Raw genomic sequence first — 72,089 nt, forward strand, 5'->3', positions numbered from 1 at the left:
CTCAGCAAAAGTCAGAATCAAATATCACACCACATAATATCTCATTTTTAACAAAGAGTCAGTATGACTCAAAGAGTTGAAGTTCCAGTGCATCATATCTCTCCACAAACAAAAATGTTTTAGCAATGGATGATTTAATAAACACCCTGATTCCCCACTCAATAGAATAAATATAGACAGGGTGACAGTGAGTTGTTTTTCAGGTGTCAGGATCTCAGATGTCTCAAGGGCCCTTAGGACCCCTGCATCAGACAACTATAACTATGACATGGTAGTTGTGCATGTGGGAGTGAATGATTTGGGGCAAAAACATCTGAGGGAGATGACATGTTTGTACTCTCTGTGCCCATCATAAAGGCAGCCAAGACCTGATACAGAGAAGAAGCTTTCTTTCCCCTTAAATAATGCTTAGGTACATAAAAGATGATTGGTTTCAACATGTGGACAAAACTGGTATGATTCTAGTGGGATCCAGTATGTATCTGCATGTAACAAGATTCTCAATAGTCCAACTTGGTTAGAAAAAATGGTCTGTATCTCTTGTTTAAAGGTTATCTATACTGACTAAAGCCTTTGCTATCCTCAGAGTGTCTTTTAGACAAAGTTCAATTAATGAACATTCCAATATAGAAAATGCATCAATATCAAAACAGGATCAAATTAAGGTGACTCTGGTCAGTGCCAGAAGTCTAATCATCAAGCTGCCTGACCTTCAACATTCCTACATTTGGAAGGTATCCATATATGTGTAATCAATGAAACTCAGTTTAAATGTTCAGAAAGCACTCTCTACATATCTGTATTTAGTGCCGACTATGCCTTCAGACACAGTATTAACTCTGATACTTTATCCATATTTGTCAGAGACCATATAACCTCTAGACTGATTCCCAGTGATCCACAAATTGAACTTCTCAAATATAAAATCACTCTAAACAAAATCACTTTATCACCTGCTACAGAACCCCTTCTATGACCACAGAAGTTCATGTCAGGTTCCAAACATTACAGACAAATAGACAAATGCACCGTAAAGAAGAGTGACAGCATTCTGGAAGACTTTAACTACCCATCAATTGAATGTAGTACCTACACCTCCAACATAGGATATGCTCAGACATTTTTAGATCTAATAAATAAAATTTCAGTAGACCAGATTCTTACAAGTTCTACTGGAAGACAAATTTTCTCACCTGGTACTTAAAATTGTTGCATCATTGTGCACAACTCCACTAGTAACTCTCTCTCTCTAGTTAAATCAAACCTTAATTTAGTAACCTTTTTCCTCAAACTATCTAAACACCCTAAAAACAACAGATCAGACTCCACAGATATCAAGCGCACAGGTCTCTTCAAAACTCTATGATGAAGTCAAAAAATTCAGTTACAACAACATCACTGTAGACATCAACTTATCAAAGGGATTCACCAAGAAGTTTTATACTCACAAAAATAAGTGTATAGAGTAAACCACACTTTATTGATAAATAAATGATGTAAGATACAGTAATACAAACAGAATTCAAGAAAATGTAAGTACAGATAATACCATTCAAGAAAATATAAATTTACAGAAGTCATTTACAGAATAAAGTCTTCATATCCCCATCATATTAACCATGTTCTGACAGAAATACACATAACAGTAGGTAATCATCTATAAGAAGAGTGCAATTCCTTGCACCTCATCATCCACAAACAATATCGAGTAGAAAACAACACAAAATCAGCCCTCCTAATTTCTGGTGACCAAAAGCAGCCACAGTCCCCATAGAGACATTTGACTAATGTTAAGGGAAACAGAGCTGGCACATGAAACATCCTTTTGAATGGTGAACGGTGTCCAAAATCCCTTTAATCTGGAGCAAGTGAAAAAAATGTGGTCTGATGTTTCTACCTCCTCGCAACCCCTAAAACATAGCTTATCTTCAAAAGACCGAAATCTCAGGGACCCCTTCAAGGGAAGGTCATTAAGAGAACATCGCCATATGAAGTCGTGCCAATGGGGAACAAATTTAAGGAATAACCTACGTTGAGTCAAGCCATGAAGGCGATGTCCTAGGTAGGATGCAAAGGCATTAATAGCATAATGCTTTGACAACAATTCGGAGTACCAGAGCTTGAGACACACATCTGCAGGTAAGTCAAAGAAGCGGTAACGAAATATAATCAGCTGTATGTAATAATATTCTGTGTCTTTTGAAATGTGGGTGTGCTTCCCAAAGAGCCGGGTAAGAGGCAGTCAAAAGTTGTGCAATTAAAATGTCTGGCCCGGAAAGCAGGTGTGCAAAAATACTATACAAAATGTGTAAAAACAAAAGGGGATGTTTTAAAGAACAACCTCCAAAAAAAGGAGAAGAATACACCACCCCACTCTTGATAGGATTTAGCCAACATTTCCAGAAAAAATGGAAATAGACAGTCAAAAGTCAAGTGGCCCACTGCAGCGGAAAAAATAAACAGAAAAGTCATAGTCCAGATGAGCAAGGAATATACCAATCAATAAATTTATTTATTTAATATTTGTTAAGCAGGAAAGTCCGACTTGAAACAAAGCCAATTTTCAGCGGAGGCCCAGGGAGAAAAGCTCCAGATGCATGTCTTGTAACGTGGGAGGAAACCGGAGCACCCAGAAGAAACCCATACAAACGCAGGGAGGACATGCAGACTCCACACAGAAGGCCCCCCAGCCAAGAATCGAACTGGAGAACCTCTTGCTGTGAGGCGACGACGCTACTGCTGCACCACTGCACCATCCTACATTTTCTTTTTATAAGAAAGATGGAAAGAATCCCAAAAGGGCAGCAACGAGCATGCATTATCCAGAATTTTATGGCATCCCTGTGAAGCATAATCGTCACTGCCAAATGGAACACCCAAAATTTGCAATCCGTCAGTCTTAAAAGTAATACCACCAGTCATAGAGGCATGGGAAAACAAGAAGAAAAGGCTACTATTTTCTACCAGTTTAATGTCCAGCCTACTTCCTGCAGGATGGGAAGCAAAATGCCAAAAAACTGCTGTTGTAAAACAACCACGTCCTCAGAGAAATAGGTAAGGTTATCTGCTTAAGAAAGTAAGCGGGGCACAAGTACACCACAACAGTCAAAGGAACGGGGAAGGAGACCTACCTGTGCATGAAACCTAAATAACACCGCTAATTATAAGGGATAAAATAAAACTACTCATGGGACACCCTTGACAAATCCCGTTTTTCATACATACTGTCCGCCCTTTCCATCTATTCACCACAGGGATCACTACAGAGTACCTCAAAACTGTTGACATCCATCCGCGAAAAACCTGTCCAAATCCATAAGCCTCCAAGACGCTCAACAACACTGGGTGTGAAATATCAAATGCTTTTGCTATGTCACATGACACTATCAAGCCAGTCTTGGGGAAGGCGACATGCTGTGAAACCACCTTAAGTAACTGGAGGAGTTCCCACATTGGCCGACCTGGTACACCATATACTCCTGGCTCTAACATAAATTGCAGTTTGGTCCTCAAGCATAGCTAGAAAATTTTCATAAAGATCTTATAGTCAGTATTGCATAACACAGTAAGTAGCCAGTTATGGATAGAGAACCAATCGCCTTTCTTCCAAAGGAAGTGTAAGGCGATGCCTAAAAAGGATGCATCCTGAAAGCCATATGATTGCCAGTAATTAAAGTGTAATAAAACCTCTAGCTGGGCATTCGGTAAGGAGGAGAAAAAAATTTAAGGTATACCATCTTCCCCTGGAATGGAATGCTTCCGGGCCAAAACTTGTATAGCCTCCTGTAATTCGGACATTGTGATAGGGGAATCAAAAAGGGCAGTAAGATCCTGGGGTATAGATGGAATGGGCCAGGACCCTGCCGTGGCAGGTTTTCCTCCATATAAATCTACCAAAAAGGCATGGATCACTCTCAAAATACCAGACTTAGTGTTTAGGAGTTTTCCCTCTGTGTCTCGAAGACACCGAATAGTGGAATCTTTATTTACCTTTCATCTTCCCAAGTAGGGCAGAAACTCTTCCCCCCTCCCTTTTAAAGTGTGGGCTAAATTGCAGAGTTTCATAACCACCCTTTTATGTTTCAAATCAAAAAACTGTCTTAATGCATTGAGATCTCGGGCCAAGTCCTTCCTTGCGTAATAGGTATAGGTATTATACGCCTTATGTGTGGCCTCCTTCAATCGAGAATGGAAAATCCTCAAGTATTCTTTGTATCTGGAGACTAATTTAGACTTAAAGTCCAGCCACCACAGCAAAATGTTGGGATGCAAGAATAAGAGGGTTAAATGATCTGACCACAACTCGGCGGCTACTTTTCCCCATTCAGGGCTGTTTAAATGCAGTGGAGACAACTGAAAAAAAACTTTCCCTTTATAGCACTGGCACTCACCCCAAACATGTATGTTAGGGCAGTATGGTCTGAGAATGGCACTATTACTGAGGAGAAATCTCCACAGGCTAAAGATGGTGAATGCCAGCAGAAGTCAATAACTGAAATTACAGTCCCTTTATGATATGTAAAGTGCTGGGACGGAGCTAAAATTAAATCAGCCACTAGCATGATGTGAAAACATTCCTTAATGTCCATGTAATGGCTTTGTTTTGCTTCTAGCAGATGTGCATTAAAATCACCACAAATCAAAATTGAAAAATCCACTAATGTGTAAGGAACCAAAAAACCAAAAAGTTTAACCCTGTCAGATAAAATTGTAAATGCATAGACAAAAATCAAATAAAAGAATTGTCCATAGATTGAAACATCTACCATCAATGCTCTGCCTGGAATTAAGTGTAAAATATCATGCACATGTATAAAAGATTTGCAAAAAATCACAACCAGTCCTGAATGGCGATCTATGCCTTGTGACCATATACATTCCTCACCTAACAAAGTGTCCCACTGCTGAATGGCATCAGCAGACAATAGCCCAATGTCTATAAGACAAACAGTATCAGCAGCTAAGGTTAAAATCCAGTCCAAAACTACGAAACACTTCTGACAGGAATGGATGGAGCTGACATTGCAAAAGGTCACTGAGAGTTCAGCCATTACCCTGGGATTGTTTTTCGAGAACCTTTAACCTTCTGGCCAATTTCTTCTTCTTCTTGCTTCGACCTGAAATCCAGGAGTCCACATTGTCCCCAACAGAAGGCAAAAGCGATTCAACCATAGAGGAGCCAAAAGAGACAGTCCCATCCTGGTCCATATCCTCATGGCCTGACAGGAGAATAGGTTCATCTTGTTCTGGGAAAGGTGAGGCCACAGAATGCAATGGAGACTACTGGTCAGGATCCAATTCCACAGGAGTGGCCAAAAGCTCAGGACCCACTGAATGGAGATTGGGAGTATCTGAAACATTGTGCAAATCCTCCTCCACATCCACTGAAGAAATGCCCAAAGTAGTTACCACTGGAACAGTCAGAGGATGAGCTGGAATGGAAGGCACTGCAAGAAGTGTGGACATCTGGAACAGTTAGTGTTGGAGCCATTGAGTAATCAGGACCTTTGTCTTCTTTGGTGTTAGTAGAAGGTGCAGTTGTTGGATGGGGAGGTGTGTTGAATGTATCTGGCATAGTAGTGGCTGCAGTGGCCGCTCTGGCAGACAAGAAGGCTTTGGAGCAATCAGACCAGTGATGCTTGGAATCACAGAAAGAACGATGCAATGTGCAAGCCCTAGTAAAATGTTCTAGAGAACTACAATTGGTACATTTCTTTGCCGGACAGACAGTCACAAGATGAGAAAAATCCCCACAGAAGTAGCAGAAATGTGGTTGTCCAGTGTATCTTAAAACCCCACACTGGCCTGCAACAAAACAAACCCCAGGAATGTGCTTTATTCCTGTAGATGACATGTCCATCAACACCCAAGCCTCCCATCCTCCATCCCAAATGCCTTAAATCTCTTTGGTGAAGGTCTTCCTCACTGAGTGCACCACAGCACAATGGTTGGATAAGTATGCCCTGATGTCCACCTCAGTGACATAGATGGTACAAAAATTAAGTCAAACCTTCCTCCTCAGTTGTTATCCATGTGGGAAATGTCGAAATCCACCCGGGGCAGGTTATGATGGGAGCTGAAAAAGGTGGTAAAAGCAGATGCAGCCTCTTGTGTCTTGAAGAAAACATCCACAGACATCACCTTACCCCAGTGAATGACAGCACTCAATGATCTTAATGGTACAACTGATGGTTGTAGAAGTCTTTCCCAGATTGTTGAGAGGCAGACCCTTCACAGAATTAATCTGGATGTATAGCTTGGAAATAACCCTTCTTGAGCCTGCAGCAGCTGCAGAAGCATAACTAAGCACCTCTGGGGATCCTGAAGTCACTCCCATGCCTGGATCTGAAGGTTCGGGAATTCACAGAAATATAGCCGCATTTGAAGCACTCTCGGAGGGCATAGATGATGCAGCAGTCCCAGGAGTCGGAAATATGGAAGTCTGGCCTTCTCACTCATTTCTATCCATTTTTGTGGCCACAGGAGATAAAGAGGATGGAGCAGAAGCATCAGGGATAGTAGAAGAACCTACCACAGAAGTTCCAGATAAATTTAAGGCAAAGGAAGCCAATGATCCTTCAGGAGGAGGATGTTCTGGCATAATGGTGCCCCAGTTAAGTATTTCAGCTGTCTGTGTGTCCCTGAGTATCTGAGAGTCAGTAATGGAGTCCAATTTGGGTTTCTGGTCCATTAAGTCTTCAGATTCCATTGATTTGGAAAGGTTTGGAGTCTTCAAAATGTCTGTAAAATCCAAATTAGCTGCCAATGCAGCAGGAGTTTTAACAGCAGCAGCCATCTGCATAGAGAAAGCTAAAAACAATGAACAGCCCCATCCTGTTCCAAGTATAATGGGAAATTTTAAATCAAAACACCCTAGTGGTCTGCCAGCATAAATAAAAGATACAATAAAAGAAAAAATCTCATTAGGGTCTACAGAAGATCTAAAGAACTTCATGCCAAGGAAATGGTAAGAATCTGACTAAAAATTTTAAAAAAATTAGATCTGTTTAAGAAGGCCCATTCATTAGGATAGGCATCTGAGGACAAGAACAATTACAAATCCTTCTTTAGCTATTTAGAAAATTAAATGTATGGAACTCATACTATGACAAAACTTACTTGGGCCCAGTGGAAAACAATGCTCAACAATGTACAGAACTCATACTAAATGACAAAACCTAATTGGATGTAGTGGACACTTCCAATATAATAGCAAATAAATTTTCTGCAAATATCACTCCTGACCATCCAAAATCCTACTATCTTCATATCTCTCAAGCCCCCATCATCACTAAAGAACATGTATTAAAAGTGCTGCTCAAGACAAAGAACACCCTCTTCACTCATCTTTTTGATAAAAAGTACTAAACATGCTCTGATGAATTTCTCCATAAGCTATTTAACATGAACCTGGCTACAAGCTCAGACCCAGAAGCCTGCCATAAAGCACTAATTATACCACTCCTTAAAGGTAGCTGTGACAAAATGAGGTACTGCCAGCACAGCTAGCTGGAATTTTGTAAATAATTATATATTTGTGAATATCAAACTAATTTATATAAGATACTTTTGTTACAAATGTATTAGAACTGTATATCATGTGTACTATATAAAACTGCTCTGTACAGATGTTTGTGTTGTAAAGGTATTTGTAAAGTCCTTGTGCTTAAAATGTATCCACAGTGTGCCCTACTGGAAGAGAACAGAAATGTACATGCACTATTATATCTGTTTAAATGTATACGTTAACAGAGGAAACCAGAGTGTTAACCTCAGTCCAGCAAACTTTAGAAAAATATTTGAAATTAATCACTTTATATGTTAGGCCATAAAGAGGTTATTTGACAGGTTTCAATGGAGCTAGAAACACGAGGTCTGTACTAGGAAGCTTCCTGTATTGTCTTTGGGGTGAACTAATCGCTACTTTGGAAGCATGAATGAATGCAATTGTTTTATGACTTCCAGCACCTGCCAAAGAGCTGAGCAAAAGCCCTTGTCTATGTACGTTTACAGGTAGATGCTACATACTGCCAGTTTCCAGCAGTGGGGAGTTTGCCTGGGAACTAGAAGTCAGATGACAAGAAGTGATGTCATTCTGCAAACTATCCCAGCAGTAATATTTTGCATATTATTTTGAGAAGTCTCTTAGTGAGACAGAGCATTCTGCATTCTGTCTTGGACTCCACAACAACAAGAAGAACCATGCACCACATCAGCCTCGCTCTAAGTAAGTTTTTAGGGTATAGTAATTATTTTAGATACAGTCAGGAATATAGTGAAGTTTAGTTTAGATTTTGTTTTTCTTTATTTTTGTGAGCCTGTACCATAATGTTATTTTAAATATTTCCTGTGATTTTGAACTCTGATGTCACCATGAATATATATATATACTGAGTATTTTCTTGTTCTTTTATTATTTATTATTAAATATAATTAAACCTTTCATATTTAAGTTTTGAGAGTACTTGCATATTTATTTGGTGACACTGTGTGGGCCACTCCTAATATCCTTGCTCTGGATCAAGCTACCATTTGTATTAGTATTAATATTACACAGTAAGATTGGACACCCTTTGTTAAGGTCCCTAAAGTAGCCAATAAGGAGTGACTGGTGGCAGTGGTAACTATCTTATAGTCTGGAGAGAAGGAGGCATATCTAGTAAACATGCTAACCTTTCTCAGGTGTGTGCGTGTGTATGTATAAATCAAACCTCAAAGAGTGTGTGTGCCAGTTACTTGGGCAGCGCCACAAGGCACTGGTTGGACTGAGAGGTTGCTGGATGTCTTGGCTTGGTCATTCAGCTGAGATCTCAATTCTATAGCTGTGTTAGTGGAGAGTCTTATTAGGGATCTGGAGAAAGAGGGAGAAACCAGCCCTGAACTGACTGTGGTCTCTGTGTGCTCTTAAGAGAAATTGCACTTGATGCAGAGAGCTGCATCTGGAAATACTGTGTGTGTACCTGTTATCCTCACAGTGAATGTCTCCCCACAGGTGCCAGTGGTGATGATTGAGGCCCCTTGATTACTGGTCCAGTGGTGAGTCATCACAGTAGCCTTAGTACTGACCCCAGAAATTATAGGCCTATCAGCCTGATGAGTCTAATTTGTAAGGCCATAGAATACATTAAATCAACATTAAAAATATTATCAGACTAGATCTCCAGAATTTTGATTTTGTAATGGTGGCTCCTATCTGATGTTCCTGGTATACTTCTTTAGGAAGGTAACAAAAGTTCTTGACAGTGGTCACAATGTACACTCAGCTTACTTTGATTTGACCAAGGTATTTGACACCATCTCCCATGCTAGCATAATTATTAAACTAAATGCATTGCATAAAGATCCCTATGTGGTAAGATGGATAGCAAATTGGCTAAAATACAGAACTCACATAGTCTGGGTGATGGGTAGCATTAGAAAACATGAAGGTGACCAGAGGTACCCTGCAGGGTACAGTGCTGGGACCAGTTTTCTTCGGTATTTGCTTCTTTGACCTACAGAGTAGAAAGCAAGGTTTATGGCTGACCAAGCTGTGCATGACTGCAAAGAAAAAATCACTACCAAATCCCCCTCTGCAACAGAGTCCCTCCAGAAGGAACCTCCACTTATAAATATCTGGTGTATTGCAAATGGATTTAAATAAAAATGCTAAAAAAAATGCAACATTACCATATTTGTCAGACAAGCCATCCCTGCAGCATATAGCATTAACAACACCCCCACTTCAAAATTATAATTAGTTAGAAATCTGAGAACCTGGGTTGATAGTTCCCTCTCCTTTAATCACCATGTAACAACAGCTGTCAATAAGTCCTTCTACTTTGCACAGCTGATCACCAATGAAATATCATCCAGGTCGAAAGAGGTTATCGTTCCCTTGCATTCAGCACTGATCAGGTTAGTTAAAGAATACAATGTACGTTTGGTTTGTACCTCGTCAAACATATCAAACAGTTGGAAATACCCCAGAGGTTCCTAACAGAGTATCACTGAGTTAAAACCCAAAAGCTACCATAAAAAACTAAAAACATTGTCCCTCTTTTCTATGTTGTAAAGTTGTCGCAGATGAGACCTATGCCTTGCCATCCGAGCAATCTGAGACTCAGCAGTCCAGGATCTCTTGTATCTTCATAAACTGAGCAGTCCAACAAATAAAAAGGGATATAAATCTATCTGCTTCTGCAGATCAGTAAAACACAATGGAAAGACATATTTGCTACTCTGTGCCTTCCTCATCTCCAGAATAGAAGCCCCCTGAAGATAAAGCAGTGTGATATACTATCTTCCTTCAAATGGGAAGTGGATAATTGGATGAATATTCATAAATTCAACCAGGGCTTGACTGGCCTTCTAGCAAGTAATAATGGTCATGAGACTCAGCCACCTTAAACTTTCTGTGATTTCTATGATTTCTAACACTGATCCTACAGCTAAACACCTGGGGCACTACAGCATGATGCACATACATAGTCCTATAGTTCTACCCCCTTCCTGTCTCCTGTGGGCACACAGCCTGCCACCCTGCTTGTAAGTGATTACCACTTCAGGGCCATGATGCTCATTAGGATAAATACATGGCCTTCCCATAAGGATGAATGCTCACAGACTCATAGTTGTATCCCTTTGCTGCCACTGACCACCTCAAGACCCAGTGCTGCAAACCAAAATAATGGACAATGCTAAAAGTCACATCATGACTGCTGGACTCCACCACTAGAGAATGTGATCACTGACTACCCACAACCTCTCAGAGTAAGAGGCTACCATATTCCCTTCCCCTGATACAGAAGTATCACAGTGTTGTAGTCACTTTTCATTGTACCCCCCACCTGTGCAAGAGATAATGTCTGTGTCCTGTCCGCCTAACAATATATGTGAGTGTAGTGATATGTGATGTACAGCATGGGCAGTTCATGTACTAAGCTACATTTTCTAATTGTGATAATGCATGCATCATTTTATTCTGTATTTCTTATGACTATGCTCATAGTGGCAGGCCATACACCACTTCTGTGCCAGTATTGCACTCTATTATTTCTGTTTCTGCAATAGATGGGGCACTGTTACTGAATGTGCCACACTTGACTCTCCACCCCTCCCTTTCACTGCTAGTAAAATGGTATGGAAAGTCCTGCTTAGGTGTTCACTTGCCACTCCAACTATTAGTGCAATGTCATACTGAACAGCATGACACACAACAAAAATCTTGTTTCAGATTGACATATAGCATTGTAATGCCCTTCCTGACAATATCTAGGCAACAAAAGCATCCCTTGACAAGGTTAAAAACTATTGCCATTGCATTATAGGCCATTTCCTGCATGATATGGAGTTACAGTTGGGACAACCAACCAGTGATATAGGGCATATCCAGCATTAGCTGCAATACTCAAGAAGCAACATATAACATGTGACTAGTTCCCTGCTCGCATGCTGCCTGAGGGCATTGTATTGTCTATCTATTATCTGTGTATATTTACCAACTAGACTGCTATGATGGAAATCCCCTTACAGAACTTTGGTGTAAGTCAGAGAAATGCCAGAATTGTGAATTACAAGAACCACACAGAAGTCACACAGACACATTGTTAATAATGGCCTGGTCATTACAGACCACCTGAAAGTCAAAGGAGTGGAAGCCCTACCCACTGATGAAGTAGATGGGGCTTCAATGGCCATGTGTGTGCAATCTGTGGTTGACAGAACCACAGGGAAATATGCAATATTTTAAAATGTCTGCATGAAGATGGTTCTCTCCTCTGAAGTCATGAAATACCAGATAATCTCCTCCCCATGCTGAAGCACAATATTAGAGAAATGGCACAGGATCTGAGAGGCTGACACCTGCAATAGTTCACAGCAGTTCACTCTGGGGCCCCTTATTCTCACAGGAATAAACATACCATGTACACCCCTTACGTCAGCTTGTGGGTAACACAGTTCAGTAAGTTCCCTTACTTTCTCTTTCTCCCAGTGGAAGCAGTACAATACAATGCATATTCTGTTGGTGAGAGAGCTGGTGATATGTCAGGTGCTGGCTGTACCTGCTCCAGTGGTACAAATGTCTGCAAAACACATCACAGGACTGCCTCCAATGGTGGGTGATAACACATAGCTTCGAAGGCAGTTACTAGATATGCTGTTCTGGAAGACATTAAAGAGCCTAGCCCAGATTCCAAATTGCCCCATAGCAATGTCTGGTTAAGTGACTTGCTCAAGGTCATACAGTATGTAAATGAAGTCTGAGGGAATCAAACCCGCTACCACAGGAAATAGCTTATTAACAGTTTCTAACTTTAATACTCTGCTAACTGCCAGCAGTGCTGCTGAACTGTCACTGCTGTTAATACAAACTTCACTTCCTCTACATATAGTACATTTCTTGATTTAAAAAATGGATATGTATTGTGGGTCAGGATACCCATTTTATGCATTTCTGAATTTGGACAATATTTTATTTGTCATTTTTTGCATGGAATTTCTCATTTCATGTAGTTCTGCATTCATTAGCATGGGCAGTATACCCTGCTATTTTTCCCCTTGCATAACCACACCTTGAACTTTGCCAGTATCCAAACTGATTTGCACTGCATAATGTGCTGTGAATACTGACCTACATAGTCATAATGTATTACTGTCTCTGATTATTTTTAAAATATGATTGATGTTTTGCACTTTTTAACTCTTTTACTGTTTTCAACATTGCTTATACTTTTTGTATTGCTATCTAGTCTATTGTACTACAGTCCTTATTTTAATTTTTTGTAACCTACTTTATGTATGCTGTCTAACTATTGTAACTTCTCTTGGGAGCTTTTCTCCCCGGGTCTCTGCTGAAAACGGGCTTCTCGCCCAGCCAGACACTACCCAGCTATCAAATGTAAATAAATAAATAAATAAATAAATAATTTCTTAAAGTAATTCAAATCAGAGTTAATAGCTATACATTAAACACAATAACATTGATGCAATAGATGTTAACTAATAATGTAATCTGACTGGTACATAAGTGCAGAGGATGTGCCTAAGTGCATAGCAAATAAAAAACAAACCATGATATATCAGCTGCTGTTTAATCATGCAATTCAGTCAGAAATTAGGCAATGTCACTCTGCAAGACTCTAGTTGCTACATGAGAAAGAGTAGGGTTATTTAGAATTCTATAGGAATGAAGGTTAATTCACTTGCCTAACTTTCTGCTGAATAGTGTTTTTGATAGTTTTTATAGCTTCTTTTTCTACTCTGATTATGAAGTACTTCCTAATCTTTTTTTGGTGTCAGATCGTTTTTGTGTTGATTTGCACAAATACAAGTATGAAGCCACGGTGGTGCAGCAGTTAGCATTGTCGCCTCACAGCAAGAGGTTCTTCCAATCAATTCTCGGCTGGAGTGCCTTCTGTGTGGAGTCTGCATGTTCTTCCTGTGGTCGTGTGACATTTAAAGACATGCAGGTAGGTGCGTGTGCGAATGGGTGTGCCTTCTTTGAAGGCTGGGTGTCGGGCTGGCAATTCGGCACTGTAAAAATCCACTGACAATCATTAGCGGACCAGAGCTCCGCTGTGGTGACCCCCTAACCAGGAAAAACCAAAAGACTTTGTACATATGTACAAGCACAGCAAGTTCCTTCATACAGTGCAGCTGCAACAAGCAGTATGCAAATGCACCAAAACTTCTAACAGATCTCCCACCAAAGATGTGAGCAATTCATGTGTCATTGCACAAAGTAGTATCTGAAACTGAAGTGGTATTTATATCATGCTGATAGGTTTGGCAATGTCATGTAATGGAGTTGAACAATCAACATGCAACATATTGCTTTATGTGGTGCACTTATTATGAGCAGTGTGAAAATTATGAAACCATTTTAATAAACTTTCCAGCAGAGATAGTTACAATAACCCAATGTCATTGCGCAAAAGAGTGGATGAAAGCAATGTGCATTGCTTTACATGGACCTGCAGTAAGCACTATGGAAGTAAAACAAAACTTATAATATATCTAGTAGAGACTAGCACAGTGTGGTTAAGTGTCTTTGTACAAAACAGTGGATGTAATCAAAATATTTGTATTGTGCTTGTGGTGTCATGCTACAGAGATGGATGATCACCATGTAACATGTTACTTTGCATGGTACAGCTATGGCAAACAATGAGCAGATGACATATTTCATAGATTTTTTGACAAAGAAAAATGCCGTGTCAGTTTTGACATATAAAATAGGATGAAAATGATATGGAATGTGTACTTCATTAACTGGTTTGATTGATACATATAGTAATGGAATGTTACTGCCACGTAAATCTGAAAACATATCTGTTTATGTCACTGCAGACAAAGTGGGATTTGTTCATGAGTATGCGAAATGGAAGTAATGTTAAGGAGAGTGTGTAAAAATGGAGACAGCCACATTGCAGTAATGTCAGGATTTTTGTGTAATGTGCCACAGGACAATTGTCCTAGATTTTTGCGCAAAGAAATGAAATATCAGTGCTCCATTAAATTTGCCACATAAAATTATTGTCACAATTTGTATCAGTTTCTATAACAATGCAAGCGTGCAAAGAAGCAACGTCTTGGAAGTGCTGCAGGCAGCATATGTAACATGTTTCGACACTGAAGTGCAATATGACATCACCACAGTAGTTTGTCGGATGGACAGAGCAGTGGGTGTTAGAGGTGTATTAGTCTGAATTTGTTTCTATAGAGATGTATTGAGCAGCATGAAGTTTGTTACACTACCTGCTTTCAGCCACTACTGTGAATGAATGAATCACTGAACTATAAAGAAAATTTAGTAAAGGGTTACAAAATAAAGCTAAGCATTTAGACTAAAGCACACTGCTTTTATTAAAAGTGCAAGAACAATGTGAGATAAAGGGAAACATAATAATTTTGTAAAGTCTAAAATGTAGAAAGTGATCCAGCTTAATGGTGCATGTAAGAATAGTATGAATGTAGGAAAGTGTGAAAGTTTTTGAAAAAAATATCATTTTATATAGTTTAAAGTGTTTAAAAGAATATTTAAGTTATATGTTGTAATTGCATGCAGTTGTGATATTGAGCAAAATAAATCAGTTAAATTAAGGAGTTTGCTTTCATGTTGAAATGTCAAAGTGCTTGTTCATTATTGCCTTTACAGTTTTCAAAAGTATGGATAAGGACATTGGAATGTATTTTAATGAGTTGACACGTTAAGATGCTTTTGCAGGTGAAATGTTGTAGCCCAATAACATTGTATTACAGTCTGAGCTTTTCTCATCATCATCATCTTCCCCCCCCTTTTCCCATTTTCTACATGCGGTTGGGGTGTTGTGTCAACTGTCGCCATCTCTCTATTCAGTGCCAACCAGATCACTACAGCCTTATCACAAATCTCTCCTTACTATTCACAAACCACAACACTCAGCAGGTAATTCTTTTCAAGCTGTGTATCCTCAGAACTCTGTCCCTCTATCAATTAGATGAACTGCTAATCTCCCTTCATTCAAATGTGGAGTAAAACTATGCTTAACTGACTCCTGCAATTAGCCCTCTTTAACCCCACAATAACTTCATTAGATTTCCATCAGTCTGTACAATCTATATGTTACCTACATGTGGATTCCATCCTACTACTACAGGTTGTCATGAAAATATAAAAATGCATGCTGTTCCACAGACTCCTGTATTACAGGTCAGCATATACAATAACCTCTTTATAAACACAAACCATTATCATATTCTCCTATTTCTGTCTTTACTACCAAACCTCTCCCTCTCCTCACACTACCTCTCTTCTAACCTACCACTTCTCTCGTTTAGATCTTACATCTTCTTCTTTCTTTCATAATAGGCCAGCCCCCCCACCATCACTTACTAATACTACTATCTCTTCCTACTTTAACCCTTTGTTTGCCCTATCTTACACCTCTAATATAATGTCTTAATGCACCACCCAGCAATGGTTAGGTTATGTACCGTTCTTAGAAAAAAGCTATAACTGGCTCTACAAGCCAAGCACACTATTCCTGTGAATAATAATGACTTTCATATCCTATAGTACCCACCTGTACCTTACAGTCTATCTTCACTCTGCTGTGAAATGCCTGGTATATAACTGTATATGTTGTATTGCCTTGTCTATAATGGTCTATTACAATCTCTTCCAGTAATAATTGTTCATGGTATTTAACAGCCTTTCCTGAACGTCTAGTCTTTAGCACAATATTAATTGTGATAGTCATTATCTTTATCTTTTGTCCCTGGTCCTCTGCTAAAAATGGGTTTTGGTGAGTCAGGCTTTTCCCGGTTATCAAAAGATGCAGAGATAAATAAATAAATAAATAAAATGGAATAAAATAAATTATGAAGAGGTAAGGTCAATATTTGGAAATCAACAGACTGGCTTAACTAGACAACTGGAAAACAGACTGATCCTGGAACTCAAGACAGATTGGCTAATGAGGATCAGTCAGCAAGAGCAACAGAGAAAAATCTCTGGTTCAGAGCAAGGAAAAGTCACACAGAGGAATACCTCATTCTTGGATTATTACCACGGCTCTCAGTTATTACCATGTCTCTCAGATATTACCATGTCTGTCAATTAGACTCTGTGCTGTCAAAGCTGCTGCACTAGTGCTCGCCCTGCCAGCCCATACAGAGTTGCAGCGTAGACACGCACAGACACGAGCAGATACACGCGTGCACACACACACACACACACACACACACACACACACACACACACACACACACACACATACACTCACGCACTCATAGTTCTACACTGTACTTACCTGTACTTACATTGTGAGCCATGACCACTCCCATGGGAATGAATGAGTGTTTTTTTCTCCCTGTGACAAAAATACCACCAGCAGAGCAATTCTCTGAATCACTCTGACAGGCTAATCTGGATCCTCTACCATTTCTGAGGAAACGCACATAGCTACTTCAAAAATCTCCTAGTTACTGTCTGTAAATGTAACTGCAATCACTCCACTTAATTTTTCCCTTCACTTTTTGCTCCCTCACTTCTCACCCCCCTCACTTTCCACCTCTTCCTCTCCCTATTACCTACTATCTACTCCTCATCATACCCCTGCCAACCCTTACCGCCATACTGCTGCCTATGCATGCCCCCACAGTTAATTGGAAGTGTGCGTGTGTGTTTATTTACTTCTCTCTTTTCTTGTTTACCTCACATCTTAGTACCCAACACTTGATTCCTAGACATGCCTCTTTTCCCTTATCTCTCCTTGTTCTTACTAACCAACTCAGTACTCACTTCCAATTTCTTCTGCCCCACTTACTAAGTTCTTCTCTTTAAATGACTTTTTATACTTCTTACGATACTTATTTTTTCTCAGAACAGTACTATACGTCTTATCATTTGTAAAATTTAAAACAGAATTTATTATTATTATTCATATAATTTTTGTTCTTTGGAGCTTTTCTCCCCGGGCCTCCACTGAAAAAGGCACAAGCTCAGATGGACTAACCCAATCAACAAATGTCAAATAAATAAATAAAATAAATGCATAACATCAGTCACTCCTGTGGACTGCTGTATTTGTATGCATCTTTTCAAGTAAGACTGTGCTCCTCACTAAGGCCACACTGCCAGTGGTCTGTGAAGCAGTAAGGCTTACTGCGATGTGGAAACCTTCTGAGTTAAGTGTTCCATATTTCAATAAGCCTTTCTAAATTCTGCCCTGAGTCTTTTTGTTTGTTATGTGGCATTAAAGTGGATTGATTTATTCCTGCGATATCCACACATAATAGTATTTGGTCTATTATTTTATTCCTTTGATGTCTCATGGCAGGTGGAATGCATCAGTGTGAAACATGTCACCTAGTTCTTTTCTGTTTTCTTTTACTCCTCTGGTTTGTCTATATTTTTGTGAATATTAAATGTTATAAGGTCACAGTTAGGCAAAGTGTGAAATGTTTGTTGATTTTGTGTGTAATAGTATCATTAAAGAAATAAGTTTTCAGTACTGGCTGAAGTGCTGTATTACAATAAAGGGAAGGTTGACTGGAAATGTTATGCAGCATTAGTTTTACATTTAGTTTTAAGGCATTACTTTTAGGTGTCACTAATATATTTTATTTACTTATTTTATTTTACATTTGTTTACCAGGAAAGTCCTACTGGACATAAGTCCTTTTTCAGTGGAGCCCTGGAGAGAAAAGCTACACTAGTAACAATTTACATGTATGAAAATATAAGTACAATGTCAGGCACAACGAGTACATAAGCAAGTGAGAAAGAAGCAGAAAAAAACTGTTACATTTTCATTAACATATATAAGATAACAGTGAATAAGGTTAGATACTTATGCAGAGATTCCCATAAGTCTGTTCAATGGATTACCTTGCTAGTAAAAACTGACATGTAAAAAGATAAATCTCTGTAGTTGGAAGTGTTTACATGAGCAGATATATGCTTCTTATGAGCATAATATATGTGCACAAAAATCCGATTACTTTTGGCACTGCAGAAGCACTTAATTTTTATACTCTGTCTTGAATGTTAACATCACACACAAAAAATATCCCATTGCGTAGTGCGTAGGTAGCTGAAACAAAACTAAAACACACTACATTGAAACCAATCATACATTAAGCTATCACTTTCATCCTTGTTTAATAAAAGACTTCATCAGAAAATCGTCACAACTCAAAAACTTATCATGTAAGGGCTAAAGCATGAATCGCATGACAAACTAATACCAATCACAAAAATAGCTGTAACTTTTGAAATCTATGAAAGATAGAACAGGCTCTAAAATGTTAACTTCAGGGTTAAATGATTGGTATTAAATGTTTATAGAAACTCAAAGCAATAAACAGAAGGCAATATTTTAGAGTGCAGGGTTAAATCCTAGAGTAATATATTCATTTGATACTATAAGCAGTTCATAGAGGAGTTTCCTGTTCACTATGATGCAAGCCATGTTTATGATTTATGTACAGACACTCCACACGGCTCCTGTACAGTGGTGTGTATTGTTTTATGAGTGACAATGCTTATTTCTTGGTAGCAACACAATGTTTAAATGAATCAATGCATAACTGTGAATACGTTCTAGGTCTTTAGGCAGGATTGGTAGAGATTTTTAATGTAATAATATATACTTGCCTTTGTGAGGTATCAGTTTTCAATTTTGCAATCAGTTTGAAACACAAGGATAACAGAATACCTCACATACATAGTAGATAAATTAAAGAAAAAAATATTGTAGCTCCTGCTAATTGCTTTCCTGTTGAGAGTGATTTCCACAGCATTGTGGTGTGAAATTTAATGACAATTGAGTGCACAGTTTTGTTTTTCAGGTAGCTTTGCTATTTATTTATCTGTTAACATTTGATTACCAGGAAAGTCCAACTGGGTATGTGCCCATTTTCAGCCGAGGCTCAGGGAGAAAAGGAGCAAAGTATTACAAAAACATTTTAAGAACAATAATTTTAGTCTTCAAATATAATATAAAAACTTCTACAGTTTAAATAATTACACCAAATTAGACAAAGCGTGACTTATACGAAAAAGAATTAGAGAAAATAATAGGGTTATAACATATTTAGAAAGGAAGGCAGGGAAGAGAATTTGACTGAATAATGAAGTGAGTGAAGAAGGGAAGTAAGGAGCTGAAAGGTCTGAATAGGTTATGCAAACAGTGCAGTAAAATAAATGCATCTCTGCTACAAGTGCTACATTAGACAATCACAATGAAAACTTTGAGACACTAGATAAGATGGTGGCGTAACTCAGATGCATGACTTACAAAAAACAGATCATAGTATTCAGAAAGGCTTACCACACTGCAGAGCCCTTTACTTAGAAACTTTTCTCAGTTCAGTAAACTCTCCAACTCCAGCAAAGCATTGGCCCTTAGCATGGACAGTGGTCTCACTGACAAAGTCACATGCAAATGCATAAGCCCAGGGGCATGCCAGCACAGTAATAATGCAATGGAGTGGGTCAGAATTGTTCTACGATGCTATTTTGCATTCTGTCTTTTAATGATGTACGCCCACTCACTCCAGTGAATGATCGGGCTTGTACAGTGACTGTGAGTGGGTGTGTGTGTGTGTGTGTGTGTGTGTGTGTGTGTGTGTGTGTGTGTGTGTGTGCGCGTGTGTGTGCGTGTGTGTGTGTGTGTGTGTGTGCGTGTGTGTGTGTGTGTGTGTGTGCGTGTGTGTGTGTGTGTGTGTGTGTGCGCTTGAGCATGTGTGTATGTGGCTATTTGCAGGGATATGAAGGCAGTTGCCAGGAAGTCTCTGTGTACGAGTGTGTGTGTGTGTGTGTGTGTGTGTGTGTGTGTGTGTGTGTGTGTGTGTGTGTGTGTGTGTGTGTGTGCCTGCCTGTAGGGGCTTGAATGCGGTTGCACATGTGTGTGTGTGTGTGTGTGTGTGTGTGTGTGTGTGTGTGTGTGTGTGTGTGTGTGTGTGTGTGTGTGTGTGTGTGGGAGCATGTAGTTCTGTGAATATATGTGTGTCTGTTTGTCTGTCTGTAGGTATATATTTTTACTGCCTGGGTATATCAGTGTTGCTATCTGCATGTGACAGCACATGAGTATCTGTAATGTGTGTGTGTGTGTGTGTGTGTGTGTGTGTGTGTGTGTGTGTGTGTGTGTGTGTGTGTGTATGTGCGTGTGTTTGTCAGAGCACGAAAACAGTTGGAAGTGTGGGAGTGTGTGTTTGTCTGGGAGTATGTATGAATGTTCACAGGGGCCTGTATGTGAGTGCACATGTGTTAGAAAGTGCCTGTACAACTGCAATGCATGGCCTGGTAGCGGGAATGGAAAATACTAGTGTGGTTAGGTCTGACAAAGTAGTACTCAGTTCAGAGATATGGTAATTCGCCAGTAATGAAGTGTTTCTCAGTGCTGTTTTAACATGTCTCTAAATCAGAGATTATTCCCGTCGTACTGTCAGTCATGCATTGCCTAATTCTCTTTCTGAATCCTAGGGACAATGTTTACTGTTAATTATGTAGTATCATACTGCATTATTCATTGTCGTACTAGGCATGTCTAGTGCTCTCTGCTAAAAAAAATGTTTTCTTCCCTTTAATGTGATACTGTGGATCTGGCATTCAAACATTGCATGTTTTATGGTTTTCATTTTTTTTTTGTTTTATAGATTTATCTTGAAAGGTTAATCTTGTTTGATACAATCTTACAATTATTTGATTTTGATTTTATATACAAAAGATTGATAATATCTGCATGCCGTTTTGCTTGCATTTCACTTTTTCCTTTTTTCCATTCAGGGTTGGCCTTAGGTCAAGTCGTGCCCTAGGCAAAAGGGCTCCATGGTGCCCCCCAACCCCACCTTATGCCCCCATCCTAGTCTATTTATACCATCCAGTTTACTGGAAAAGCTCCTCTGCTAGAGCGGTGCCCTAGGCGCAGAAGCAGCCTTAGGTCAGCTGGTGCCCTAGGCAAAAGGGCTCCATGGCACCCCCCCAACCACCCAGGTGCCCCCATCCTGGTCTACCTACAGCAAATAAATACTGGAAAAGTGCCCCTGCTACAGCGGTGCCCTAGGCGGCCACCTAGTTGGCCTATGCCTAAGGCCGGCCATGCCTAGGCGGCTGCCTAGTTGGCCTATGCCTAAGGCTGGCTAAATTTCCATTTACTACTTCATGCAATTTGTATTCTTTTCTGTAATTGCTTTACATTTTTAGGTACACCCCAGACTGAATATGAAAATGGACACTTGGATCAGCATTCTAACCTTATTAACAAATGAAAATAAATAAACAAATAAATTGGTAAAAGGAATTTTCCCATAATTATAAGAGCTTTATCATCTTTGTGTTACAGAAATTTGTATTCCTTAATTATGTGAGCATTGTATGTATAGGACACAGTGCAGTCTTATAGTATTACACTAAAGGTGTGTTATGATGTTACTGGCCAGTTAGTTGTGCACAGCAGTGGGCAGCTGTGAGGCATTCTCTAGTTTCCAGATGAATTAGCAGCAGGCAATGTGAACTTTTCTTTTTTATTCTATTGCACAGTTTGTTGCACTGTACTAATTGTAGTGAGGTGTAGTCATTTTTAAAACACTTATAATTTGTGAAGTGGTGACTTTTTAGCATGCACGTGTGTTCTAATTCAGTATGTAATGATCTGCAATATGCAGGGTGTGGGTGATTGACGAAATATCATGGTATGCAATGTTTGCTAATGAGTGCATAATGACATGGAAATGAGGAACTCCATACAAATGAGACATACAGTATATGGAAATGACAGTAGTCAAAATGGTGGACTAATTCTGAATGTGTAAAATAGGCATGCTGAGTCATGGTGCATTTTCATTTTTAAACAGAGAATCATGGCAAATGTGAGGGCAGCTCTTCTTGCTTTGGCACAATAACAGCACAGCAGCATGTGCTATCTGCCACCATTGGTACCAGTGCCCACAATATCAGTGGGCACATTGTGACCATCAGTGCCAAAGGTGATGATATAGACAGCAACAGACATACCATCAAATCACACAACAGCAGACTGTGAACAGGGAGACCATAAAGAATCTAGTCAAAATGTGTCACCCACAGGCCAAATCAAGGGAAAGTGCATGGAATGCCCATTTTTGGGAAGACAAGAGTATGTGTAGATTTAACCATCTTGGCTACAGGAACATCTCATTGGCCTACTTGTCACATATTATGGATATCTCTCATGAATCCTGTACCACTTTCTAAATATTATGCTAGAGTTTGTGACAGAGTGTATTTGGTTCTCAAAGACTATGGAGGAGATTTCCAGTACCATGCAGATATTTTGCAATATTGCCCATTTCTCTGAGGTACTGGAAGCCACAGAATACACACACATTGCCATCAGGGCCCCATCTGGTCCAGTGGGACTATGATACATCAGCAGGAAAGGCTTTCACTACATTAATTGCCAGGTGGTCTGTAATGTCCATGGCATTATATAACATGTCTATGCACCACTTGGACAGGTCCCATTATTCACACACTGGATCATGTGCAACTTATACCACAGTTTTCTGCACATGGGATTCCCTCAGGGCAGTTTTGCAGGAGGGTACACGTACACATGCTAGATAGATTTGTCAGTAAATAAAGGGTGCTGGCCACAAATAACATGGATGGTATTGCAGGTGATGTGGATATACCCAGGACCCCTGGCTGAGGATCCCCTTCATAAATATAAGAGCAACGAAAAACTTGTTTGATGAACAGACACCCCCTAAATACCAGGCCATGCAAGAAATAGTTTATAAAACATCACATGTGGAAGCATGTGACATAGTGACTCAACTGTTCAACTTCTCAAGGGATGCTTGCATTGGCCAGAAACATCAGAAGATGTGCTGCAATACAGTCTAGACACGTGCAGCAAGGTATTTGTTTTATGTTCCTTCAGCACCAGCAACACAGCCAAGTTAGAGGTGGGTGCATTGCACTGTAGCATTAGCAAAGAGTCTGCTTCTGGTACGCAGCTATGGGCCATGACACAGACAACACAGAACAAATTATGTATGTGTTCTTACACTGAAGATAAGCAAGTTATTGCATGGTCTGACCATGTGGTGCATCAGACATCAACATGTCCACAAATGTTAGGGGACAGTCATCATGGCTTACATAGCTGGGGAGACAGATTGACAGATGACTGCAACCCTGTGAAATAAGGTAGGATCATGGGAGGTAAACATAGTAGGCATGCATTCTAGGAGATTTGGGGGAATCAGAGATCACATCCTTCAGTGGAGGAAAGAAGCTGCCACAATGTGGCCATTGCTGGTACCTACTGTGTTGACTTGAGGTGTCAGGGCTTGATGCTGTCTGTGGCAGGCATAGCTCTCAACTGTCCAATTTTTGCAGAATGTCAGGATTTTTTCTCATATTTTTGACCCAATCCTCATAAAATTGTAGTTTTATAACACATCACTGGCAAATTATTCTGGCCTAAAGTCATAAAATAATGGTAAACATTTGATTTTCAGACTTCATATCCTTTATAAAATTTGTGCTAATGCAAAACCTGCTATTCTATCAACTTTCTAAGTTTATATGAGCAGTATTTAAAAAGTATCCCTATTTTTAGATCTTTGTTCCCCCCATTATTTGTGGCTTTGTCCAGATTTCTTGCTCTAAGAGGTTGAGAGGTATGGTGGCAGGTAAGGGGTAGACCTACAGGATCATGAACATTTGCCCTGAGAGGGCATACCATATGTCAATCCTGATGAGTGTCATTGTCCATAAAGTGTCCATAACTGAAACTACATGAACAGTGCATGCAGCCTGATGCTCCCTTGACTGGCGCATGGATGACTGGTGCAAGCCCAGCTCGCACATCTAATGCTCCCCTTGGCCTATGAATGAGACAAAAATTCCTCAGCCTAAGTGAGAAGATTCAGTGTTGGTGGTCTAGCCCCTGTGGGAAGCTTGTCTGTTCAATGGTCTGTGCCTTATCACTTAAACAGAGTATCCTATCAATAACTCTTTACTAAACCTGCTATCAAGACCTATTATGGCTGCTCACAGCATTCACAACTTGCAGCTGCCCACTCTAGCCATTATAATGCTTGCGATGACAGGTTTGCCTGAGGTGCATTCCATGTGTGTTGAGGGCCTGCAGTAACTCTTCATTCTGTTTAGTAGTCACCTTTTCCATGCATTCTCTCTGTCTCTCTCTTTGGTGTCCATACTAGGACATGTACAGCTATGGCAAAGCATGTCTGTCCATGGATATGTATGCTATGCTATAGGATACCCATACTTATAGCCACAACCCCACCTTTATGTGCGTATTTATCAGCCACAGTTAATGCCATGCAAAGGCTCATTTCCCCTTTACTGTAAGCAGGCATGGACATAGCTTTCCTCAGTTATACATCTATCAGCTGCAATTAGTGCTATGAACAGGGTCCTCCCATTTAGGCACAGTAGTCATGGCCATAGCTTCCCTTTATACATCTGTTTATTGGGTGCGTTTAGTGCAATGCACAGCCTCCCACAGTTACATGCTACAGTCATGCCATCAGCATATGAGCCTAGAACCACAAACCTATGCAGCAGGCCCTTTGTAAAGTTTCAGTTGTGCACAGTTGCCTCCCATACCCATAGGAAGATTGTGCTGTGTCACGTCAGTGTCATGGTTTGACATTTACACATAGGTTCATAGGTGTTTACTAGGCTAATGACCACAAGGGCCTTTTTAAGCCTAGCCATGCATCCCAAATCTCTGACGAGTTCTGATACCCTTGACAAATTAAGCATGGGCCTGGGAGATGAACCATTTACAGGTTACCTGTTTGCATCAGAGACATAGGTGCCAAACCAGGGATGTATTTCCAATTTTCCATCCAATTGTCCAAGTTGAACTTGAATTGGATTAGGGAGGAACTCTGTTTTACATGGATGGGGAGCCTGTTCCATACACTGGGTAGTCTTTGTGATACATACCTATCTCTCCATCAGGTCCTATTTATATCACAGGCAAGGTTTAAGTCTTTAGAATGGGTAATTCTGGTACTGTATGCTTTGTGGATATGCAGGAGGTCCATCAGAGTGGGGTTTGACAATACCCTGTATGCCAGGCATAGATCTCCCCTCAAAATCCTGTAGGAGACAGAATACAGGGATAGGGTCTTGAGGTGGTCTGCATAGGACATTTTACTTATGCCCTGTGTTCCTTTAGTGAGGAACTACTGTGGAAATTCCAGTTGTTGAATGTGGCTGGTTAGGTACATACCAAAGGGGGGGGGCATTGTATTCAATGATAGGTCTGATGAATGCTGAATACAGTACAACAATGACTTCCTTGGACTTAGATGCCATATCTTTGTTTATAAGTTGCACAACATAGAATGATTTCCTCACCACTGTAGACGTGATGATCAAAGGCTAGATTACTATCTATGTCTTTCCCTAAGCCCCTGACTACTGGGTCAACTCTAAGGGGTGTGTTTTCAATATGTTAGTTACCAGGGATGGATGACATCCCAAAGGATACTATTATGCATTTCTTGACATTTAGTTTTAGACCATGACTCTGACACCAGTTGTTTGTCTGTGTCAGTGCCTCCTGGAGAACATTTTTGTCAGTGTGAGATTCTATGACAGCGCCTAATTTGCAATCATCTACAAATTTAGTCAGCCAGAGACCACTGACATTGGCTTGACTTCTGAGAAGTAAATACCAAAAAGAAGTTGTCCAAGGACTGATCCCTGAGGACTCCATTTGTGACTGGCCCCTTTGTAGAGGTGGACTCCCCAATTCTAACTTCCTGGGTCCTGTCTGTGAGCCAGTTGGCTTTCCACTGAGTAATATATGGGTTTGTACCTAAACTCTTGAGTTTGTCAACAATGCCTGAATGGGGTATTTTGTAAAATGCCTTGGCCAGGTCAAGGAAGGCAGTGTGAATGATTTTGTCCTCATCCATTGCTTTGGTGACTTTCTCAAAAATGTCCACCGGGTTGGGTAGGCATGATCTGCCCTTTATGAAAACAAACTGGGCTAGGTCCAGTGTCTGGAGGTTTACTATATCTCTATTGATCATCTCCATGATAATTCACCCATAGCTTTACATATAAGACTAGTGAGTCTTATGGGTCTGTAGTTTCCAGGGTCTGTAGATGGCCCATCTTTGTGCAGAGGGATGACTGTTGCCTTTTTCCATTCATGAGGCACAAAGCCTGTTTGGATGCTATAGTTAAATAGTAATTCCAGAGGTGCTGATAGGTCATGTTTCATGCTATTTAGAAGACATCCTGGGATATTGTTCGGGCCCATTGATGCAGTGTTCTTGGTCTTAGAGAGAGCATTCCCTAGTGATAGTAGGGGGAGTTATATTTGATGATATTTCCTGAGGGAAGGTTGAGGGGGAGAGGGGAGTAAAGTTGGAGCTGGATTTATCAGCCAGGAGGTTTACCATATCTTCTGGCTCAGTATAAGTGGCTCCATTTTACAATGATCTCTGCACACTATTGTGTATTGCCTTTGAGGTTAAAGACGTAGCTAAAGAAGGCTTTGTGGTTGTCCTTAGCCTGGCAGACCAAACTTACCTCAAATCTGGCCTTGCTAGACTTTATTTGTCCTCTTGAGTTGTTTGTTTAGTTTAATTAGAGTGCTTTTATCCTGCTAGGTGCTGACCCTCCTAATTTTGCCATGATTTTCTTCCTCCTGTTTTACATCTGACTGATTTAGTGATTCTACTAGGGTGGCTTGTTTTTTGAGTTAGTTCTGTAATTCTTTCTGGTGGGTACAGATGCCTCAACATGCTTGTACAGAGTTTCTGTGAACAGTTCTGCATAGGCAGAAGTGTTCTCAGGGTTTATAGGGGCTTGAAATTTTGCCAGATTCTCACTTAATAGCAGGAGGTTAGCCATAGAATAGTTTCTGAATATCCCCAGTTTAGCTGGGGGGGCCCAGGTTTTATTTTTACTTCAAAGGAGACCATTTTGTGGTCAGACCTTACCAAGGAAGGCATTACAGTAGGAGTTGTGCAGCACTCTCACATATTAGTGAGGACCAGATCCAGTATGGTTGCACCCCTGGTTAGTGTATTGACTATCTGGTGCAGGGAGTTTGTGTTTACAAAATCCAGGAATCTCTGTGTATGTACGTTTGATGCCATATAGGATTCCCAGTTAATAGTGGGATAATTAAAGTCACCCATGAATATGGTATTGGGTTGGATCATTAGTGTTTCTAATAAGTTTAAATGCATGGTATGGGCTTCCTGGGTCATAGAAGGGGACCTATAGCTTGCAAGGAAGTGGTATTGGATTTTACCTATGGTGATTTCAATATGGAGCAGCTCAAGTGTATTATCCTATTTGACCAGCCTTGAAGTATATTTATTTTTGATGTAAACAGAGACACCTCCACCTTTAGTCCTTGCCTGTGAAGTAGCTGGTCTAAATGTGTGGAAGGCACTATAACCTGCACTGTTGGTGTGCTGTTCTCTGCTTTAAACCACATCTCTGAGACCAGACAGACATACGCATTCTGTAGGGTAAAGAGAGCTCCTAGGGAGTGGAGTTTTTTGTTTAGGCTCCTAGCACTGAGCAGTAATACCTTTAGATTTTCTTGGTTTTGATTTGCTATGTCGGAAGTACTTTCAGTTTGGCATTGCCTAAAAAGGCACTATGGGGGAAGACAATATTTTAGCTAATATTCAAAAGCCTAGAGGGGAGAAGTGCAGACCATCCATGGCAAGGCAGCATGGTCTGTTGACCATCTCCTTACATGCTGACAAATATTGCACCCCTTTAGAATGACACCAGAAAGTAAACCAATTATTAAAGTCAGTCATCTTTTGTTCATACTGTGGCATCATCCTTGGAGAAGGTAAAATGATGCTCAATGCTAGGCTCATACCAGCCTGAGACACATATTCTGAAAGCTCTATGATGTCTCTCTTCATATAGTCTAGTGAGGTGTGTCTCAGGTCATTTACTCCCACATGGACTATGACTGAGTCATATTGGTAATTGTGATCCAATAACCTGAGTGCATGTATAATGTGGCAGACCCTAGTCCCTGATAAGCAACTGACCGTAACTTTCTCCTTACTCAGCCTGGTGAGAGGGACATCAGTGTGTCTCACTATGGAGTCTCCAATGACTAGAATGCTGAATTGTGTGGTGACTTGCCTTATGGGCTTAGAAGTAGAGGCTCCATGAGATGTAGCTCTTTGTGTTGATGTAGGCATTGTTTTGAAAGAGCATGTTTGGGACTGCTGATGGTATTTCTTATGTGTACTTTGTCTAGGAGGTCTTTGTGGTTTAGGAAGGTTACATGTAAGTACCTCAGTATATGTGGGTCTATATGTCTCTTTTGAATTGTGCGTGATGGGTGCAGCATGTTTACTACTGACAACCTTATTGACATTAGGAGTATTATGTGAGAGTCTTGCCTCCAGTGATGTTGTGTAAATACATCTCTCACATACCATATCAGTTTGTTTGAGAATTAACTGGTTCTCAGTAAACATGAGGCAATTTCTAATTTATTTATTAGGTCTCACTTCTACTCTTATGGCCATTCCCCTCTCTTTAATTTTCCAGATACCTGTGGACTTTTTCTTTCTCTCGCAACACTTCATTTTTCCTTCCTTTTCCAACTCAATCTTTTCTTGTCTACAAATAGCTTTGATTTTATTCAGTCAGATAAAGGTTTGTAACATTTGTAATAGCATGATAACACATTGCAAAATGTGGATATTCGGCGTGTGCTTATCAGGATGGTGAGGAATGTAAATGCCATCACCCATTTTGGTGCACAGTGCTAACATCTGTACAATAATATGATGCGTCATCACCCTCACCTGTTTGTCAGTGGAAAGTGAAGGTTAGAGAGACAGACACAAACACAAAAGGTGCTATTGTATTGTACTGTCTTCCTGGTTTACAAGTATCCTTTAGAGTGCATACTTTCTTTTCCAGTTTCATTGGAGCAATAGCCTAACATGGCTGGATGTCACAGAAGATGGTAGTGACTCTACTGGTTTTGTTTAGTTTCTCCAAATGCTTAGGTTTTTACATACTGTACCTTGATAGAAATGGACCCATTTCCTAAGTTAGGACATAACTAAACTTCATGAAATCAGTTTTGCTTACATCTTTGACATTTGGTGCGAGTGCTCTTCTTAGAACTTGCAATGTACCCAGAAGTGCCTTTTTTTGCAGTTCATACAAGGTGACTTTTATCAGCAGCATACTTTAGATATGATTGAAGATTGTTTTTTATTAGTCCAGTTACTCCTACTACAAGTGGAACTTATCTGCCACTATGTGTAGCAATTTCAGTAATCAAAACTATTTCTGTCTTTTTCTCTTGAACTACAATATCTGGTCTGTTTGCTCCTATCTTCTTAGCTGCTGGTATGAGGTGATCTCATGTAATCATTACTTCATCATTACCAACAATCATTTGTGATTCATGTTTCCAATGTCTCTCAGTTGCCTCTGTGTTGTAATGTTTACAAAGCCTCCAGTGTAACAACCTCGCCACATTTTAATGTATTTCATTATATAAGCCTTCAGCCACGAGTGTATGCACCCTAAACAAGATCTGCAACTGTTTCAAGTTCTGTACTGCAAAACCTAATTTTTTTATATCTTTGCCTTTTCTATAGATTTTATGAACCTTCTAATATACAATCCAGTATCATGGGCTGACAATATTAACCTTTCATCTTTTGGTTTAAATTCACTCCATCTAAGCCATTCTCACAACTCTCAGTCAACAAGGGGCTGTTTCAGCAGATCTCTATACTTCTTGTTATAATTGTAATTTTTCCATTTATCATTTTTTTGCTTGATCCTGTTCTTTGTATTCTTTTTTTGTGTGTTTTATTGTGTTTTGTTTCTTCCACTTTCTGTTGTCATCTGTTTTTTCATCCATGTTTGGTTGGATTTCCATACCTGATTTTTTCCTAAATTCTTCTGCTAAGCTAAACAAAGAGGTCATCTTGAACTTATTTTGTTCATGCTTTAGGACCTTTAATATGATTGGATCTGATGACGTCAATAAATATGTATGCAATCCCACAATCACTGACCTATGTAAAGGGTCGGTTTCAAGAAGGCCCATGTGTCCTTCAGACCATGGAATATGTAATCTTGGTAAACACTGATTATTGTATATCATTTGATGAGCATGGATACATTTTCCTGTTTTCCTCTCAAGCTTATCTAGCTCTTTTTGTGACCAGTCAATCACCCCAAATCTATAAGTTAAAACAGGAAGTGCAAGTTGATTTACAGGCTTGAATTTTATTCCTAGATTTCAAAGCAGTTTTCGCTATTAATTTTAGTCTTCTGTTCTCATTTTTTCATTGTGTTTCACAGCCCCTTCATCTCTTCCAAATATTTGTATACTTCTTCTTGTTCCCAATCATTATAGCACATTCCTGTCTGAATTTTATATTTTCTTGTGTCTTCAATTTTCCTCTTTCAAATGTTGTTTTTGCACATTTATTGAGATCAAATGATATTCCCATGTCATTTGAGAAGGCTTTAACAAATTGTTGTTGCACATTTAGGTGTTTATCTGATGAGCTCTACAGTTTACATTATCCACAAAAAGTACAGGAGATGTCCTTTCTCTTAATGGTTTTCTTAGACTCAGACTGAATCCGTGACCTAGGCTGGTGAGTAAATGGATTAATGGATTTTTTTTTTTTTTTTGCTGAAACTTTTTATTTTTTTTTAAATAAAGAACATGAAGATTATTTACAAAACATACATTTTATATTTTCCTTTAACCAGCAATTTTAACTGTTTTCCTCTATAATAAGATCACCTTCAACAAACAAAAGAGACTTATATACAATATTTACATATATACAATTTATACACTGTATGCCTGAAAAAAAGAAATACAAAAACAGAAGACTATAAATATCCATTTATGAAATTAAGTAAATTGAAATTAAATATGCCAAAATTTTATATTATACAGTTCCACTTAGCTAGCATTCTTATACCGAAATTAATTAGAGGATAAATCATTTTCTAAATAGGTATTAATAACTAAAGAGACAGACCTTTGTGCCTGAATTCCTTATAAATGGCTTTGGAAATATTCTTCTTTTTTTATTTTAGTCTCTTTTTGCACCGGGTCATTAAGTGAAGACACACATTCTTTAAGTAAGGATGAAGTCTCCTTTTCCCATCTTCTTATTATGGTTTCCTCCTACAGCCATAATAGTCCACAATGCATAACAATTCTCTTTGGTTATATGGAAATCCGCAGGAATATTGAGAAGTATTAGTTTCTTGTCTAAGGAAAAATAGTCATTCCATAATGCTTTAGAAAAAAATCTATTTCTTTCCAATAAATATATAAAGATGAACAATCCTAAACAACTTAATGTACTGAGAGCAAGACAATACAATGTTGGTGATAAAGAATCACCCTGAAATATTCCACAGTGGATGATCACACACTGGATAGCAATTTATCTCTTTTGTGGTTCAACTGCAAAGTGATTTGCCATTTATTCCTAATAGCTTTAATAACGTTTACCAATGTGTGATCAGTCTTGTACATCTGTAAGCATTCTATAATCCAGGAGTGAGGAATACTATCAAATGCCTTATTGTAATCTATCCATGCCACACTGAGATTCTTGTTCTTTTTATGGGTCTATATCATTTTGTCGAATCACAATTCAGAGAACACCTATTCGTCGAACACCTCTTTATCAAAGTTATCAATCATCGAACAGAGTTTTCAGCAAAATCTTTCCTAGGGCAAGCCAATGGTAGGCTACCCTAGCAACCATAAACAAATCCTAAAACTTAACACCTACCCAGGTGGGGGGGTTGCGCCCCCCCACACCCCCCCTAACTAAATATACCAACTCCGAGATCACACTACAGTGGGGAAAAGAGCAAATGCCATATGGTGGCCAACTGTTGGTTTGTCTTAGGAAAAAAATAATTGAAAACTCCATTCAATGATTAGCAGTTTCAATAAATAGGTGTTTAATGAATAGGTGTTTGCTGATTTCTGTTTTGACAAAATGATATAGACCCCTTTTTATAGGTCTCCACTATGGCTTTATTTACAAAAAATGATGCTTTGTTCTATATGAATTTCTTTTATTCACCTTCTGTTTTATGGCTATGATTGAATTGTTATCTAACTGGCCGTATACTCTGCCTGCATCAGTTCTTGTATATAAATTGTGTATTATTTGGGAAACAAGTTATTGGTCGATAGTTCTTAGAGAGATCTACAGGTTCACTTTTAAGTATGATTATGGTTTCTCCATTGTCAGCCAGTCCAGCGTAATTTCTGGGTATATATATATATATATATATATATATATATATATATATATATATATATATATATATATATATACACACACACACACACACACACACACACATATCTATATATATATATATGTGTGTGTGTATAATTATATATATATATATATATATATATATATATATATATATATATATATATATATATAGGTTCCCTATTTAATTTTGAAATACTGAAATAACGAATTTCAGTATTTCAAAATTATAATAGCGAAGTCTTGAAATACCGGTAAACCAGAAGTACGAAATTCATAATCCCGAAGTACAGAGATTTTGAATTGGAGCTTCTGGTGTTGTGGTGTGTGACTGGTAAGATGTGAGTTTGGGTATGTATGTATGTGTATGTGTGTTAGTTAGGGGCTTTAGTATATGTCAATGTGTGCTTTGACTGTGATGTGTGTGTGTGCGAGGATGTGTACAATGTGTGAGAGTGAGTTACCTGTGTGTGTCTGATTGTGCGATCTTGGAGTTAGTATATATAAGTAGGGGGGTGTGAAGGTGCATCCTCCCACATGGGGGGGTGCAGGGGGGCTTGCCCCCCTGCTTATCTGTAGTATAGGATATTATATTTGAGTTGGTGGGGGGAGTTGTGTGTATGTGTTTGTGTGTGCTGTATCTCTAGTGTACTGTTGGGAGTTTGAATTTCGCGGTAGTAGGTTGTCAGTGTTTGGTGTGTTCAGCTATGTAATTTCAAAATACTGAAATTCGGGATTTCAGTATTTCGGAATTACATAGTGAATCCATAAAAAATATATATATGTATATATAGTTTTTACTGAAGGCTACATTACAGTGCAAAAATGACAATACCTTTAACCAAAAACTAACTACAGCAGCTAGACCTGTTGTTTTCCGTTTAGGAGCCTTTTTTAACTTTATCTCTGTCTCAGTAAAAATTATTTCATTCTAATCCATATCTTATATATCAGAGTCTCGTAATTGTTCTTTTACTGATTTTATCCACTCAACCTCCTTGTTGTGGTTACCTGGGTCCTCAGAGATATTTATCCAAATGCATTAATGTCCTCTTTTCTCGGTAGTATCTCAACTACTGCTGTTTTCCTTTTCTTTCCTAACATCCTGTAAAATTTCTTTGGGTCATCCCTAAACAGTTTATTTTGTATCCTTTCTTTTACATTTATCAGTATATTGTCTACATTTTTTTCAGCCTGTGTAGAGTTTTTTAATTTATTGCAAGAGATAGTATAACTCAAATCCTGATCTGTTTTGATGCTGTATTTTTGTTTTAATGCATTCACTTTTCTAATCATTTTAAATTCATTTCCTTTTTGTATTCTTCCAATAACGATGCTTGTTTTCTTAACTGTTTCACAAGTGTTTCTAGTGATGCTTCCATGGTGGTAATCTATTTGCCCCTTTATTTGTGTTTTCTTACTAGTATCTTGTCCATTATTAGCTTTGCTACACAATATTGTATTCTGTTAATTTCTGTTGTATCATGTGGTTTGTCTTTATAGTTCCAATTGCATTATTAATTTGGCTTATTAAGTTTTTGACAATCAGTGTCTTGTTCACTTTTGGCACCCCATTTCTATTAAATCTAGCAGGTCTTCTTTTAAAATTTCTTCCCGATTGAGAGTTTCTTCTACAATTTGTGTTTCCTGCTTTTTCTGCCTCTTTGTGCAGATATCTTGGCTGTGAAATGACTGTGACATTTTGTTTTGTGATACATCTTTACTGCTTTCAGCATTTAACTGAACTAACAAATTTCTTTACTTCTGCAATGCTCTACTTCCTCTTTCACTTCTTCAAGCTCCACCTATTTTAATAAACCACCATTTTGCATCTGGAATTCCATTTGATATCCCCCACTTCACAACTTGTCTATCACTTCATTTTCAGTTTCCTCCATTTCGGTATCAAGTTGCTTACATTACACGTCTGCGCTACTATTCTCTTTTTTGTAACATTTATCACATCTGGCTGTCTTTGCCTATATGTAGTTTCAAATATTTTTGACTTCGCTTTATTATTATAAGTTAACATTGATGTATTTTCTGCATATAAAATGTATCATATTAGGTCTTACTTCTACTCTCAAGTCCATTCCTCTCTCTTTAATTTTCCAGATACCTGTGCACTTTTTCTTTCTCTCTCAACACTTCATTTTTTCTTTCCTTTTCCAACTCAATCCTTTCTTGTCTACAAATAGCTTTGATTTTATTCAGTCAGCTAGTGACCTTAAATTGGCATCTTTAATGTTTGCCATTTTTTTCTGTTTCAATGATTTTTTTCTCTTCTGTATTTTTAACGTACTCTTGCAGCATATCCCCTTTTTGGGAACTCTGGTTTAGTTGCATACAAAAACAAAATATAATTTCTTTTTTGTCTCAAGTGTCCATTTCTCCATTTCCAGACATCTTGCCTGGCTGTTCAATGTTTTTAACTTTTTATGGGCTATTGTTTTTACTAGGGTTGTAAAAACAACCTAATAGTAATGCACAAACCGGTTTCGGCTATGAAAGCCTTTTTCAATGTGACTTAACAATCAAATTTAGTTTCAAACCATGATGCATCCTGATTCTTGTTTTATGCCCACTTGTTAAAGTGGTATTACCCATATTCATTTAGTGATCCATAATACTGACACATCTTGTTGTCTTATTAAATTGTCATGTTAAATAAACATAAACATAATGACCATCTTAAACATATAGATTCACCACTTATTACATATTTATTCAACTGATAGTATTCCAAATATGTTTATAAATCTTGTATTTCTGGGCATTTAGATTATAGTCCATAAATCAACCCAAAAAAAGTGAAAAAATAATATAAAAAATAAAAAATAAAAAATAAAATACCCACTGTGGTGAAATCTAATTATAACCACTCAAATAATAATGCTGATACAACAGTTTCCAAACACCCCCACTAATTATAATTATAAATAAGGAGTGTGTCCATAATAATACGCATATTATTCATTACTTTTTAAACGCATATTATTATTGATCTTGTATTTGAGAGTTTAAATGTTCCTCATAACTAACTTATAAACCAAAAATTATGTATCTGTTACAGATAAATGTATAGTTCTTGGGAATACTTTTTTAATTGTTATTGAATATGAACCAAATGTCTAATATGTCTAGAGTTATAATAATAGACTGCCTAAATATGTTTCTTGGTATTACTTTTAAGTGCCTAAAACCTATCCTTCATGTACATGATATTCATTGAGTCCAGGTTTAAAAATAGCCCCAAGTGTGGTGATCCATCTTTGTTCCATATTATTAAGTTTGGTATGCCACCCCATCTTAAAGTTTCTGTGTGATTGTATTCTATCAATAATAATGAACTGAAATGAAGCTGCTGTGTGTTGTTTAGTATGTTTATATAAGGCATTGGTTATTCGCTTATTTCTAATGGAACTAAGGTGTTCGCTAATTCTAATCCTAATTGGCCTGGAGGTCAGCCCTACATAAAAAGCTGAACAAGAGCATTGAGCCAAATATACCACCCAATCTGAGCTGCAGTTGCCAAAAGTTGTTATATTGAAAATCTTAGATGTATTTTTGCTAGTAAATTCTTTAGTTTTCCAAATGTATTGGCATAAACTGCAGTGTCCACATGGGTAACAACCAACTAATGCATCCCCAAACAATGTGGTTTGATGTTTGATACCCGGAGTATACCTTTTATAATGTGCAAAATTGGACTGAATTGTCCGTCCTCTGCGATAGGAAAAAGAGCAGCCCCGGGATTCATGAAGCTCGGCGCAAGGCCGGTGTAAGGCTTGCGCCAGCGGTGCAGTGAATAGTCGGCGTAGCAGCGCCATATGCATAGTAATGAGTGCGCGCCGCAACCACAGACACGTGCGTAGGGCACGTGAGCGAGCCCAAGTAGGATGCGTCCGGAGGCGTGGCCAAGCCGGCAGGCGATGAGCAACCTAAAGTGCTGACTTCCACAGGCCGCCCGTAATAGTAACCGCACCAGCCAGAGCCCGTGGAGAATGAAACGTATGCAGACTATGCAACATAGTACCCGTCCCAACAAAACGGAGAACCAAACATCAACCCACGAAGCCCTAAGTGTACCCGTCCAAGGAACAAAGGATACGCGTAATACCGTGTCCGTCCCGCAATGCACTGTCAGTGGGCATACCCAGTGAAGGTGTACCGCAGCATGTCAGCGCGCCGCACCGACATAGAAGTAGCGACATGGGCATGGTCACCAGCAGTAGTGAGAGTACACAGCCGGGTAGCCGTGTCGATATAACAACAAGAAGGAAACAAGATACCCTAAACACAGGCAAACGTGCATAGCAACATGTACCACACCCAGCAACGTGCTCGTCGCATACACATAGGACGGCGTATGTCTAAGCGTAATATCCAGAAGCAGAACTCATGCATGCAAATGTAATACACAATAGCCCCATCATAGCATGTATCCCGCACCCATGTACGACCGTGCACCCAACCCAGCTAGAGCCTTGCGCAGCTACACACCTACACACAATGGGCATACCTGAAATGTGGTAAGAAGTATTGTCTTAGGCAGTGCCACGCAGGCAAATATGTACCCCACATGTTAACAACCCACCTCAGGTACAGATATCCAAATGGCTGCATGTGAATGTGTCGGCAGAATGTGTACATCCCGCATGTGGTATGGACCTGTCGAAACCCCATAGGCGTGCACACGCCACGGTGCACATAAATGTACACATCTGGACAAGGCGGTATGTTCAACCACCGTACCGATGATTAGCTATGCAGACATGTCAAACACAACACATATAGCGGAACATCTGCCTACCAAACAGGACGCCCTAACAGGGTGCCACAGGCACAGAAGGGGAAGGTGGGACATCACATGTTGAGAGTAGTGTTGCCGGACGGCCAAACACCCACGGCCAACACAAAGGACGGAATAACATGCATATGCCCGGATGGATGGGTATGTCATAGCATGAGAATAGGCCAAGCCATCCACCATAATAGCCATGTGTACCACATACAAACAGCCAGTAACACGCAGTAGTAATGCATGAAGGCATACACGACTGTGGGAATAGCACAGGACATATGGCACGTGCCAAGTGTAGATGCATGACACAAAAGTCCAGGATGGGGCCCCCTGCAAAGAGGAACATGTACCAACCCCACCTCCCACAGATGTACCGGCAGTGAAAACACAGCCAAACACACACCAACACTACCGTCCATCCCACGACCGCAACGGAGGCTGGTCAAAGACCACCATGATGCGCGCACAAACAGGGACACGTGTAACCGTTGCCTTAACACCCCCCCGTAGGCCAAAGAATAATAGAATGGACATATGCATGTAATGCTGTGAAGGATGTGTGGTAGTCCTCAGTATCACAGAGGTAGGGACACAGATACACTGTAATCAACCGTGACGTATGTGCACTGTAGACAGCATACCTGCAGGTAATACAGAGGTCAATCACGTGCCACAGAAATATACACATGAGAAAGAGGATAGGGGATAGACAAGTGTGAATGGGACAAACTATGAACATAGGTTCATAGGTCCATAGGTACAGAGTAGGCTATCTACCCAAGGGCAGCCATAACCCTAGGCCATAGTTAGGATTCCTTTGCCAACCCTCCGGTCCGGAGATAAAATGCCTATTATATTGCTGTACCTCTGTCAAGCAGTGACAATGATGTAATTCCTGGGGTATATCTGCAATCCCCCATCCAACGGACAAGATCCCCCTCGAACAAGGCTAGCAAGGTTCTCTGCCTCACATGTACTGTGATGTAGATCCACAGCATAGTGAGTGTCCAGGTGATGTATGTGTCACTCCAACACATCCAATTAATGACCGTGTCAAGGTTCACGTCACCTGCCCTTGTGGTTCCGAGGGATGTAGATCCAGTAGGTGAAGCATAGTCATCAAATATGGGTCGACATGGCCTCGTATGTCAGGCACAGGTCAACACCGAACAAGAGGTATGTGACTGAATGGAGCAGGAGTCCTAACAGTGGGGCAGCATAACACAAATCCCTGACACCCTGCATCTGTCTGACGATTAACCTATGGGGCCTTCCCAGCTGCTGTAGGTGTCGGGTCAGATACCCTCCGAATGGGGCAATGTACTCAATCATAGGTGTAACACGTAATGAGTACAAGGAGACGATGACCTACCCTGATCTAGATGTGAATCCCTGCACGATCAGGTGGGCAATGTAGAAGTTCTACCGAACCACGATAGCAACGTGTGTGTCGAATGAATGGTGACCGACAACCTGGGTCCCCAGATCCCTGGTAATTACCCCCATGCTCAGTGGACTGCCACCCATATGCTGGACAGGGGTGACCTCGTTCTTCCCGACGGGTATGACTATGCATTACCTGGCATTTAGCTGTAGGCCATGTCCCTGACAGCAGATATCCATATCTGGGAGGCCCCTTTGAAGGATATCTGTGTCAGATGTCCGTCCCACTATGGCACCCGGTTCGCAGTCATCTACAAACAAAGTCAGCCATAACACCCCTGTGTGTGCTTGTACTGTGGAAATGTAGATGTAGAAAAAGAGTGGACCCAGGGCAGAGCCCCGTGGGACACCGCCTGTGACAGGCAGTAAGTCCGACATGCTGCCAGCAACTATGACCGCGTGGGTCATGTCACCTAGCCAGTTTGCAACCCATCCTGCGATGTACGTGTTCAAATCCAAGCCGATGGGTTTATCAATGATACCCGAGGGGGGTATTGTGTTGAAGGCCTTTGCCAGGTCGAGGTAGGCTGTATGGACTGCAAGACCCCCATCAATGGCCTCGGTGACTGTCCCTAAAATGTCAACCAGGATTTAAACGCATGAACCACCCCTGACCAAGCCAAACTGGGTTGGATGCAAAGTATGCAGGTCCCCTATGTCGTCATCTATGGGCCGCAGTATGATCCCTCCCCATGTCTTTGCAGATAAGTCTTCTCATGGTAATGGGACAGTAATAACCAGGGTCAGTGGAGGCACTGGCCCTGTGAAGTGGGAATACAGTCGCCGTGCGACACAACTTGGGTACGTTACCCAAGGTGAGGCTAAGAATAAACAGCTGTCCTAACTGTGGGTCTAATTCCTCAATGAGATCGCGGAGTACACAGTCAGGACACCAGCTGGTCCCATGGATGCTGTGTTCACTACCCTGGAGAGAGCATGTCCCACCCGTGTGTTACAGAACATTCCGGGACCACAAACCACTGGTACAGACATCTCTCCATGTGGGGGGGGGGTGGAGATGTCTTCACCGAACCTGTCAGCCCGTATGTTGGCAATGTGTGTATGTTCAGTAAACTCCACATCATTGTGAACCCAGTCAGAGCATATGTGTGAGTTACCTCCCAGGTGTCCAGCATAGCAAATGAAGGCTGTATGATTGTCTGCCGAGTCCTTGGAGATATATCTGTGCAACCTGCCCCGGACTATGTCATGACAGCCTGTAGCTCTTCACATATAATGAGCAAGGGTGTCATACCTCACAAGGTGTCTGCTCTGCCTTGTAGTAGCCACCTCCTCTCGTTGTACAGCTTGTGTATGGCTGGGGTACACCACACTGGATGCTTGGCATTGGTACAATGAACCACAGTTGGGTAAGGGAATGCCTGATCCATGCAGTCCTGTAGGTACCGGTAGAAGGCATATGTAAGTGATGCAGTGGCTTGAGTACTGTTGACCACTGGCTCAGGGTCCTTAAAGGAGACCACAGTAGTGTTCTGAATTGTGAATTCGGCCTTTGAGAAAGCCATGTGTATGGTAACCGGCAACACCCACAGCAACGTATGTCAATAGCAGAAGCCATTGTCCAAATAACATAGATTAATGTCGGTATTACAATATGTATTATTATACATGTATTGACACGTGTCTGCTAATTACACTTGCAAATGGCCGGTAAGACCGGGCCAAAGTGCTCGTGATTTACCTGGTATGGTGGTGTCATTCCGACAATAAAGTGGTGATACTTCCCTACTGGGACCTCTGGGGATTAATTAAAGTGGTTGTTAACCTGCATCATTGGATGTACACCATTTGGTTCTGGTTTTGGAAAACCTGGTTTCCGTAGCACTACACACTATGGGTAGTCAAGCAGACATCCGCGATTGGTGAACACACAGCAGCAGTCAAAACCACTGGCCACATGGACACAGTCCGACAAGCTCTACACTTTACATATGCACATTGGTGTCCATTGTAGGACCCAAAAATTGTCCCGTACGGAATACCTGCCAGCCTTCATCGTCCAACCAGGAGAAGCGACAGTCGTGACCACGGCACAGCTAGACATATGCACCACCAGCGTGTTCAATGTTGATGACAACTGTCCATGAAATGCAGCACATATGCACAGAAATCCCCAGAGTTCGAGTCCATAGAAGTGCGTCCACATCCCAGTCCCACACACATGAAGGATGTGTAATGGGTACTGTCGAGTGTTGCAGCCAAGGGATCCTGGGTATGTAGAAATAGGGCTCGGTGTTGTTTGGCAGATAATCCATTGTCCCGCCCCGTGGGAGGGATGTGGGCGTAGCACCTGCCTTACTCCCCACTAATAATGCAAAGCATCCACCGGAGAATGATAAATGCAGGTGTGAAATGTGTACAGCCCTATACCAGTGTCCAGTAGGCAATTCTCATGGATGGACAAGCGTACGACTAAGATGGCACCCATAACTGCAAACCCGGTGGAATTACACAGCCTCAGTAAGGCATAACACAGGAAATACACATAGGGACTACAGTTGACATTCCCCATACAAAGTTGGACTGCCGTGCGAACACTGGCGTACACAGCACTCAATCTGCCAGCAACAAAATGGGGAGCACTCGCTACCATACTGCGGAACAGATGGGTGACCTGTGGAACACATACTAATGGCACACCAACAACGTCAACTAGGATATGTAAACTATGGCGTTCCCACCTATAAAGAAAACATGCTTCAATGAATACATAGGGGATCAACATGTTCTGGTGGTGTTATGTTGAAAATACAGTGACGGATATTCCCTATTGGGACGTCTGAGGTTTATTTAAAGCAGTTGCTAACCTGCATCTTTGGATGTACACCATTTGTTCACAGTTCTAAAACACCTGGTTTACGTAGCACCACGTAGAATGGGTAGTCAAACAGACATCCGCGATTGGGGAACATACAGCAGCAGTCAAAACCACTGGCCAGTTGGACACAGTCCAGCAACATCTAACTTTACATATGCACATTGGTGTCCATTGTAGGACCCAAAATTTATCCTAACAGAATTCCATCCAGCCGTTACCCACCAGATGATGCGATAGCCGTGACTACGGCACAGTTAGACATATGCACCACCAGCGTGTTTAAGGTTGATGACAGGTGTCCATGAAATGCAGGACATATGAACAGAAATCCCCAGATCGACGTGTCCATACATGTGCGTCCACATCCCAGTCCTGCACACATGAAGGATGTGTAATGGGTACTGTCGAGGGTTGCAGCCATGGGATCTTGGGTATGCAGAAATGGGGTTCGGTGTTGTTTGGCAGATAATCCGTTGTCCCGCCCCGTGGGAGTGATGTGGGTATAGCACATGACCTACTCCCCACTAATAATGCAAAGCATCCACCGGATAATGCTAAATCCAGGTGTGGAATGTGTACAGGCCATAACAGTGTCCAGTAAGCAATCCCCATGGATGGACAAGCCTACAACCAGGATGGCACCCATACCTGCAAGCCCGGTGGAATTACACAGCTGCAGTAAGGCATAACACAGGAAATGCAGATGGCAACTACAGTAGACACTCCCCATAGAAATCCAGACCGCCGTGCGAATACCGGCGTACACAGCACTCAATCTGCCAGCAACAACATGGGGATTACTCGCTGCCATACTGCGGAACAAATGGGCGACCAGTGGAACACATACCAATGGCACACCAACAACGTCAACTAGGAAGGTCATAGGATGTTTAAACACTGGCGTTCCCGCTTATAAAGAACATCCTTCAATGAATTAATAGGGTCTACATGTTCTGGCTGTGTTATATTGACAATACAGTGGCGTATATGTCCTACTGGGCCTTCTGAGGATTACTTAAAGCAGTTGCCAACCTGCAGCATTACATTAACACCATTTGGGTTAATCGTAGTAAAACATGGGTTTCGTAGCACAACATAATATGGGTAGTCAAACACACATCCGCGATTGGGGAACATACAGCAGAGGTCAAAACCACTGGCCAGGTGGACACAGTCCAACATGTTCTACACTTTACATATGCACATTGGTGTCCATTGTAGGACCCCAAAAATGTATCCATACGCAATGTCAACCGGCTGCGATCGAGAGACCCAGATGAAGTGACAGCCATGACTACAGCACAGCTACATATATGCACCACCAGCGTGTTCAAGGTTGATGACAACTGTCCATGAAATGCAGGACATATGCACAGAAATCCCCAGATTGTCGAGTCCATAGATGTGCGTCCACATCCCATTCCCGCACACATGGAGGATGTATACTGTCGAGGGTTGCAGCCATGGGATCGGGGGTATGCAGAAATGGGTCTCGGAGTTGATTGGCAGATGATCCGTTGTCCCGCCCCGTGTGAGGGATGTGGGTATGGCATATGCGTTACTCCGCACTAATAATGGAAATCATCCACCGGAGAATGCTAAATGCAGCTGTGAAATGTGTACAGCCCTATACCAGTGTCCATTAGGCAGTTCCCATGGATGGACAAACGTACGGCCAAGATGGCACCCATAACTGCAAACCTGGTGGAATCACACAGCTGTAGTAAGGCAAAACACAGGGAATACAGATAGGGACTACAGTAGAGACTCCACATACAAAGTCAGACCGCCGTGCGAATACCGGCGTACACAGTACTCAATCTTCCAGCAAGAGAATGGGGATCACTTGCTTCCATACCGCGGAACAAATGGGCGACCTGCGGAACACATACTAATGGCACACCAACAACGTCAACTAGGAAGGTTATAGGATGGTTAAGCTATGGCGTACCCACATATAAAGAACATCCTTCAATTAATTAAAAGGATCTACATGTTTTGGTCATGTTAATTTGACAATACAGAGGCGGGAATGTCCCAATGGGATATCTGCGGATTAGTTAAAGCAATTGTTAGCCTGCATCATTGGAATTACACCATTTGGGTTCAGTGGCGGAAAACCCGGTTTACGTAGCACTACATAATATGGGTACTCAAACAGACATCCGTGATTGCTGAACATACAGCAGCAGTCAAACCCACTGGCCAGATGGACACAGTCCAATAAGTTCTACACTTTACATATGCACATTGGTGTCCATTGTAGGACCCAAAAATTTATCCGTACGCAATGTCAACCGGCTGCGATCGAGAGACCCAGATGAAGTGACAGCCGTGACTACAGCACAGCTACATATATGCACCACAAGCGTGTTCAAGGTTGATGACAACTGTCCATGAAATGCAGGACATATGCACAGAAATCCTCAGATTGTCGAGTCCATAGATGTGCGTCCACATCCCATTCCCGCACACATGGAGGATGTGCAATGGGTACTGTCGAGGGTTGCAGCCATGGGATCGTGGGTATGCAGAAATGGGTCTTGGAGTTGATTGGCAGATGATCCGTTGTCCCGCCCCGTGTGAGGGATATGGGTATGGCATATGCGTTACTCCGCACTAATAATGCAAATCATCCACCGGAGAATGCTAAATGCAGCTGTGAAATGTGTACAGCCCTATACCAGTGTCCATTAGGCAGTTCCCATGTATGGACAAACGTACGGCCAAGATGGCACCCATAACTGCAAACCTGGTGGAATCACACAGCTGTAGTAAGGCAAAACACAGGGAATACAGATAGGGACTACAGTAGAGACTCCACATACAAAGTCAGACCGCCGTGCGAATACCGACGTACACAGCACTCAATCTGCCAGCAAGAGAATGGGGATCACTCGCCCATACCGCTGAACAAATGGGCGACCTGCGGAACACATACTAATGGCACACCAACAACGCCAACTAGGAAGGTTATAGGATGGTTAAGCTATGGCGTACCCACATATAAAGAACATCCTTCAATGAATTAATAGGATCTACATGTTTTGGTCGTGTTAATTTGACAATACAGAGGCGGTATGTCCCAATGGGATATCTGCGGATTAGTTAAAGCAATTGTTAGCCTGCATCATTGGAATTACACCATTTGGGTTCAGTGGCGGAAAACCCGGTTTACGTAGCACTACATAATATGGGTACTCAAACAGACATCCGTGATTGCTGAACATACAGCAGCAGTCAAACCCACTGGCCAGATGGACACAGTCCAATAAGTTCTACACTTTACATATGCACATTGGTGTCCATTGTAGGACCCAAAATTTATCCGTCGCAATGTGAACCGGCTGCGATCGAGAGACCCAGAAGAACTGACAGCCGTGACTACGGCACAGCTAGATATGTGCACCACCAGCATGTTCAAGGTTGATGACAAGTGTCCATGAAATGCAGGACATATGAATAGGACTCCCCAGGTTGCCGAGTCCATAGACGTGCATCCACATCCCATTCCCGCACACATGAAGGATGTGCAATGGGTACCGTCGAGGGTTGCAGACATGGGATCGTGGGTATGCAGAAATGGGGCTCGGTGTTGATTGGCAGATAATCCGTCCCGCCTGGGAGGGATGTGGGTATAGCACATGCGTTACTCCCCACTAATAATGCAAATCATCCACCGGAGAATGCTAAATGCAGCTGTGAAATGTGTACAGCCCTATACCAGTGTCCAGTAGGCAATTCCCATGGACGGACAAACGTACGACCAAGATGGTCACCCATAACTGCAAACCCGGAGTAATTCCACAGCTGCAGTAAGGCATAACACAGAAAATACAGATAGGGACCACAGTACACACCCCCCATACAAAGCCAGACCGCGGCGAATACCAGCGTAGACAGCACTCAATCTGCCAGCAAGAAAATGGGGTTCACTCGCTTCCATACTGCGGAACAAATGGGCGATCTGCGGAACACATACTAATGGCACACCAACAATGTCAACTAGGAAGGTTATAGGATGGTCAAGCTATGTCGTACCCACATATAAAGAACATCCTTCAATGAATTAATAGGATCCACATGTCATGGTGGTGTTATTTTGACAATACAGTGGCGGATATTTCATTGTGACTTCTGAGGATTATGTAAAGCAGTTGCTAACCTGCATCTTTGGATGTACACCATTCGGTTTCAGGTTTGAAAGACCTGGATGTCGTAGCACTACATAATATGTGTAGTCAAACACACACCCGCAATTGGGGAACATACAGCAGCAGTCAAACCCACTGGCCAGATGGACACAGTCCAACAGGTTCTACACTTTACATATGCACATTGGTGTCCATTGTAGGACCCAAAAATTAACCCTATGCAATATAAACGTGATGGAGGAAGCGACGCTGAAGGCGTAACAGCCATGACTATGGCACAGTTAGACATATGCACCACCAGCGTGTTTAAGGTTGATGACAGGTGTCCATGAAATGCAGAACATATGAGCAGAAATACCCATATGGCCATGTCCATAGATGTGCGTCCACATCTCAGTCCCGCACACATGAAGAATGTATAATGGGTACCGTCGAGGGCTGCAGCCATGGGATCGTGGGTATGCAGAAATGGGGCTCGGTGTTGTTTGGCAGATAATCTATTGTCCCACCCCGTGGGATGGATGTGGGTATAGCACATGCCTTACCCCCCACCAATAATGAAAATCATCCACCGGAAAATGCTAAATGCAGCTGTGAAATGGGTACAGCCCTATACCAGTGTCCAGTAGGCATTTCCCAAGGATGGACAAACGTACGGCCAAGATGGCACCCATAACTGCAAACCTGGTGGAATCACACAGCTGTAGTAAGGCAAAACACAGGGAATACAGATAGGGACTACAGTAGAGACTCCACATACAAAGTCAGACCGCCGTCTGAATACCGGCGCATACAGCACTCAATCTGCCAGCAAGAGAATGGGGATCACTCGCCCATACCGCAGAACAAATGGGCGACCTGCGGAACACATACTAATGGCACACCAACAACGTCAACTAGGAAGGTTATAGGATGGTTAAGCTATGGCGTACCCACATATAAAGAACATCCTTCATTGAATTAATAGGATCTACATGTTTTGGTCGTGTTAATTTGACAATACAGAGGCGGGAATGTCCCAATGGGATATCTGCAGATTAGTTAAAGCAATTGTTAGCCTGCATCATTGGAATTACACCATTTGGGTTCAGTGGCGGAAAACCCGGTTTACGTAGCACTACATAATATGGGTACTCAAACAGACATCCGTGATTGCTGAACATACAGCAGCAGTCAAACCCACTGGCCAGATGGACACAGTCCAATAAGTTCTACACTTTACATATGCACATTGGTGTCCATTGTAGGACCCAAAAATGTATCCGTACGCAATGTCAACCTGCTGCAATCGGGAGACCCAGATGAAGTGACAGCCATGACTACGGCACAGCTACATATATGCACCACCAGCATGTTCAAGGTTGATGACAACTGTCCATGAAATGCAGGTCATATGCACAGAAATCCCCAGATTGTCGAGTCCATAGAAGTGCGTCCACATCCCATTCCCGCACACATGGAGGATGTGCAACGGGTACTGTCGAGGGTTGCAGCCATGGGATCGTGGGTATGCAGAAATGGGTCTCGGTGTTGATTGGCAGATGATCCATTGTCCCGCCCCGTGTGAGGGATGTGGATATGGCATATGCGTTACTCCGCACTAATAATGCAAATCATCCACCGGAGAATGCTAAATGCAGCTGTGAAATGTGTACAGCCCTATACCAGTGTCCATTAGGCTGTTCCCATGGATGGACAAACGTACGGCCAAGATGGCACCCATAACTGCAAACCTGGTGGAATCACACAGCTGTAGTAAGGCAAAACACAGGGAATACAGATAGGGACTACAGTAGAGACTCCACATACAAAGTCAGACCGCCATGCGAATACCGGCGTACACAGCACTCAATCTGCCAGCAAGGAAATGGGGATCACTCGCTTCCATACCGTGGAACAAATGGGCGACCTGCGGAACACATACTAATGGCACACCAATAACGTCAACTAGGAAAGTCATAGGATCCTTAAACTATGGCGTTCACGCTTATAAAGAACATCCTTCAATGAATTAATAGGATCTACATGTTTTGGTTGTGTCATTTTGACAATACAGTGGCGGAAATATCCTAATGGGACATCTGAGGATTACTTAAAGCATTTCCTAGCCTGCATCATTGGATTTACACCATCCGGTTTCAGTTTAGAATAACCTGGTTAACGTAGCACTACATAATATGGGTAGCAAGCAGACATCCGCGATTGGGGAACATACAGCAGCAGTCAAACCCACTAGCCAGATGGACACAGTCCAACAAGGTCTACACTGTACATATGCACAATGGTGTTCATAGTAGGACCCCAGAGATTCATCCGTACGCAATGTCAACCAGCTGCGATCGAGAGACCCAGAAGAACTGACAGCCGTGACTACGGTACAGCCAGACATATGCACCCCAGCGTGTTCAGGGTTGATGACAACTGTCCACGGAATGCAGGACATATGAACAGATATTCCCAGATTGTAGAGTCCATAGAGGTGCGTCCACATCCCATTCCCGCACACATGCCGGATGTGTAATGGGTACCATCGAGGGTTGCAGCCATGGGATCCTGGGTATGCAGAAACGGGGCTCGGTGTTGTTTGGCAGATAATACGTTGTCCCGCACCATGTGGGAGTAGCACGTGCCTTACTCCCCACTGATTGTGCAAAGCATCCACCGGCTAATGCTAAATGCAGGTGTGAAATGTGTACTGCTCCATACCAGTGTCCAGTAGGCAATCGCTAGGGATGGACAAGCGTAGGACCAAGATGGCACCCATAACTGCAAACCTGGTGGAACCACACAGCTGCAGTGAGGCATAACACAGGAAATACAGATAGGGACTACAGTAGACACTCCCCATACAAAGCCAGACCGCTGTGCGAATACCGGCGTACACAGCACTCAATCTGCCAGCACCAAAATGGGGATCACACGCTTCCATACCACGGAACAAATGGGTGACCTGTGGAACACATACCAATGGCACAATATCAATGTCAGCTAGGAAAGCCATACGATGGTCAAACTATGGCGTTCCCACCAATGAAGAACATCCTTCAGTGAATTAATAGGATTAATGTCAATTGACCATGGAATACACCTAATCAACATCAAAGACCCGCTGGCACCTTATGGCACACAAACCAAGTCACACATAGGTAGATGAAACAGTCAACGTAGACATTTTGTCCACGACAGGTCACATATGGTATACAAAGGTTACTTCATAGACATGTAAGCGCTTTCACCCGTAGGCTCGGAGACTTACACATAACATAGAAGCATCCAGGCTTTAAATATCCCCTTACACTTCCATTTGTTACTTACTATGCAAACAATGAACATGTAACCACAGCATAGAAAGCACAGACGCAATGTTAACCACACACACACATATGTTAACATCTCAGAAAGCATCCTATTAACACATGTATTATATGATATTGTACTATGCCGAATACTCATCAATCAAAGATCTAACAATGTATATGGAAGATATGCATAGCATATCACTGTAATACAGTGGTACAGAACTGAAAGAGTGGACAAATGTGTGTTAACTCTACATCTGTACCTAAACTACATTCCTGTTACGGGGGTTTGATCCACCTGCTTTTCAAAAGAGGCCTCATCAGTGTTCCATCAGTTAGCCCTGGTGTGTGGCCAACCCTCCACCTACTAATCCATCTAAATCCGCATTCTATAGCATAGCTGATGAGGTCCCCCCTCTGGTATTATAACCTAGACGTCAGAAACACCGAATGTAGACGTATGCCTTGTGATGTGCCCATAGCCGGCCGTAGGCATACGCCAATCCTGCGGCTGCCCAGGGCGCGGCACTAGTAGGGCCACCTATCTAGTAGGTGTGTCATGTAGGTATACCAAGATGGGGGCACCATGTGTTGTGGTGGTGGGCGCCATGGAGCCCTACAGCCTAGGGCAGCAGTCGATCTAAGGCCGCTGCCGTAGGAGGGGTAGTACGGTCTGCAGGTATGTGCAGACGTGCACATGAAACAGCGGTCCACAAGGATTACCCATAGTGGCGACACCTGCACAGATGGCTATAGCGGACACACACACGCCATGCATACAGCACAGGTAGACATACACACACCATAATAGGCAAGTACACACAAGGTGTATGGCGTAACGGTACAGTGTCAGGACAGCAAGGATAGCTGTCTGCCACAATATCCAGCAGATGTCTTTAGGGTGTTCTGGAATACGGACGGTGCATGGACAATGAGTGGATATGCAACGTACCACAGTTATATGTGTCAGCCGTGCAAATATGCGATACATGGGAAAGACAGCTGTCCATGCTATAGCAGCGGTACGGGCACAACATAGGTACATAGATATACAATGACAGAGATACAGACGGACACATGTGGCAGGCCCGTGAGTGTAATGTACACAGCACCACCCCACCACACCATAGCAGGGTGCACGTGGAGAACACGCTATGGAGGTCGCCAACCACAGCAGGCACACAAGCAGTACACGAGCTGCATCTCACCATCCACAAACACAGGGATGGCGGCAGGATATGAGTGTTCTGCGGAAACCTCAAAGCCATACCCTATGAACCCATGCAGCTGGGAGCATGGACACACACACACATGTGGCAGGCATGGTGATTGACCACACCCCCACATACCCAACCGCACAAAAGTATGACACAGGTATGGAATGCGCTACGTGGACCACCAAACACACCACCGTCAGAGGCACATGTACAGGTGGGTGACAACATCCGTAAAGGAATGGCCGCTGATAGCCAAGGTATGTGTTGCGAAGCGTCTAAAAGCATGTTCATCTGCAGAGGCAGAATGTCACCATACCTGTACTGTGTCATGCCATGTATGTGATGTCTCTGTCCACCGTAGCCTGTGGCACCGACCACAGGCGTCAGGTGCAGTATATGTGTGGACATGTGCGTCATGTACCGTGTAAGCAACGTTACACTGTATCCGGCTCCGTGCTCCGCAGGTTTATGTGTATGACCTCTCTTCTTGTAATCCCGACTGTCTGTTCTCTACATCACAAAATCTCTGCACCTGCTCCCATAGTATTCCCACATAGATAAAGTACATGTATACTCAATGGAGTACTGCACTGTCCTAGAATCCCCTTGTGTGCCCACTTCCCTATAGGTGCCTTCTGACCCGGTTACGCAGCAAATGCATTCACATCCTCTGGCATGTCGACGGGTCAATTGCTAGCGGCCTCTCCTGTTCAGATGGTGAATCTGGGCATCCTGGCCACTGTTACAGGTGCCTCATGGACACGGACAAGCCGCACCTCCCCCAATGAACATAATACATGTGACAGACGCAACTATATAGCCAGACAGGGGGCTGTGCTCTCCCCAACCATGACCGGCAAGACCACGCGGGAGGGGAAGGACACAATGTAACCACAGCATAGAAAGCACAGACGCAATGTTAACCACACACACATATGTTAACATCTCAGAAAGCATCCTATTAACACATGTATTATATGATATTGTACTATGCCGAATACTCATCAATCAAAGATCTAACAATGTATATGGAAGATATGCATAGCATATCACTGTAATACAGTGGTACAGAACTGAAAGAGTGGACAAATGTGTGTTAACTCTACATCTGTACCTAAACTACATTCCTGTTACGGGGGTTTGATCCACCTGCTTCTCAAAAGAGGCCTCATCAGTGTTCCATCAGTTAGCCCTGGTGTGTGGCCAACCCTCCACCTACTAATCCATCTAAATCCGCATTCTATAGCATAGCTGATGAGGTCCCCCCTCTGGTATTATAACCTAGACGTCAGAAACACCGAATGTAGACGTATGCCTTGTGATGTGCCCATAGTCGGCCGAGGCATACGCCATCCTGGCGGCTGCCCAGGGCGCCGCACTAGGGCCACCTGTCTAGTAGGTGTGTCATGTAGGTATACCAAGATGGGGGCACCATGTGTTGTGGTGGTGGGCACCATGGAGCCCTACAGCCTAGGGCAGCAGTCGATCTAAGGCCGCTGCCGTAGGGGTAGTACGGTCTGCAGGTATGTGCAGACGTGCACATGAAACAGCGGTCCACAAGGATTACCCATAGTGGCGACACCTGCACAGATGGCTATAGCGGGACACACACACGGCCATGCATACAGCACAGGTAGACATACACACACCATAAACAGGCAAGTACACACAAGGTGTATGGCGTGTACGGGTACAGTGTCAGGACAGCAAGGATAGCTGTCTGCCACAATATCCAGCAGATGTCTTTAGGGTGTTCTGGAATACGGACGGTGCATGGACAATGAGTGGATATGCAACGTACCACAGTTATATGTGTCAGCCGTTCCTATATGCGATACATGGGAAAGACAGCTGTCCATGCTATAGCAGCGGTACGGGCACAACATAGGTACATAGATATACAATGACAAAGATACAGACGGACACATGTGGCAGGCCCGTGAGTGTAATGTACACAGCACCACCCCACCACACCATAGCAGGGTGCACGTGGAGAACACGCTATGGAGGTCGCCAACCACAGCAGGCACACAAGCAGTACACGAGCTGCATCTCACCATCCACAAACACAGGGATGGCGGCAGGATATGAGTGTTCTGCGGAAACCTCAAAGCCATACCCTATGAACCCATGCAGCTGGGAGCATGGACACACACACACATGTGGCAGGCATGGTGATTGACCACACCCCCACATACCCAACCGCACAAAAGTATGACACAGGTATGGAATGCGCTACATGGACCACCAAACACACCACCGTCAGAGGCACATGTACAGGTGGGTGACAACATCCGTAAAGGAATGGCCGCTGATAGCCAAGGTATGTGTTGCGAAGCATCTAAAAGCATGTTCATCTGCAGAGGCAGAATGTCACCATACCTGTACTGTGTCATGCCATGTATGTGATGTCTCTGTCCACCGTAGCCTGTGGCACCGACCACAGGCATCAGGTGCAGTATATGTGTGGACATGTGCGTCATGTACCGTGTAAGCAACGTTACACTGTATCCGGCTCCGTGCTCCGCAGGTTTATGTGTATGACCTCTCTTCTTGTAATCCTGACTGTCTGTTCTCTACATCACAAAAGCTCTGCACCTGCTCCCATAGTATTCCCACATAGATAAAGTACATGTATACTCAATGGAGTACTGCACTGTCCTAGAATCCCCTTGTGTGCCCACTTCCCTATAGGTGCCTTCTGACCCGGTTATGCAGCAAATGCATTCACATCCTCTGGCATGTCGACGGGTCAATTGCTAGCGGCCTCTCCTGTTCAGATGGTGAATCTGGGCATCCTGGCCACTGTTACAGGTGCCTCATGGACACGGACAAGCCGCACCTCCCCCAATGAACATAATACATGTGACAGGTGCAACTATATAGCCAGACAGGGGGCTGTGCTCTCCCCAACCATGACTGGCAAGACCACGCAGGAGGGGAAGGACACAATGCACACCACATACCCAGTGTCACATGTGACTATCGCAAATGCTAATCAAACACATGAACACACTAAGACATACCTGGAGGCACTGTAGGGCATGTCACGAACCTAACGAGCCCTCTGAAGCAGACACACAAGCTACTGCCTCCACAAGACATAGACATGCAACACATGGTTCCCAACGTCAGTGTGCTAACCCGGCAGAGACCCAAAGGCAACGCACACACTGCCAGACACACCTGTAATGGGTGACGCCACTGCCAGACACACCGACGTCCCACCCACCATACTGAACAAGGGAATGATCACAGTAGACTGCCTGCCGGGTGCTGGAATACGCCACATAACACACGCACTCAGGTCACTCCGCAGCATGTGCAGGTATGACGCGGTCATTGCCCATGCTGGTGTCTACGTCTGGTGGCATACCACCCTGGGATACATTACAGGACACATAGAGGGCCACTCAGATTGTGTAGCCCAGGCTGGCATGTCCCTGATCCTGGGCAGTATCCCACCCTCATCAAGTATGATGCCACTACACTGGCTCAATGTGGTCACCCTTGATAATGTCCTGGTTACCGGTGTCAGTCTGAGGGGATCCGGATTCCATTTACCTGGGATGACATGCTTGGCACGCCATGCCCCTTCGCATGGTATGGCTGGCAGCTGTCACCCCTGGTCTACAAGGGTTTGGCAAAGGCACCTGCCACCCCCACAGTGCTCACCGCAGGCACGGCTGGAATGATAAACCTACCACCCCACACTACAAGCCTGGAGAACACACAGGATAATACAGCTCACTGCCAGTGGTCTACAGCCAAGCTGCACACCCTCAAATGCCCTCCTCAGTATGGAGGACATCGATGTCAGTGCTGTGACTGAAACATTGGTCAGGGCTGCTGAGAGCACCCCAGCACTGTCGGGTCATACCCTATATCACGCGTTCAGGACCATAACCCGGACATAACACAGAAGGTAGGGGAGTCCCCATTTCCATGATGGATACACACACCTCCATGTTGGCAGAGATGCATGTATACCAGTTCTGATTATCACACATGGGGAGGATATGCTCCACCCAGGATGTACATCCTTCAATGGTGATGTCAGACCATATAGTGGATCCACTGGTAATCCGCATCCTGCACCCAACACCGGCATGGGAGACGTAAGTGACGACCTCTCCACAGCGAACCACACACGTCATACGACCGGTGTGGTACCCTACAAGGCCTCCATGCCAGTGGTAAACACAGGTCACACTGCTGAAACCCTTACAAATGCCTTCTCTGAGCACCCCCAGGGATGTCTGCACCAAGCGATCATGATAACATCAGGACCTTGTCCACCGAAGGCAGGCACATAGTCTGGTGGACCCCAGCCACTGACAAACTGTACAACAACAGTTGGAGCTAATACATGACAGAGCAATATCAGTACCAGGGAAAGCATCACTCATTAATACCGGTGTTAACATACGGTCACACATACAATCATCCAAGGCCGCTTGTGGGAGTGGTACTGCAGAGGGCACATGAGACAACCATAGGGCCTTCCTTAGCTGTGGTAGGGACATGGGTGGGAGCGCACAGTCATGCCCGGAATTACTCCAGAATGGTACAATGGTCACTGAACCCACAGACATTGTCAACAAACCAGCGGACATGTTCCATGCATACATCTACCCCCCCCAAGAGGGGACATATCCATCCCACCAGAGTCTAGCCTCCCAAACATCTAGTATGCCCAGGAGTGATCTGATATCCGTTAAGCGGTGAACACAGCACCAATGGGCCCAGATGGTGTCCCTGGCTGTGTGCCACTCAACCTCATTGAGGCCCTCGCCCCACACATAAGGCCGCTGTGTCATCTTAGGCTTACTATGGGCTAGGTCCCCGCTGGATGGCATACGGCAGCTGTGGTCCCACTACGCCAGGGTAGTGCTCTTATGGACTGTAGACATTCCTGCCCTATCAGCTTGACATGCCTTGTCTGCAAAGCTGCGGGGAGGTCCATACTGGGGCCCATAAATACAGACAGTGGTGTACAGCCAATACCAGAACATACCCACATCGACTTAGTCAAGGGCAGATCCTGCCTCCCAAACCTGCTCGACCTGTCTGGAGGGGTCACTAAGGCCATTGATGGGGGTACGTCGGTTTGCACAGACTACCATGACCTGGCGGGAGCATTCAAACCACACTCCACGTGGGACTCATGGAAAGGCTCGCCAGTGTACATGTGGGGACATATGTCACACGATGGTTTGCCAACTGGATGGAGGTCACACCACACAGGGTTTGTGTTCCTGGTGCCATGTCAGACTCCAAGCTGGTCTCGAGTGGAGGCCCACAGTGCTCAGTCCTGTGCCCCCTCCTGTTCGGCATTAAACCTTCCAATGTGCATGCAAACATAGGGGGATTGTGGCAGACAAGGTATGCAGATGACTGCACACCGGCCACCATACCCAACACCCCATCTGACACGGACATCCACCTGGGGCCTCATAAAAATGGATAACTGGTGCCAGAGCCATGGCCTGATGCTACATGCCAGGGAAGGTGCAGACCTACCCAGTGGGAAGGACATGTTCGCCCCGACGTAACATGTAGGTGGTAATCCATTCAACATGGTGGACGTGTTCAGGGACATGGGTACCACACCGGTCGGTAACCTCTGTCGACACACACAATGCTAATGTGGTTGGAAAGACATTCCACTGTGGCCACCTGGTCAGGAAGGAATCACATCCACATCAGGGGAGTTCATTGTACCCCTGTACACTTCACACATCAGACCAATGATTGCGTACAATGCCACATCTGGGATGTACCTAACCTGACACCTGCAGCACTCGGAAGGACCACAAACGTTCCACAACACAGGGATAAAGGTGCTGAGACATGTGTCACACGCTGCCCGACCAAGGGGACTCCGGCTGTATACCTTCCCAGCACGTCTGCTCTGTGGTGATCTGTGCCTGACATACACGGCCATGTCCAACCTGGGTGACATGGACATGTTCCACCTCCTAGGCTCCAAGCAAACACGGGCACAGAAGCGACTGTCAGAAACCTCAACACGAACATGAATAGGACGTGCTGGGGGAACAGGGTCAACGCCCAGAGGCCCCCTACAACATGGAGAGGATTCCCAGCCCATGTGAAGCAGAGCCCCTGACTGACTTTGTCCAAGAGTAATCATGACGTGTGGATGTGTGATCGTAGGTATGCACCAGGCATCATCTCTGTGTCACTGCTGGACAGAGGGACAGTGTACCGATGGATGTGGTATCCTCATCCTAAGGGGTGTTAACAGCCACACACACTCTGGCTAGGCTTACACATGCCATAGGGCACATAGCCTGGTATGTACATGTGCGCCTATGTACCTATGTAGGGGTCCATGCAGGTTGTGGGTACCTGTGGTATGCTGATATTGCCAGATGTGCCTGTGGGTACCCCACAGCTACATGTGGGGACTGATAACAGTGCTCCCAGTAGGCACATGCAAGTACACCATAATGGCATACGGGTTAACTGAACCAACATGGTGCTACACATGTAACCGCCACGCATACCGTGTACACAGAACAATGAATGCTGCACCTGCACTACATGGTATGTCTGCTGCATGATGTCAGTGCACGACCCATGTCACATACGCACCTGTCACCTGTCATACACAACCACCGCAACATACACATCGCGTACTATATGCGGACACAGGTATCACATGCACCTCTCACTATCTTGTCCACCCTGTGCATCAGAATATGTTTGCATAACCGTGCACCGATGGTGTGGATCACGGTGCTGCGGCAGAGGCTTCATCATATGCCCAGGGTGATATGTGTGCCAGGGGCATAGGCTGTACCAATGGATGACATCATGTATGTGTGTAAGGGCCTGTGCATTTACTGGGCATGACTGTGCAGAATGCATGTGGATGTGGTGGAGCCCTACAGGTGTGTCTGCTGTGTGTGGTTATGTGTGTACACAGTTCAGCCATCTGTGATGCCTACACGGGGTATACTTGGCAGCCCCAGACTGTACAGTGCAGGTTGTATGGCTCACTGTGTCCGCCTGCCACGCGTGACCCGTGCCTGCCTGGGGTCACACGGGCACTACCGGGTGGAGGTATGGAGTGGCCACTCTCCGATGACACATGTCCGCTGGAGCCGTGTTCATGCTGGGACCATCCAGGGCCACGTCCACGTGGCCTGCTGTGTCCTGGTGTGGTTGGTGTAGCACCAGCTGCAGTGCTGCTGCTACCAGCACTGTGTGGGTGGGCATGAGAGGTGGCACGCACACGTCGACCTGCACTAGGTGGTGTTGCTGGCCTACGGCCATGTGTCCTACGCCTCACCCCTACCAGGTGTACCAGCACAGACAGCTCACGCCATGGATTGACATGCCTCGGTCGAGGATTCCAACCATCTCACCTAATCTCCTATCCAGAACATCGGCAAGCTGCTGTTGAGCATTCGCCAATGACTGGATGTTCTCATTTAAGGAATGGATTGCGGCCCTCTGCAGCCTCTGCCCTTCTTGGTTCTGCCGTTCGGCACGTGCCTGTGCCGCCATTACAGTCTGAAACATGCGTCTGGTGATACCAGCTGCTGTACGGCAGGTGCATGTCTACCAGTGCTCCTCCTACGAGCAGCACGAGCCACATGCCTGTGTGGCACATCACCAGTCATTACACTGGCAACATGGTGTGTACCCGCACCTTCTGCAGCCACCACACATTCCTGCTCGGTGCCAACAGACGCTGACTGTCCTTCCTCTATGGGCAACGGTGATGTGGTATGTGTCGGCATCTGAACCGTGTGTGGAGATGAAGGGGACATAGGTGGGATGTTATCCAATGGCACAGCTTCTGCCCGTGACGACCCTGCCTGTGCCTCATGCACATGGTCATCACCGCTAGTATCTGTGGGGACACTAGCATCAGATGGACCGCAGGAGGGGAACACACCTACAGCACCTGTGAATACAAAGACATACCGTAAGTTACATTACACACATGCAGGCACACACACACACACGCAGACACACACACAGACACACACACACACACACACACACACACACGCTGACATACACACGCAGACACACACACATGCAGACACATCATGCATGTGATATTGCAGGTGGCATGCAGCATTCCCACACCACAGCCCAGTGAATGCAGCCCAGACATTAATAGTGGTAGTATGCATACTGCCCTGGAGTGCACACTACATCAAGCAGGTGTCTTTTAGTAGGCTTGCAGTACACACATTCATGGTAGTTTGCATGCATCACCGTGATACACCGTGTGGCCATGGGCGGGTTAACAGTACACATGGCTGGCATCACTATGTCATGTAAACCGCAAACATATGCAGTATCATGTGGACATGTGACAATGGTGTCCCACCACATCATAACGCATGTCACAGTGCAGTGTTATGTGTACAGGCTACAGATAGAATGCATGTGTAACAAGGATGTCTGTGCAGGTGTGGTTGGTGTGAGCTGTGTACATAGCTGTACAGTGGGGAGTACGGGCACTGTGCCACTGCACGGCAGCAGGACACAGGTATGTTTCTGTGCGATGCGTAACCTGGACGCATTGCATTGCCATGTCTGCAACTCAGTCATGCTGTTCCACAGCACGTATATGGTAGACATTGGTGGCACCTCTAATGGCTGCAGACAGGCATTCCATTTGTCTGGTGTACCACATCAGATGTCCAGGGGGTCCACTACAGCTATGACCGCACTATGTGTGGACAGGGTGCAATGGTGACTACCCACTGTGGATGTACTGTGTGGCAACATGCCTGTAGGTATCACCCATGGCCATGTTTGTCTGGTTCATGGACAATTGTGTGTGATGGGCATCGTGTACACATCCCTGTGGTGGCCCATGTGTCATACACCCGTACTAGTCTGAGGTGTCACATTCCCGAAGGCTATGCAAACATTGTGGATGTCTGCTATGTCGTGCGTAGGTCATGTCATGGTGTGACAATGTTGCGGACAGACCACCACATGCATGGGACATGTCATGTGCCATGTCACAACGTGTGCACCCAATGCAGGGGCATAGGTCACAGTGGTAACACCTGTGTGCTGGCCAGATCACAGCTCACTATGTGGTACTGTGTGCGTACTGCAAAGGCATACCGATGCATACTACACATGCAGCCATTGTGGAACACCTCCACCATTGTATGCATAGCTGACTGCACATATCACACCGATGGGTTATGTGGTGTCATGCCGGTCTATACTAACGGTTGTATCTACTGTACATGGGTGGCGTGTGTGTCGGGTGGTGCAACCTGTATACCGTGACTGGGGTAGACCCAGGTGTGCATGTCATACCTGGACACATGGGAAATATCTATACACTGTATCATGCCTATTACTAGCAACAGTCTCACCTGCGACAGACCCATGTCTGTGCGACACGCCAGAGGTACCTGTATAGGGGCGACACAACAGTATACACATTATCCATTACTATCGCCACGGTAAGCACTGTGCATGTCACATCATGCACCTGTGTGTTAGCATGTGCTATGCACATGTCTGCAAACACAACGTAGCATACTGTAGTATGCAGCTTGTGTGGCCATATACCTGGCATGTGTTGCTATATTATGTGGTGTACTATGACACCCACACCTACGTCAGTTATCATACAAACATGCAAGACTGACTTACCAGGCAGCTCCAGGCTCGTTGGTTGGGAGACACCCACATCCACGATGGCAGCGAGGGTTTCTGCATGTTGTTCCCTGGGTGTCCCCAGACTGGCCAGGAGCTCCTCCGTGTGTGTGAGTGGGGGCTGGATTGGTGGCCCACCACCTGTCCCACCTTGTTGTCTGGCGATTGTGGCGGCACACTGTTTCGCGTGCCAAATTAGGTCTGTGCAGTGTCTGCAGATCTGCTGGTAGGTGCGGTTGTGGCCACCCACATTGTTCACCCTCCTGCGCAAATCCTGCCACACGTCATCACGCTGCTGTGCCTGTAGTGGCACATGGCTGAAGAGTATGTCGTAGTTGTCGTGGAGCAATGGTATAATCACTTCATCCTCCTGTCGGCTGAAGGCAGGCAGCTGGGAACGTGGCATTATCTGTAAGACATAATGATGTTGACAGGTCACATTTACACTGCTGTACTGGCATACTGCTGGACATACATTGCTATGACATGTACAACATCTGCACAGTAATCTCTGCGATGCATCATGGCAGTGACACATCCGACGTGTTGCCGTCACACCATTGAGCAGTGGGTCTCATATCATATCTGTGTGTCACCTCATCACACTGTACACGCACCATGTTGATGTTAGCCTGCTGCGGACATGTGTACCTGCCTGCACCTGTGTCCATATCAGTTGGCACAGGTCCCCATGTGACAACAGTTCTACTGTTCACCTGGATGCTGTGTATATGTCACTAGGCATCCCGTACATGGCCATTATGAACGTCAGCGGTGACACTGCACACATACACATGGACACCTGTACATGCATGTGTTGTGCCATGTACATCCACACAGCACTGTACGGGTGTTGGGCAACCTGCCACGGCTCACCTGTGTTGCACATGTGATACACATGGGACAATGTGTAACCATGTGACATTAGCAGGAAAGGTCATGCATAGCATGTGCGCACGCACGTTGTCCACAGCAACACACAGCACCTGTAACACCACAGGGTGCATCACTGCCACATTACTGCTGTGGACGGTTGATAGTGAAAGTGCCTTTTGTCCATGTAGGACTGTGATAGCACCTGCAGCCTTGCTGGGCAGGGCTGCATGGTATGGCAGGGTATGTCACATACATGGCACTGGGATGTGACCCACCTGGGGGTACTGATATTGGCAGGGTGGCTGTCCATTCCATATGTCATTGCTATGTGTATATGGACATTACACATGTCTATCATCATGGTGTGGACACTGGCCTTCTGCAAGGTAGGCTGCACGCTGCTTGGTGGGGGTGTGTCTGGTGCATGCAGGTATCGCACATCCATGCATACACATTAACCCTGACAGGTGCTATGTGCTGCGATATTGTTCAACACAGTGCTGTATGTGCCCACACACTGCTATCCCGTGCACATGGTTGGTTGCCTGGACTGACATGGGTACCACATATGTCTACATCCAGTGCCTGCTGCCACCCCCATGTCTGCTGGTGCACCGCACAGTGCCATCCCTCCCACGGGGAACGTGGTTTTGGGCACAGCATAGGTATCCATGTATGGGGACAGGGATGTTCACATAGCAGGGGCACTGATGGTATCGTCAGTCTGACCATACATGTATGACGCACCCCTCACACATACAACCCATTCAGTATGTTGTTCGCAACACTGACACAGCTATACTGCTATGCCGGAGACATTCCCAGACGTACATACACAGATGCGTGCACATCTGTCTGTGGCATGGGCTGGACTATTGGTGTGGTTCAGCACATAACGTGTTTGAGTGTGGCTGGCGCAGACCGACTGTGCACATATCTACACAGTAAGCCTGTTGTACAGTAGCCATTGGTGATGTGCTGTGCACATATCAAATCTGCACATTGTGTTGGTGTCTGTCTGTCCACGGGCCAGTGGTGGGACACACAGGGGTATTGGTGAACATATATGCATGCAACCCTGTACTGCTGTACCGATAGCTTCTCGGGTGGTAATGTGTCATAGACATGCACACCGTACCCGAACAGGTGGTAGTGGGTTGCCACCCGTACCCATCTCCTCTTGTGAGTTGCTATCATCCAACACCCTCTTTGTATTGTATGTTCAGGCTATGCACCTGTGTGGGGCATGTGGGCATGCAATGCAGTACTGCGTGCCTTTGCACCCATTGCAGAACATGTCACACAGGTACACTGGCAGCCGTACACTTCACAGCTTGATGACGGCACAACACATGTTGTACACACGTAACACATATCCTGTGGGACATGGTCAAATGTACAGGCATGTCCAACAGTCACGTACCACTGCTACCCCTACATGACGGCTATGCAGGACATGTGGTGGTACAGCAACTGTCACATGTACACGTGCAATGCCCCCTACCTACATCGCATGGTACTGCCTGTGGGGCATGTGCGTCTGCATCCATGCTATGGCCATAGATGACAGTTGTACATCGATATGTGCAACATACCTCATTGGGTGTTCTCATGTGTGCATGTTCAACATGTCATGTCTACGCATTGTTTGTGTCTGTCACACAGTCATTGTTGTACATGGTTTACATGGCAGCCATGGCGTACTGTGTGTGATTCCAGGTGCTTCATTGGGATACCAGCATTGTACATTATCACGGCGTATTCCAGCCATCACGTAGCCATCCTAGCTGACACTGTTATCCAGCCAGTGGGAGGTGTTCTGCCATCTGCACATACATCACACAGTACGAGGGTGGCTGACACCCATTCTGGGGACAGGGTTCTGACTGCTGTGGATGTGTGTGATGCTGTCAACGACCATGACTGCACCAGATGGTCACATCTGGATGTGTAACATTCACAACACACACCTACCTTCACGTAGCAACACATCATCCACAACAATGGACATTCCTGCCAGAACACTGTGTGCAGTATGTCTGTATGACCACTGCAGGCACCACTGGTGGCCACCAGCATGGCTGCCAACAGCACCAGTGTGTATCCTGTGTGACCATGGGTTACACCATTCACAACACACCTGTCTCAGATGACCCTGTTGTGGATCACAGCGCAGTTCCATACATCATGTTACACTATACATCATGCACCGATATGTTGCAGACGTGTGAACGGCTGTGCAACTCAACATATGCACACATGACACATCACCTGGTACAACGTGTCTGTCTTACCACACGTTATTGTGACCACCCTGTGATGGCATTGTACAGGCTACGTGGACTGGGACATGTGATGGCTCAAAGGTATATTCACCCTCCGGGTGTGTGTCTAGCCAGGTGTACAGTAGGCAGTGGTCTGCACACGGGGATACTGTACATTGGCCTACTCTGTCACTGCGACTGTTGACTATGCTCATACTGTACTTATGCAGGCATGTGGTATCTGACCAGTATGACAGTCGTGGTCGACCACACTACTGTGGCACACATGACCTGCGGACATCTGCCTAGGGTGTGGAGACCACATGTACATCTTCACATGCTATGCTGCCTATGCTGCGGTGTCACATGTCTGTCTCCAGCAGGGCTGTAACAGGCAGGCACGGCATGCAGTAATGTGGGACAATGCTTGCACCTTCCACTGTGCTGCACACAAGCAAGGCACGCACACTAGTGCACGCCTGACATTTATCTGCGGTGCCTGGGACCTGCCTCCATGCTCTGCACAGCACACCTGCCAGTCCAGATTGTACACGGATCATACCTCCCAGGCACATACCTGGACTGCAACACACACAGGTGAGGGGATCCCACATCACACAATGTTTTACACACATACTGTATATTTTCCGAACACAATGCATCGTAGGTACTCCATGTTCGGATACCCATGTTTGTGACCACTAGACACATTGTAACACGCAACAGAGAGTACACTGTACACCACAGGTTACATGCTGGCTGTGTTGTCATACTGTACATTGCACCTCGGACAGCTGCTACTGCCATGTGCTGACAGCAACCCACACTTCCCTAGTATGGACTCCCATGTACCCACACATGCTTGGCCATGCACTCCACCTAGCTGGGTGACACATTACACAACACATACCATACGTACACTACCCTCGGCATGCACCATACCTCCATGTGTCTGCTGTGTTAAACCTAGGGATATCCCCCCTCTGGTAGATGAACATATATGCTTCACGGCCCTGCTAGCCACACCCTGGACACACACCCATCGCAGCATACATGGTACATGTGCTCTACAGCCGGTACTACTGACGTCTGCTGACGGGGGTGGTTAATGGCATGGCACCCCGGCAGATGGACAGTGTACGTGACTATGCTGACACATATCACAGTGCACTTCCGCAACATGTATGCAATGGTAGGGACCATGCTATTCCACACAGAGACATGGCGGTACTGGCCTTTTCACAGATGCCATGGTGGTAGTCATGTTCCATGCACATCTGCTGTATGGGCACATGTGCAGGCTGTTGCATGGTGAGTATATTCACATGTGTGGGGTGCATCACTTGACAGTCATGGTGGGTCCCCGTGGTCCATCACATGCTCCAAGGCTAGCTACCTACACATGACTGCCGCACATTGCAGTGTGGGCCCTCAGGCAGTGTGGTGGTATGTCTGTGTTGTTTGGCTACATCCACATTCGACAACAGTCACCCAGGCATTGCCGACTGAGATGTTGTTGGCAACATGCCAGGCAATGGTGTACCTACCAACAATACACACTCTCACTCACTACAGGGTTGCAATCCATACATGGACATCGCAGTGTCCCTGTGGACACATACATGGTACTGCCATGCACACGTTATGTCCTAAGACACTGTCCCAATGTCACCTTCTGATCTCCCTAGCTGTTATGGCCCACCAACCTGTTTGGTATGTGTCTCCACAGCAGCCCACTGAATTAACTGCTAGCCTGTTCTTGGACGTTGTGTACCTTGACCACCACACTACCGCATCTATCGCACTACACATGGGTGGTACTGCATTGCACGTGTGGGACTGCATTCGTACACCCATGACTGGACCATTCAGTATGGCACTGGGGCACGTCCTCACATCCGTGCTTCACACACTCATTGATGACCTCCATGCCTTTACTGGCACCCTTGTTGGGCCTCTGTGTGCCACAGCACGCCACATACACATGCTGGCCACCTGTCATACCATTGCATGGGTGGTTGGTGTGGTACAGAGGGTAACAGATCAGACATTGTCCCCACATTGCCCTTCAGCACCATTCCACATTCTGGTATTGGCAATGTACACATCCACCGTCACATCATACCCTGTGTCTCAGGATGTTAGGCTATATGAATCCTGGACAGGACACACAGTGGTGCAAGCATATCATGCTACCTACTACATGTCAGGTACATGTGGCATTACACAGTCCTCAGTCATGTGGCCCCTCATGTTCACTATTTGCTTACATACACAACATGCTGTCACAGAGTACTGTCCATGCCTAGATATCCCACATCTACATACCTGGCACCATTGTAGCTCCACCAGCTCATACTGATAACAACTGTACAGGTGTCGGTGTGGCAGATACATCGTGTGGATGTCATTGCGTCAGGATACATCACACATGGTGCATGCACATCACCTTTGCATAGCAACAGTCATCCACTGGGTATCACATGGATACTGTCCCCATACATGCATATCACATTGTACATGGTTGCTGTACACACACATGCCCCACATGGTGCTGTGGTTGCCATATTCCACTGTGGCATGGGTACACATCTGCAAGGCCACACATATCTGTACTGTGTGTGTTGCTGGTACATAGGTAGCCTTTGTACCTGTGCCATACACACATCTACACACGGGCAGGGTTACAATAACACATTTGTGGTGTACCTTCCACAATGGCTACGACTTTACATGGCACGGCATTATCATGCCGTGATGTATACCAGGCTCAGACAGTTTACATATGCGGATGACAGACGGGGAACACATCTGTACTCATCTGCATACCACATACACAGGGGTGTCATCTACTCTGACATGGGCCATGTACTCCACATTAGTGATGCATGTAGTACTCATACATGGCAATTGCAGTGGGCGGGGTGAATGGAGCACTCCTGCATATGTGCACACATGCCACATTGCATGGCCTGGGCTTCTGTGTTACTTCCGCAGACACAACACACACCATGCTGCGGAACGTAGGTCCTGTGCACATCCCACAAGGACACACTGTGGCACTGTTCATGTGATAGCTCCCTTGCTGATAGGGTGACACATAGTCATGGTACCACCACAGCAGCAGTACTGTGTAGACATGCAGTTGACATCCACCTCTGCTGTTCAGTGGACACTACCATGGGGAGGTGACACTACTGTGTACACTGCACATGTGTTTACACATGGACCTGCCGGACTTCATTGTTGCACACATTGCACCTGCTACACATCGTTTGGACATGGTTACTTGGTGTTCCTTCCATTTCGGGTGGCTATTCTGCTACTACTCTGTCCCATATGTACAGGCCATACATATCCTGTTAGTGTACATAACACTAGGCCATACCTCCATTATGCATGCTATGCCTGTGATACTGTGTATGATGTCTGTCATATCCACCATGACAGCTTTACATTACACATACTTGACATAGTAACCCCTACTGCGAGGCATACGCACGCCGTCGTGCACATTACGTATGACATCGATGGTATATGCCCATACACATGTGTGCTGTGACAGTATACATACATGTCCTATCCCCTGCTGTGGCACTTCCTTGTTGGACATCCACTGCCAGCATCGGCGTGGGTGGTGGCATTGTTCTGTGTTATGCCCCCCTGTGGCAGCCCTTGGGTTATCCCGGCTGTGTACATGATGTCCCACTGCTGTGCACACGGTGTCCACAGTCGTTGGTATGCTCAGCGGGATAGCACTACATAACCACCTTTCACCACTCTCTGTTTTATGGACAAGTATCCTTACTTACAAACACCATTCACATACAGTGCAGCTTCGTCATACACATCATGCATTACACACCAGTACATCTCGTGGGTTCTACATACCTTTCCTGTGTTTCCTTCCGTTTTCCGTTGCGAGTCTCGCTATAGCGTTGTCTCTCACTCAATCCGTTTTTTATTTGTGGTTCGGTATGAGCATACAGTTTGAATATCCTAGGAGTCATCCTTATATCCATCGTCACCTGCAACATGTGGGTTCATCACACCAATAGCTGTTCCTTGGTGTGTACTTGTGCGCATATCACCTGTGCATCTACTCCATTCATACAGTACGCGTCGTAACTAGGGCATGGTTCATTCCTCGCCTGGGCATTGGTTATTTGCACTGCCTTTGTGGAGATGGTCTGTATTGTGTTATGTTATGTGTGACTGCAGCCGCTATGTGTGGCGTCAGGTACATTTCACAGTGGTGTTAGCCGTGCATTGTGTGTGTTGGGTATGGTATTATGTTCGACATGTGGGTGTCCCTGTCCTGGCGGCGTCTGTCGATGGTGTTTTGCATTCGGATGTGTAACATAGCTCTTGTATTCCTTTAAACAACGGATGCAGGTATGCATCCGCTGCTGATAGTGTTTCCCACGCGAGATGTTGCGGTTATGCTGCTGTCATTGACTGCCTGTATGTTTGTGCTGCTATTGCGGCTTGTATCCCTTTGATATGTGCGATGGGGTATATCGGCGGTTGTGGGTGACGGGTACGGGTTGTGGGCCTTGCATTTCTACATACACGGTATGCTTGTGTGTGCTCCATCCCTGCCTGGGGAGCTGGCAGTTACCTGTCTGTTGTTCTGGGAGTGTAGGTTGTGTTGATGTCGTCTGGTGTCGGTATCGCCTGCATGTGTGCTTCCTGCATGTATTCCTCCGTCACATCGGTAGTATATCTGCAGTTATTCGTACGTGCCGACTATCCCTTGGCATTTTGTCCCGGATATTTACAGTCATTGTGGTCCTGTACTTGGGACGGCCTGTATGCTACCGGTTGCCACCTATTCGGGTGGCGATTGCTTGTTTGACACTCGTAGAACACACAGCGGTGTTTACGGGCCGATACGTAGCCACGATCGGTGCCGGGGTAGCACATGCGTATTTCCGCGGTACCTGACTATTGCTATGTAACGTTGCCGATGTATCGTTTTGCAATTAACATATCGGTGTCATACATATGGTCATGGTTTGTACATACGTCCTTTGCATTTCATGTTGGCTATATTCCTGTGGTACATTCTGGGACATTTTCGCTTTGCATCGTTTTACATTGCCACGCACCTAGCCAGGGAGGGGCTCTCAGTACTACTTTGGGGGTACTGCTGTACATACGCCTGTGGTTCCTATACTGTATGCCTACACATGTTATTCCACTCCGCCTGTCACATGGCACCTACATACACATTTTACAGTGGCACACACATTACACTCGCACAGCGGAACACACAACACCCTCACCGCACACATACACATACTGCCGCTGTCACAGGGACGGTTGCACACAGTACCTGCGTTGCCCACATCACCGGCGGTGTCTACCTCCACCCTCATATCCTCATAATATTACCCGCACATGTACTGTTACTGTACCGTGGCCTGGCGATCATCCCGACTCGCGATTATGCATTTAGGTAGGTTGACCTTTCCATGGGTGGCGTTTCCTGTTCTGTCAACCCTCCCGGATACTCAGGTTGTCGTTCACTATGTTTACTATGTACAGATATCGCGTCTTACTTCTCTGTCACCTTGCATCCCTCTGATTCCCTGTCTTACCTGTTGTACTTTATATATGTGTATGTGTACATATATTTCTATGTGTGTAATGATATCTATCTCCATATCTGTGTATGCACATATGTACATATGTATACACCTTGCGGCGAACATGGCAGCATACAGCAATGCCGTCTGCTGTAGGACCCGCGTACGGTTAAGGTGTTGGTGTTCCATGCTCTGCTGACTGTTGGGTGTGCAGTGTTTGGGTGCTGCCTATGTTGGAGTCACACATGGGACCACCCATACGGTACACATTACGGGTGGCCATGTTTGTGTGCCGTCCATTTCACTGTGTGTGCAGGTAGGGAGGTGTCAGTCCATGGGGCCTACGCTGTCAGAGTATGTGCTATACGTTCCCTCTTTGCCAGGGCATAGGCATATTGGGTACGCCTCTGTCTGCCTACTGGGGCTGGCACAGTGTGTTCATGGCGCTGAACCCTCTGTGCCTGTGCTTGCCTTGGCAGTTGTGGTGGGCTTTGTGGCCCTTCACCATTATGCCCCTGCAGCAGCTGTTTCCTCAGGATCATATTATGTAGCATGGCACATACTATGAATATGTGGGCACATGTGCCTGGAGAGTACTGCAGGGCTCCACCGGATGTATCCAAGCACCAGAACTGTGATTTCAGCATCCCAAACACACGCTCTATGATTATTCTGGTTTGTGCATGTGCCTCATTATGGCATTCTTGCATGTGTGTGTGTGCATTTCTGATGGGTGTCATCATCCACGGCTCCAGTGCATAGCCAGCATCCCCCACAAGGTGGCCTTGTGTGATGTCCCCCCTGGCGAATACCTGATACAGCTGTGAGGCATGCCAGATATGGGAGTCGTGGTAGCTTCCAGGGCTGCCAGCACACACATCCATGATAATGCCCTGCGCATTGCACACGACCTGGCAATTGATGGAGGGGAATCCCTTGCGGTTTATGTACCGTCTACCCTGCTCCCCAGGTGGTGACTTGATTTGTATGTGCGTACAGTCTATCGCACCCAGTACCTCCGGGTATTGTGCCACACGGTGGAAGTGGCGCATATTGCTAGCCAACTTCTCCTGAGATCTGGGGAAGTATATATACTCATGGGCATGTCGTAATATGGCATCCAGAAACTGGTGTAGTACCCTGGATGCTGATGCCTGTGAGATGCCCATTATATCCCCGGTTGGCCTTTGAAAGGTACCTGTAGCCAGTATTTGCATGCTTACACATACCTTTGCGTCCACTGGGATGGGCTCCCCTCTGTTGTTTCTTGTACTCAGGCGTGGCCAGCACAGCTCCGCTATTTGCTGTAACGTGTCCCTGTCCACCCTGTAACGCTCTACTATCTCCAGGTCTTGTAGCCCCTGGTAGGTTACCCTTGGTCTGAACACTCTCCTTCTCCTCTGAGGCCTATGGTAGTTGTCGGCACCCTCCTCCGCAACTCCGTCTGTCTCTGACACATGCTGATGTATCACGGCCACGGCGGCACCCAACATATACATTTTAAAAGTTCCCTGTGTGTTTACACTTAAAGTGCGGCGTTTGGGAATACGCGCTGTGTGTTGTGTGCATTCACACTTTATACTGTTGTGCTGTACACCCGGTGATGTCATTGGGTGTGTCCAGCTAGCCGTATCTGTGGATTATCTTCCGTGTTTTACCGTTGGCACTGCAACGCTGTTGCCTTTGGTGTTACATTACACTTGCCTGCATTGGTTTAGCTTTAGACCTTACCTTACTGTTTCTGCACGTTGCGCATACTATTTCCTGGATTGCATCCTGCAGAGCCCTGTCATGTGTCATTTCTGGGACATGGCATATCATGCATTTTGTCTGCCGCCGCCGTTATGCTACCTCTCTACTTGGCTGTGCTGTATCGGTTCTTCACTCTTTGCAATTCTGCTACATCCCCTACTTTCTTTGCATTCATATGCCTCCCCTATCCCGTTTTGCGGGTTTCTGCATGCAGAGTTGTCAGCTGCCGCGAAATTGCCCTTCGTGGGTTGATTGGTGTTGATTGCTCATTATGACTCCAATTACACTGCTTCCGCATTTCCTCATATTCTCCGCATCACCTTCCTGTATCCGTTGTTGTTGACAGGGCGGCCGTCACATGACTGGGTTAGGGGAACGTAGTCATCCTCGTGCACATGCATCTCTGCGCGCATTGTGTGCTCTCAGCGCAACTATTTCCCCACACGCCGGTCCTGCTGCTGTGATGTGCATTGTACAGCCCATGTTTGCTGGGCTCCAATGTGCTTCCTCCTACAGTGGCACACCCCTCTGCGGTTGACATGTATTCCCTCTGGGCCACTCCTCGGTGTATTACCACTGCGCCGTTTGGTGCAGCCTTACGCCGGCGGGGGTTTTGCGATTCAGTATTATCTGCCTCATTTGCATGGCATTGACTACTAATACATAGTTACAGCGCCGAACACTGCCACCACTCCTTGGCAACCCTTGCGCCGTGGTTGTGGCTTTCCATGCATACTATGGTGTATTGTGGCTGTGAAGCTGATGTGTATTATACTGCTCTTTTATGACATTGTCATATTATTTCATTGTTTCGCACCTTCCGCGGACATGTCCTGGGGTTCTGCTGTGGTTTCTGCGGACATACCATTTATGTCATTATTTACATTTTGTGCATGTTTTCTTTTGACATTCTCGGTATCCTTCGCCATTGGCATATTGCAACAGTATGATACCTGATGTTGACAGCCTTCCGTTACTCCTATGTCATGTTTGGATATATGTAAACCGTTTTTTTTTGGTTTACATTGCCGTGCCCTTATGCTACGCCTGCTCCACTTCGTGGATCACTATATGCCTTCATTTGCATGGTGCAACACCACACATGGGGTGTTTAACATACCTACGCCGGAGGCGGCGCAACTCAGGCGCACGCCGGTAGTGCACGTGGAATTGGATCGTACCTGAATCACTCGGCGGCCATATCTGGCGTTGTGGCGCCTACGCTATGCGTGCGCCTGGCGCAAGGTTCATGAATCCCGGGGCAGGTATCAGGAAGGATATCCCGAAGAAATGAATTGGACTGTAATGTACTCCAATGTTTATTGACAATTTGTCTGAACCATTTGGTGTTATTGCCATATGTAGTAACCAGTCTAATC

This window comes from Protopterus annectens, chromosome 1.part1, assembly GCF_019279795.1.
Source record: "Protopterus annectens isolate FY-2018-M chromosome 1.part1, PAN1.0, whole genome shotgun sequence".
NCBI lineage: Eukaryota > Metazoa > Chordata > Ceratodontiformes > Protopteridae > Protopterus > Protopterus annectens.